Source organism: Ceratotherium simum, chromosome 10, assembly GCF_057802395.1.
Source record: "Ceratotherium simum simum isolate JZ-2026a chromosome 10, ASM5780239v1, whole genome shotgun sequence".
NCBI lineage: Eukaryota > Metazoa > Chordata > Mammalia > Perissodactyla > Rhinocerotidae > Ceratotherium > Ceratotherium simum.
Window position 1 is genome coordinate 29,124,091 of NC_141909.1, and position 72,089 is coordinate 29,196,179.

Sequence of the window (72,089 nt, forward strand, 5' to 3'; positions counted from 1 at the left end):
TTAGAATTCTATACCCTGAAAATTATACTTCAAAGGTGAAGAAGAAATAAAGACTGTCTCAGACAGACAGAAATTGAGGGAATTCGTTGCCTAGCAATTTCTTGCCTAGCAAGAAAAGTTAAAAGAAGTTCTTCAGAGAGAAGGAAAATGATATAGGTCAGAAACTTAGATCTACAGAAAGAAAAGAAGAGCATCAGAGAATGAATAAATGATGGTAAAATAAAAACTTCTATTTTTTTATTCCTAACTGATCTAACAGATGACAGTTTGTTCACAATAATAATAGCAAAAAGGTATTTGATTAAGTATGCTTGTGTATATGTATAGGCTTATAAATGCTTATGTATAAGTGTAACAAATGACCACAATGGTAAAAAAGATGGGAAGGAGGAATTAGAAATATTTTGTTATGGGCTGGCCCCATGGCTTAGCGGTTAAGTGCGCACGCTCTGCTTCTGGCGGCCCGGGTTCGGATCCCGGGCGCGCACAGATGCACCGCCTCTCTGGCCATGCTGAGGCCGTGTCCCACATACAGCAACTAGAGGGATGTGCAGCTATGACATACAACTATCTACTGGGGCTTTGGGGAAAAAAATAAATAAATAAAATCTTTAAAAAAAAAAAGAAATATTTTGTTATTATAAGGTTCTTGTACTGCCTGTGAAGCAATATAGTGCTATTTCAAAGTGGATTTGGATTAGATTTAAATATGTATTGTAAAGTTTAGGGCAACCACCAAAAAAAAAAGGCAACAAAAGAGTAAAAAAGAAAAATATAATTGTATGCTAAGAAAAGATAGAAAATAGAACTACATAAAATGCTCAGTTATAAGCACAAAAGGCAGAAAAAGTGTGGAAGACAAAAAATAGGAAAAAAGAACAAGGGCAACAAATAGAAAACATTAATAAATATGGTAGATATTAATTTAACTATATCAATAATTACTTTAAACATAAATGATCTAATTATACCAATTAAAAAACAGAGATTGTTAGCGTGGATCAAAAAACAAGACCCAACCCTATGTTGTCTGCAAGAAACCACCTTAAATATAAAGACAAATATAGATTAAAAATAAAAGGATGGAGAAAGATATGCCATGCTAACACTAATCAGAAGAAAGAGGGAGTAGCTATATTAACTTCAAATGGAGCAAGTTTCAGAGTGAGGAAAACTATCAAAAAAAAAAAAAAAAGAGGAGCATTACATAATGATAAAGGAGTCACTACTCCAAGAAGACATAACAATCCTTAATGTATATGTATCTAACAAAAGAGTGTCAAAATACATGAGGGAAAAACATAGATCAGCAAGGAGAAATAAATAAATTCACTCTTACAGCTGGAGACTTTAACACCACCCTATCAGAAACGGACAGATCTACCAGGCAGAAAATCATAGTTGTACCCAATGGGAACATAGTTGTACCCAACAGCACCAACAATCAACTGAAAAGAATTGACATCTATAGACTACTTCATCCAACAACAGCAGAATACACATTCTTCTCAAGCTCACATGGAACATTCACCAAGATAGATCACATTCTGAGCTATAAAACATGCAACACATTTAAAAAACAGAAATAATACAATGTCTGTTCTTAGACCATAATGAAATTAAACTATTAATTAATAACAGAAAGACAGATGGAAAATCCCAAAATACTGGAGATTAAACAACACTTTTAAATAACATAGGACAAGGAAAAATTCTCAAGAGAAATTAAAAATATTTTGAACCAAATGAAAATGAAAATACAACTGGTCAAAATTTGTGTAGTGCATTGAAAACATTGCTTAGAGAGAAATTTATAGCCTGAATGTATATTTTAGAAAAGAAGAAAGATCTAAAATCAACAATCTAAGCTTCCACCTTAGGAAACTAGAAAAAAAGAAGAGCAGATTAAATCCAAAGTAAGCAGAAGAAAGGAAATAATAAAAATTAGAGCAGAAATCAATGAAATTGAAAACAGGAAATCAATAGAGAAAATCAACAAAAGAAAAAGCTGGCCTTTGAAACAATCAATACAATCAATAAACCTTTAGTCAGAGTAACTAAGAAGAAGGACAGAAGACATAAATAACTAATATCAGAAATGAAACTGGGGTCATCACTAGAGATCTCACGGACATTAAAAGATAATCAGGGAATACTATGAACAACTCTATGCCTATGAATTTGATAACCTAGATGATATGGACCAATTCCTTGAAAGACACAATCCACCAAAATTCACACAAGAAGAAATAGACAACCTGAATAGGCATATATCTATTAAAGAAATGGAATCAATAACTAACAACCTTTCAAAACAGAAAGCACCAGGACCAAATGGGTTCACCGGTGAATTCTGTCAAACATTTAAGGAAGAAATTCTATCAATTCTGTACAATCTCTTCCAAAAGATAGAAGCAGAGGAAATACTTCCTAACTCATTCCATGAGGCAAGCATTATCATAATATCAAAATCAAACAAAGACTTTACAAGAAAAGAAAACTATAGCCCAAAATCTCTCATGAATATAGATGCAAAAATCCTCAACAAAATATTAGAAAATTGAATCCACAATGTATAAAAAGAATTATACACCATGACCAAGTGGAACTTATCTCAGGTATGCAAGTCTGATTCAACATTTGAAAATCAATCTATGTAATCCATCACATCAACAAACTAGAGAAGAAAAATTATGCAATCTTATCAAAAGATGCAGAAAAAACATTTGACAAAATCCAACACCCATTCATGATAAAAACTCCCAGTAAACTAGGAATAGAGGATAACTTCCTCAACTTGATAAAGAATATCTATTAAAAAAAAACAATCTACAGCTCACATTTTACTTAATGGTGAGAAACTAGAAGCTCTCCTGCTAAAATCAGGAACAAGGCGAGGATATCCTCTCTCATCACTGCTTTTCAACATTCATACTAGAAATAATAGCTAATGCAATAAGACAAGGAAAGGAAATAAAAGTTATACAGACTGAGAAGAAAAAAATAAAACTGTCTGTTCACAGGTAACATGATGGTCTATGTAAAAAATCAGAAAGAATTGACCAAAAATACTCCTTGAACTAACAAGCAATTATAACAAGGTTACAGGATACAAAGTTAATATACAAGTCAACTGTTTTCCTATATACCAGCAGTAAACCTGTGGAATTTGAAATTAAAAACACAATACTGTTTACATTAGCATCCCCTAAAATGAAATACTTTGGTATAAATCTAACAAAATATGTACTAGATCTATAAGAGGAAAATGACAAAACTCTGACGAAAGAAATCAAAGAAGAACTAAGTGGAGAGATATTCCATTTTCATGCGTAGGAAGACTAAATATTGTCAAGATGTCAGTTCTTACAAACTTGATCAATAGATTCAGTGCAATCTCAATTAAAATCCCTGCAAGTTATTTTGCAGATATTATTAAACTGATTCTAAAGTTTAGTTTAATAGGCAAAAGACCCAGAATAGCCAACACAATATTGAAGGAGAAGAACAGAGTTAGAGGACTGACATTATACGTAACATCAAGACTTGTTATAAAACTATAGTAATCAAGACAATGTAGTATTGGTGAAAAAATAGATAAATAGATCAAGAGAACAGAATAGAGATCCCGGAAATAGACCATCATAAATATAGTCAACTATCTTTGACAAAGGAGCAAAGGCAATACAATGAAGACAAGACAGTCTTTTCAACAAGAGGTACTGGAATAACTGGACATGCACATACAAAACAATGAATCTAGACACAGACCTCATACCCTTCACAAAAATTAACCCAAAATGGATTACAGATCTAAATGTAAAACACAAAACAATAAAACTTCTAGAAGATAACATAGGAGACAATCTAGATATCCTCAGGTCTGGCAATGACTTTTTAAATACAACACCAAAAGCATGTTAAAGAAAAAAGTATTCATGACACTTGTTAGCACGGTAAAGAAGACTCTTTGGGGTGGCAGAGAGGCTATCATGACGAGTGTAGAGACCATTGCAAATGGGTATTGCAGTGGGGGAGAGAAACAGAACTTAACTCTGAATACAACATGCAAGTGAGAATTTATAGCCAAGGAGCAGTGTGGGGATCAGTGGACAGAAAATTACCGAGAGGAAACATCAGTGATAAGAGAGGATTGTGGCTAACCTGATCTAACAGGATTCCTGTATAAGGCAGGCCAGGGTGATCAGATATTATGTGAGAGATAGTGAAGTACAAGGAAGCCGGTCAGCTATCAATGGTAATCAGATATCAAGAGTAGAGTTCTGGCTCAACTGACTTAGCAATATTGTTGTTAAAATTGGGCAATCTAGAGACAAGTAAGGAAGTCCAAAAGTCAGGCCTAGATGAAAAGTTCTGGGGAGCCTAAGTAGAGTTTGGTCAATGAGAGATTCTTTGTCAGGCACAACCCATAAAGGAAATATTGATAAGCTGGACTTCATTAAAATTAAAAATTTCTGGGGGCCGGCCCTGTGGCCTAGTGGTTAAGTTCGGTGCACTCCACTTTGGTGGCCTGGGTTCGGTTCCTGGGTGCAGACCTACACCACGCATCGGCCATGCTGTAGTGGTGACCCACCCACATACAAAATAGAGGAAGATCAGCACAGATGTTAGCTCAGGGTGAATCTTTCTCAGTAAAAAAATAAAAATTTCTGCTCTGTGAAAGGCACTGTCAAGATAATGAGAAATCAAGCCACAGACTGAGAGAAAATATTTACAAAAGACATATCTGACTTTTGTAAATATCAGACATAAAGGATGGTTATCCAAAATACACAAAGAACTCTTAAAACTTAACAATAAGAATACAAAGAACTTGATTTTAAAAGGGCCAAAGATCTTAACAGACAAACCACCAAAGAAGATATATGGACAGCAAATAGGCATATGAAAAGATGCTCCACATCATATGTCATCAGGGAATTGCAAATTAAAACAACAAGATGCCACTGCACTGCACACCTATTAGTATGGCCAAAACCCAAACCACTGACAACACCAAATGCTGGTGAGGATGTGGAGCAACAGGAACTCTGATTCTTTGTGGTTGGAATGCAAAATAGTACAGCCACTTTGGAAGACAGTTTGGAGGTTTCTTACAAAACTAAACATATTTTTATCATACAATCCAGCAATTGTGCTCCTTGTTATTCACCCAAAGGAGTTAAAAATATATTTCCACACCAAATCCTGCACACAGATGTTTATAGCAGCTTTATTCATAATTGCTAAAACTTGGAAGCAACCAAGATGGCCTTCAGCACGTGGGATAAATAAACTGTGGTACATCCTAGCCATGGAATATTATTCAGCACTAAAAAGAAATGAGCTATCAAGCCATGAAAAGACATAAAGGAAACTTAAATGCATATTACTAACTGAAAGAAGCCAATCTGAAAAGGCTACATACTGTATGATTCCAACTATATGACATTCTGGAAAAGGCAAAACTGCGGAGACAGTAAAAAGATCAGTGATTGCCAAGGTTAGGGAGGAAGAAAGGATGAATAGGCAGAGCACAAAGGATTTTTAGGGCAGTGAAACTACTCTGTATGATACTACATGGTTAATACATGTCATTATACATTTGTCCCAATCCATGGAACATATAGCATCAAGAGTGAACCCTAGAGTAAGCTATAGACTTGGGTGATAAGAATGTGTCAACGCAGATTCACTGATTGTAACAAGTGTACCATTGTGATGGGGGATATCGGTAGTGGGGAAGACTGCATGTGTGGAGACAGAGGGTATATGTGAAGTATAGGTACTTTCTGCTCAATTTTGCTGTGAACCTGAAACTGCTCTAAAAAATAGTTCATTGGAAAACAAAGCGGGGGACAGAAGGTGTAACACTTGGGTTCTTAGAGAATGGTACCTAATAACCTGACCAGGAATCTGAGTCAAAAAAAGATGAGCACTGGATAGAAAATACTAGATTATCTGAAGATAGTTTGAAACTGGAACACTAGAGAACTCATTGATTTTCTTCTTGGAAATGTTGATGTTGCCTTAAAATTCTCATTATTAGTGTACTTATAATCAAGTCCATTAAATAAATACCAGCCTTGGGTTAGATATGTATTTTCAAAGGTATAAGCATCCATTTACTCAACCCAAATGTCAGGCCTGGATGGAAGCAGGTGTGGCTTAAACCAAATGGACAGAAAAAGCAGAGGCGAGACATGACGCTCTACCCAATGACAATGGTCTTGAACAGAAGCAAGCAAGCCAGAGTGCCATTCTCTGGGCTCCGAGAAAACCCACAGTCTTAATTTAAAAATAACATGCTCAAGACTAACTCTAGGGAGTCATCCCTCATTATTTATATCATTATATTTACACTAAATTGTTATAATAACGACTGATATTCAAATACCATGTGCCAGGCAGTATTCTGAATAAACACTTCACATATATTACAGATGAGGAAACTTAACCACAGATTAAGTGATAATTACACCCAAGGCCACACAGATAGTAAGTGACAGTCAGGATGCTCAGCCAGACTTGGATCCAGAGCCCATGTTCTGAAGCCTGGTGCTATACTGCCTCACACCCCACAGAAAGAGACCAGAGTCAACCAGGTTGGCTCTTGCCCTGTGTGGCCTTGGTGGCTTTTCTGAGAGCCAAACCACTGACAGACAAATCAAGCAGTCTCTTGGTGTTCTGTCAGGGAAGATGGAAGGCAGCAAGAAGCCTTGAATTGTTATCTGTCATTACTTTGTAGTGGTTAACTCTTCATGCACCCTAAATCCTTTTGGGAAGAAATGAGGTTCAGTTTGGGAACAGCCTACTGGGTAAGGTCTTGAGGGCTAAAAGGATATTCAATGATTCAGCACATAGTAGGCAGTCAAGAAATGCTTGAATGGGGGCCGGCCTGGTGGTGCAGTGGTGAAGTGCGCGGGTTCCTCTTCAGTGGCCTGGGGTTCGCAGGTTCAGATCCCAGGCGTGCACTGATGCACCGCTTGTCAAGCCATCCTGGGGTGGCATCCCATATAAAGTAGAGGAGGATGGGCACAGATGTTAGCCCAGCGCCAATCTTCCTCGGCAAAAAGAGGAGGATTGGCAGTGGATGTTAGCTCAGGGCTGATCTTCCTCACAAAAAAAAAAGAAATGCTTGAATGAATGAATGAATGACTAAATTCATGAATCAGTCAATTCTATCAAATATCTAGGTAGCTACGGATTTAATTACCTCCTTACTTTATTATATGTCAATATCTTCCCTGCATCATTACCATATTACCTTTAATATATGTTATCTCAAACTACTTCTGTTCAAACAGTTCAGTCAAGTTTAATCATTTGTTGCATTTATCACAGTTTTCTTCCTACATGGCATTGCTCATGTCATTAACTCCACCTAGAACGCCCTACTTTGCCAAAGCTGCAACTTCAAATCCTACTTATGGTTAAAGTCAAACTCAAATACAGCTTATCTCCACTAGAGAGTAGTAGTTTATCCCACCTCTGACCTCCTACATTATCATCACTCTTTACTGTGGTTGGATCTGTATATGGCCTTATCTCCCCAGAGTAAGTTGCTTGAGGGGAGATGTCATTTATGCTTTATTTTCTCTGTCTCTCTTAGTGTTTTATGTGGTATAGAATGGCATCCAAAAGAGATAGTATTGTGAGTGGTGACCATTTATGAGTAAACCCCGTATTTCACATATTATATTACTTATCAACTTTTGATTTATAATTCATCTTTTATCAACAAACTATCTCAGTAATTAGACAACTCTCTGATAGGAGCATTTCAAACTGTTTTCTCACAGTTTTTTCTGTGTTCATAATTGTATGTGCTTTTTTGTGAATTAATAGCTGCAATGATGACATCACTTTAAAATTTATTAGAAATGAGATCAGTTTTACTTTATCATCCGAAGAAAAATTGGTATTATTAATGAAAAAAAGAAATATGTGTGTATACCAAAATTTACATTCAGATTTATTTTTTACAAGATTTATTTTTTAAGTAAAAATTATGCATTCAAGAAAATAATTTAAAATCATTTGATGTGATTCTTTTATCAGAAAGAAGACTCAATCAGAATTGCATGTGAACCTTTGAATTTTCTGAATTCAGTTACTAGTACATGTACAGCATATGTAAAGAAATTAGAAAAGAAAAAATTTATCTATTATTATCTATTTTTCAAGGAAATTCTAACAAGAAAATAATAATGGATATGATATGTAAAGTTATTTTTCAAAATAAGTTCACATTATCCCATTATTTTATTTTGCAACTGTTATACCTAAAATATAATATTTATACTTGAGAATGCATTTGAACTATATGTAGCATTTTATTTTATGACAAGATATTACTGCTGTCATTCATATTGTGATGAATTGTTTCCTATTTTGAAAACTGCATTTAAAAAGAGAAATATTTAAGAAATAGAATTGCAATGCTTATATATATATAACACACATCATCCCATCCCAGAGTTTATTGCATTTAAAGAACAGCTCAACATGTATTCCAATCTTTACTCCTATATCTCTTTCAATCCTTTAGTAAGTTAGTTTAAAAAGTTCTCATTTCTCCAGGTCTCTGAAATTCCTGGGAACCACTCATTCTCCACCACCTAGAGCTCCATCTCTCCTCTTTACTACTCTGATTTCTCAAGTCTTCTCTGCGCTGCCTTTTGCTACAGAACACCTTGCAGTTGGTCCCATCTAATAACCCCAACACACAGACTCACACACACATGCACACACGCGTGAACGTGTACACACATACCATCCCCACCATGAACAGGTCCTGGAGAGCGCTCTTCTCAGCTCTGAATTCCTCTGTATTGGGAATCTCCCTGCACAACTTTCATCCTTTCTCTACTCCTCTATGGAGTGTTGAATGTGGTGAGGAAGAAAAGAGGAAAAGCCTATAAATACACATGTTATCAATTTTTTAATGTCACATTTATCCCAACTAGAAAACAATAATAATAAATGTTCTTTATTATACCATGTGTTAAACTAGTGTCAATAGGGTCTGTCAGTAGTACCCATTTTCCTGCTGAATATAAGGAATATATTACTTTTTAATAAGTCTTGGTAAACTGTTTTGTTAATAAACAATGTTTTATAACAGTTCTAAATTTATAGAAATATTGAGAAGTTAGTACAGAGAGTTCCCATATACCCTACACTCAGTTTCTCTAATTATTAACATCTTACATTGGGATGACACCTTTGTTATAATTAAGGAACCAAAATTGATACATTATTATTAAAGTCCATATTTTATTTCAATTTCCTTAGCTAAGGAAACATAATATCGTTCTTTATTCCAGGATCCCATCCAGGATGTTTTATTATATTTTGTTGTGTGTCTCCTTAATCTTGTCTTGGCTGCAACAGTTTCTCTGACTTTCTTGTTTTTGATTATTTTGACACATTTAAGAAGTGTTGGTCAGGTATTTTGTAGAATTTCCTTCAATTAGGATTTGTCTGATGTTCTTCTCATGATTAAACTGGGGCTATGTGTTTTGGGAGAAAGAACATAGAGATAAAGTGTCTGTTTCATCACAGCCTATCAAGGGTACATACTATCAATGATACTTATCACTGTTGGTGTTGATCTTGATCACCTGGCTGAAGTATTGCTTGTCAGGTTTCTCCACTATGAAGTTACTCTTCCCTCCCCCACTTTCCACAGGTGAATTTTTTGGACTAGATTTTCTTGAGTGCAAACATGGATCATATTGCAGGTTTCCAAGTATAAGATTAGTTAATACTACTGAAAAAAATATCCCCAGCTAAAATGTTAAATAACAGAGAACTGGCATATCTTTCCCAATTAGATTTTAGTTTGGTTCCAAAATTTTACGGGCATATCAGTATTTGTCTCCATTTTCTGGGGAAAATGGTATACAATGTCATTCTCAAGTAAGGTCAAGCCATTTTAGTGAGGTTTAATAGGTAATTCATACACAAACTACTTGGTAACTGGAAGAAATCGGATTTCATTCGTAACAAGGCAAAAGGACAATATTTAACATATACACACATACACAAACAAATTAAGTGCACATAAAGATAATGAGAAAGAATTTGTCTAAAACTTAATGGAAGATCTCTGGTCATAACAGCGAGATAAAAGTGCTTTATCATCATCATCATCATAAACAATACTTACAACAGGCATCATTAAACTAAAATGAAATTAAACCAAAACTATGAAGGTATGAAGAAATAACTCTAGATCCTTCCTTTCACAAATTCTCTTAACATCTTTTATGTTCCTTGAGTTTCTTTCTTTCTTTCTTTAAATGTCATCTTTAAGAAGACATTTAAATGGCCACATCTTACAATGGATTTAAAAAGAGTTGGTGCCTTTCTTAGGGAGTCCCAAAAGTTCAAACTTTTTGTCTGGATTCAAACTGAAATAAGGTTCGAAACTCTCTGTTATTTTATTTTCTACTAAGTTTTAAGTAATGTAACGTTAGCAAAACTCTTACATTGGTGTGAAACCACAGTAGGATTAAGAAGCAACTTAGACGGGCAGGCTCCCAGAGCTCCAGTCTGAAAAGTCAATAAAACTTACTGGAATAAATCAGAAATATGGTGCCAGTTAATTCAAGTTTCCTCATTCAGCTTCTTAAAAAACCAGAGAAATAAAAGTACCTTGAATGAAAATAGATTTTTTTAAAATGTTCTCATCGATATGCCCTCTATAAAGAACAGCATAATTTCCAAAGTCAGCTGGCACACAGTTGTACAAAGTTAGCAGTCCCAACAGAATTTCTAAAAGCTGATAATGTAAACCAAGTACATTTTAATAAGCAGTTATTTGATTACCTAAGTTTTAGGAGTTACAGTACCTCAAGAGAAGTTGTATGATATGAGAAATAGTATGTAACAAAAATATGTGATAAATTCTTTATTTTGCTTTATTAATTTATAAGACATGAATTATTAAATAGGATTAATGCACATGATATAAGATGGAAACACACTCTATGGTGTACAGTGGGAAGTCTCTCTTTTTCCCCTGTCCCCCAGCTACCAGCTCATTCCTCAGAGACAATCAGTTTCCAGTTTCTTGCATAAATTTCAAGAGATAGTCTATGCATTTCTAGACTTATTCACAGAAATATTTTTTCCACATTTATGGTAACATGTTATATATGTTTTTTGCACTTGGCATTTTTTTTCAATTAAAATATCTTAGACACCTTTCTACATCATAAACATAGAATTTCATATTTTTTAAATAGCTCACATGGTATTCCATTGTGTGGTTGAAACATAATTATTATACAAACCACTACTGATGGACATTTAGTTGTTTATTAACTGTGGCTATTATAACTGATGGTCCAATTAATCTTTATCATATATTATTTCACATATACTCCAGAATACCTGTGGAAAATTCCCTATTATATATAATTTTCATTAATTGGAAATCAGTCTCTCTTTATACTCTAAATAAGTATTAAGCTAATATTTATGGAACATCAGTTTGAGGGAAGATGTGAGCAGTTAACCCACTGAGGACCCCCACATGCCCCAACCTTGTCTTGGAGATTTTAGTGTTCTTTCTAGGATGGTTCACATGTACCCAAAACACAAATCAAGATACCAGGTCAGAAAAAAAGGGATCTTTAAAAAATGATTTGTGAATTTATTTATATGAATGTTTTAAAGCACTAGGGGAATTAAATTCAATTTAATTACGCGTTTAAAAAATGATCAATTTCTACTGGAAATTCCAAGGCTTATGGTTACCATCACATAGATATGGAATGGGTAAGAGCAACAGTAGCACTTCATATGCTGAGTTGTGAGAAGCTTGCCCCACTCCATCCAGGCGGGGTTAGAACCATAGAGACCAGTATCAGACATCAGCGACCTCTAGTTACTTTAGGTCAATACGCTTCTATCAGAAAATTTCCTGCCAGAAGGGATGAGATACTGTTTGAGAAAAAAGTCAAAACACCTTTCTCATTAACTCTGAGTTCTTGTTCTTAAAGGACTGATGGGATAGATAAGTGAAAATCTAAAATATCCCATGACTAGAGCAATAACTTGTAAGGGAAAAACATGGCAGTCAAATAGAATGTTTTTGGAAATGATATTCATTGGGTCATGTGGATCCAAGTTCTAATGTAGGAGACCTTGGGAAACACTAAAATGGAGGACATAGGTGATGAGCAATTTAAATTATTATTTAAAGTTCTTTTTGTTGAATGACCTATATAATAACCTGTTTTTTCTAAAAGAGTTCCAATTTCAGGTATTTTTATTCATTTTAATCAGGGAAGTTTCTTAAGAATATTATTAAATATGATATACATGTTAAGTTAGGTTTTATAAAAATATTAAGAAATTAGAAATCATTTAAAACAATTTTGCCCTTACTCCAATTAAAAAGAGGGCAAAAGATCTGAATAGGCATTTCTCCAAGTAAGATATACAAATGGTCAATAGCACATTAAAAGATACTTGACATCATTAGCCATCAGGGGAATGCAAATCAAAACCACAATGAGATACCACCTTACAACCACTAGGATGGTTGAAATCAAATAGTCTGATAATAACAAGAGTTGGCAAGGATGTTGAGAAATCAGAACCCTTGTATACTGCTGATGAGAATGTAAAATGGTGTAGCCACTTTGGAAAAGAGTCTGGCAGTTCCTCAAACGATTACACAAAGAGTCACAATGGGACCCAGCAATTCCACTGCTAGATACATATCCAAGAAAATGAAAACCTATGCCCACACAAAAATCTGCACATGAATGTTTGTAGCAGTATCATTCATAATAGCCAAAATGTGGAAACAACCCAGACGTCCATCAACTGATGAATGGATAAATAAAATGTGGTGTATCCACATAATTGGCTATTATTTGCCATAATGAAATGCTAATACATGCTACAACATGGATGAACCTTGAAAACATTATACTAAGTTAAAGAAGCCAGTCACAAAAGATCACATATTATATGATTCCACTCATATGAAAGTCCAAAAGAATGAAAACTATAGAAACATATAGTAGATTAGTGGTTGTTTAGGACTGGGAGGAGGGGAGGTTGGTGGTAGGAGTGATTGCTAAACAGTACATGGTTTTTTTTGAGGTGATGAAAATCTTTTAAAAAATTGGCTGTAGTGATGGTGATGGCATCTAAAACTAAAAACAGACACAACTGAATATACTAAAAGCCAATGTATCACACACTTTAAATGTGTGCCATGTATGATATGGGAATTATACCTCAAGAAAGCTGTTTTTAAAAAGTCACCCACCCCACCAGAAAAAAATGAAATAAAAGGACCTGCCCTTGTTACATAATACTGATTCTGCTCTAGCTTATTTAGATAATCTCTGGTTTCTGGAAGAATTCACAGTTTTGTAATAAGACAAGAACAGTTTTACAAAGAAGGAAATAATCACAGTGGTCTTTTTAACCTTCTATATAATCAAGCACTATTGAACATTCAGCAGCCTACTGTCAGTAGCAGCTCTGCCAGCATATTCTAAAGCATTTATGAACAATGAGTTACACTGATTTCTGAATTGTCAGAATGAGAAAAAGCACAGCTGCTCTCAGGGGAAAGAAAATTAGATTGAAAAGAAAAATGGCAAAGAAATATTCCTATTGTTTGTGAAAGTCTCCTCCTCTCTAGGTTCCCTCAGTCCATGACTATCAGGAAATGAAACTCTTAACCTTGTTATTTCTACAGACCAATTCACAGTTACTTCTGTCCCGCACATATAGAAAAATCAGAGAGATAATCTTCTCATCTAAATCATTAGCAAAATTGAATGTTTATTGTGCACTCAATCTATAGGATAGTGTAAGATGGGGTTTTTTAGGGAATAGAATAGAAACCTTAGACAATTTCTTGCCACTAATAGGACATGCCAAAAGTTTTTTCTTCTTTCAGAGCAGTATTTTTAAAATTCAAGCCCCTAAATCTGCATATACTTCAGGGACTGAGCTAACTGCTGTGTACAGATTTTTATTTAATTTCACAGCAACACTATGAAGCAAGCGTGTTAGTACAGATCCTTAAAATGCATGACAAAGCTGACAAAATAGTATACAAAATACCCATAGACTTAAGGCTAGGAGGCAGATAGGAACCAGGGAGGTAAACTGAGACTGATGGTATAGTGGACATTTAAGTCCTTGTAAATCCCTGAACTCTGGAGGTTTAGGTTTCAAGATAAAGTGAGGTACAAGAGACATGGCCTTGGGCCTATGAAATATAGAAGTTGGAACTAAGAATCCTCTCTGCATAAATTTAGGATCTGAAGAGCTACTTTGTCAGTAAACTGATGCATTAGAAAAATCCACCTAAAAGTAAAAAGATCTATAAGGTAACATCTTGGTTCCAGCTAAAAACTAGGTGGGAAAAAGTCTTCTCCAAGAATTTGTAACCAAAGTCTGCTCTCACACAGGCTTGGGATTAAAATTCATACAACTCACATGGTCTAAGAAACCCCAAGCTGAGAAATAAACTTAAAATGGTACCCAATTGAAGGTTGCCTAGCAAACAAAACTCTTTAGAGGAAGACATAAGATCTCCACCTGGGCCTCACATAATTGCCAGGTTCAGAGTCCAGAGAAAGACGAGTTTACAATCCACAATTGTAAAATCATAAGCCAACCAAGCCAATTTGAGAGTGAGAGTTGGCAAAAGCCATCAAAAACAGAATTAGACCCTCTCTAATCAGGACATTAGATAGTGAAATTATTAGCTACAGGATGAGAGAGAGAGAGAGAATTACAGAAAGAGGGAACTTGTTTGAGGGAGAAAGAAAAGACTTACTCATAGCTAAATGAATTTCTAAGCAATACCTATGTAAAATATTTGAGCAATATAAAAAGCTTAATATAATAAATGTATATAGAACTCTGTACCCAACAAGTAAAGAATAAATATTCTTATCAACAATGTAGAGGATGTTTATGAAAACTGACCACGTGCCAGGCCATTAAGCAAATGGCAACAATCATCTAAAAATAGATATATAGATTGTATTCTCTAATAATAATATACGGGTTTACTTGCAAGGGCCCTATACTTGGCTCCAGCCCCTCCCAACCACATTCCATGAACAGTCCTGCTGGCACAAGGACCCAGCAGGACACACTCCCAGTTGCACCCCCAGAGGTCCTGAAGGGCCCTGTACTCAGTTCCAACCTCATCACATCAGGGACCAGACCACACAGGGCCGTGATGGCCAAGGAGAGGAGGCTACTTCATTCCTTGCTCCATGAGAAGAGGGCGGAAGTACCTGGAGGCAGCCTTGACCTGCCAATGATCCAAACCTTAGGTTAATTGAGCACCACACTCCTATTATACTACAGAAATTGTGAGTGTAAGTTAAATTGCATTCTTTAAAAAAGCATACAATATCATATCTTTCATAGATTTAAGATAGCTGAAAAATATGATAAATGTAAACTTCCAGAAAAAGTGAATTTAATATCCCTATCAAACTTACGCTCCTTTAAGTGCTGAAGCTAAAACTTGAATCGGGTGTTCTACATTTTACTTTTTATGACATCACAAAAAGACATCTATTCCTTGAACCCCACTGCAGTACTACAGCGTTTCATTTAACCTGAGGTTCACCAGAGCATTTCATGAATGAATGGATTTACTGAAATTCTCTCACTAGCTGAAACATCTCTGCATCTGACAGCATTATTTGCATTCTAGTCATTTTAATTACATCTGCTTTTAGGTGTTCTTAGGGTTACAGTAAATTGTATCTCCCTATGAGTTCTCCATTCCTACTTGATCTTCACAAAAAGCATGAGACTTTGGCAGAGTTAGCATCATCGTCTCCATTTTACAGATGAAGAGGTGCAAGCCAACCTCACCGAGCTTCAGATTTCTCACCTATAAAATGGAGGCAGTAACGCTTACCCTGCCCACCTATCATACTTTCCAAGAAGAGCGAATAAAATAATGGATGGGAGAGTGCCTGAAAAACTAGAAAACATCATAAAAGGTAAGCTATTATTACATTATATCATAAAAGAGGACACATCTGTACCGTATACAATACAAATGTGCAAAAAATGTACGTAGTCTCCATACTGGATCTGCACCTTGTTGTGAGGCCCCACGATAATGGACCTGGAGGTGGGAGAAGACCTACACCTGCCAATTCAGAGTAATTCAATCTCTTCCAGTTTAAAACAATACACTTTTAGGTTAATTCAGTCCATTTTTGGCAGAAAGTCAGTCAAAGTAAAGTTGAAACTCCCCGTCAGGACACTCTCACCTGAGTCACAGATGCCCATGCTCCATTTCCAGATAACATGAGAGCACAAGGGGAAGCTCATATATCCTTATGGCATTATGGCAGGGACCTTGGTGTTAATTCACCCCTTTTGGCTCCCGCTGACCCTTGACTGAGGTAAACTCATTTTACCTGTCTCCATATTGGTCTCTATCCTCTCTGTATCTGCTCCTGTATTTCCACAACTGATGTAATGCTAATTTCTTCTCTCAGTCCAGCCATGGTCCAGCAGTTAACACTCTGCCTCAGCCTGACCTCATTTCTCTCTGAGCTTCAGCTCTTCTGAGTCTCAGCCTTGCATTCATCTGATCCCTGGTAAGGAGTCCTCTTTTCATTCTCTGCCTCCCTTCTTCCCTCACTGCTGCAGCCCCATGGCAGGCCTGCTGGCTCTCAACCCTCAGTATCACTGGGGACATGTGGGAAATTCTGGATCTCTCCAGTGCTTCCAAAAGCTAGGGAAGAAAAGGTGCTTTCTTTCTCTCTCTCTCTCTCTCTCTCTCATGCCATGCCACCATTTCTACACTCACTGAGGCTGTTCCTTGTTGGCAAATAACAATTTGCCAGGCTATCTCCACCCACAGTCCCACACCAGAAGTGGGACACAAGCCCATTTTGGTTTTGGTTTCACAACTAACCCATTCTTTTTATTCTACCTCCATTCCTCACCTTGAGTTTCAGTGAGAAAATGGGAGAACAAAAGATACTTGCTGCTTCTCTCTCTCTCTCTCTCTTTCAACCCTGCCTCACTTCCTGGAACTATCTTGAGCTTCTTTACAAGATATTTTCCTTCTTCTTTCCATGTGGTCAACAACAGAATAGCAAATCAAAAAGGGATATAACTGTAGGTATTATCCCCATTCCAAACTTTTGCACGTCTGCCCATACAATAAGACCCTCAAGAGCCAGAGACTCGGTTATGCATCTTTGTACCAACTGCATACAACCTAGTGTCTTGCTTAGAATTGACACTCACAGAAAGTTTGTTGAGTGAGTCAATGATTGAATCCCCTTAATTTATTGGTAAAGAAACAGAGGTGAAATATTTGGCCCAAGTTAAACAGTGAGTTAGAGGCTTAGTTGGGACCAGGTCAAGTACTTTTTTCAACATAACATACTGCTTTTCACCTAGTGTTCCTTAATGGCTGGCAATACAGAGCCTGGAATATAAGACCTAAATGCAAGGAAGGGAGGCAGGAAGGAATACTAAATCAAAAGTTCCTCCACCAAAGAAGAATTGAGCTTCAAAAAAGAAATCCAAAGGCAAGTATTTCAGATTAAAATACTGTTATTTTTCTCTTGGTCTGTACAACATAAAATCAGCTCAAATCTGTATTCCTAAAACCTCTGAATAGGAATCTTATAAAACTCTGTGTTTCTGCCATTATCAACTATTTGTGTTTGAGGAAGGAGTTATGGCAGAAATTGTTATAGCCATTTTCCCCTACAGATATATATAAAATTTGGAGCATCTTCTCCTAATAATATTATATGAAAGCTTAAAAGAAATTAAAATCTATTCTCCTGAAAGGGAAATTCTCCCATTTTGCTGATTTAAAATTCATTACTTGTTGAAAATAGTAACAGACCCTCTCTCTCTCTAAAAGATCAACCACATTCAGAAATCCTATTGGAAAAATGGCTAATTCTAACACACTGAGTGGTAACAAGATTTTAAATTGCAGCTCACGCATGCTCAAATACAGCATCTTGATAAACACACACCAAAGAGATTTGGGGAGCTTAAAGTTTACGAGTTTGAAAGGTTATTTTCTCAATGAACAACAGTAACACTATTCTCAGGAAGCATACCACAGAGGGAGGGTGGGATTTTAGATCTATTTGTTGATGTTTCCGAAGGGGATTTAAGCAATCCACTTTTGTACAGTATGTGCCATGGCAGACCAAAGCGTCAACTAGGATATTAGTGGGGCACATTTATACCAAGGATTATGGTCCTTCTGAAGAATGCAACAGTGGACAAACAGGAAGAAGTCCATTTGCCTCTTTAGCTTCTGCTTTCCCAATTCATCATCTTCTCTTCACCCCCACGTTGTTAATTTCTCCTTTTAGGGGGCTCTGAGATGAGGTGACGTGTTGCTGCTGAGGATTTCGGAGCTCTAATCTCTTAAAACAGTCACACACATGGGCGCTAAGGAACAAAGTACTCATACACAATGACATCATTCTGAAGTATTACAATTTGTCACCAGAATTGTTTTCCTGTGCGGATCATGTAATATGACTACAGATAGTGACATAGTCTGTATGTGTGTGTGTGTCCTGTCAGAGAGAAAAAAAACACTTGTAAAATTCTTAGAAACCGAAAATGCATCAGTGAATAGGCCTTTATGTTGGATATTTATGGGGAATTTGGTTTGTTTTCTGATTCTGTGTCAACTTTTAAGGAGCACCGTTAATGTGATTAATTAGCAAGAATTTATTGACTTAAAAAATCTCGACAGCCGAACATATATGATTTTTTTAAATGTATTTTTTCAGGTGAAACTATAAACTGGAGGCCTAATTAAGACCTGCTGTTTCCTGAAATTTTGTGTGCACAGCTCTGGGAAGGAAAGTTGCATGGAACTTTACTTGAAGGGGAACGTGTAATCTTAAGAGAAAATCCCAGCATTCTGTTCACTTCTTTCAGACGTAGTCCTTACTTGAGAGGCCCAGTGAATTTATGTCCATGGTGAACATGAAAGCCGCTGTGGAGCTAGCTCAGGGAAAACTCAAATCAGCTCAAACGTCATGAGTTGAGGACTTCAGCTGTTCCTGGCCAATATTTCCAAATTTACACTTAAGCACCGTGATGGATCATGCAATTTTAGTCTGTTGACATTTTCTTACATGCTCCCTTTCCATTACTTTGCTAAGGATGAAAGTCTTTCTTTCCAATAGAGAGAGCAAATCAGCTTGCCAGAAATATAATAATAATAGAAGAGTATTCAGTGTAAAAAAAAATTGGCTTTTGATGAGGTTGCAAAAGGCCTAAATTGAACTGATTTCTGACTGGACCCACTTCACCTGATTTCATTAAAAAAAAAAATCTACTTTTCTTTCCTAATGTTGCCTTTTCATTAAATAGTTCTGATGTAGGCTTTAAACTGCAAGAATAAAAGAAATCTACGTATTTCTAAAAACTGTCAAAGTTTTCTTAGTTTAGCAACATATTTATATGGCTTATTCCCAGATGTCACTATCCGGTGGTGATAAACTTCTGAAGTAAGAATTGCTTCAAAATAATAAGTGAATGTTTTTTATTCACTTGAAGGAAGCTTTCTTCTAATGCCTCAAGTAGAAAATATGAACTACTTATAACTTGAGAACAGAAACCAATCTCATAGTTGTCACTCAGCTAGATGTTTTGAACTGCTTGTTTTGCAAACTTATTAAATTGTAAGGAGTGGGGGGAAAAGTCGCAGAATTTTAAAACTTTTTTATATTTTTTAAAATCCATGTTGTGAAAAGAAAATTGTCCAGCCTGCAAATCTCAACCAAGAAACAAGTTATTTCATTTAGATAATGCACTAAATATCAGTTCATAAAGGATCAACTCACAATTTACAGTTTCAGTGCATAATTCAGTAGCCTGTAAGCTTGACAGAGCCAAAACGCTTACTCACAGATAATACCCAACACAAAAGCCCCTTTTGGCACTTCATGGGTAGAGCCTCATTATGTGCCTTCCTAAATGTGGAGGGGAACAGAGGCTCTTCCTTCCATTTATAATACTGTACAGTGCATTTGTTCAGTAGCTCATTGCCCCAGAAAAGGTCTTGGTCATTTCCTATAGACATTCTCCAGCCCCCTCAATGACCTGGAGATGGAAACATCCCTGGTTGCCTCTTCTCCTGACAAACAATTTGGCTTCTCTGGCTTCACCTTACTGCATTCCTACCTCAACCCAGACCTAGTTAGGCCCTTGCTTGGGAGCTGAAAGCCCCAGGCCACATAAGGGAAAAGCAGCCACGTCAGAGCTGCTCCTGGCACCAAGGAAAATTATTTGCCCTGAGAAGCAAACAGCCCAGGCAGTGTCCAGAGTATCAATCCCTGTCCTCTGTGTTATAAAAGGCCCTATTGTAGAAACACAAATCACTCAGAGATGGCATGTACAATGTCTAATCACTTAATAGCTACTGGGCACCCACTGGGTATGGGCCCCAAAATAGACACTGTCTGTAACCTATTCACTGGAGGAAGGCAGGGGAGAAGATGACAAAGATTCATATTTATCTCCTGTTCTAGCCCTTCACACCATGGCAAACACACATCCTTTGAACAAGCAGACAATCATGACCATAATGGAGGTGAGACTATTTCGACCTGTGAGAAGCAAGGTAAAGGATAGAACACAAGTTTGGTATTCACATTGACCTCGTTGTGAATCCTACCTCAGTAATTAATCAACGAGGCGACCTTGGGGAGCTCACTGAATCTCTCTGGGATTCTCTTTCCTTGTTTGCCAAAAAAAAAGACACTTTATCTAGGACGTAGCAGTGCCAACAGCTGTCTGTGCACGTAGTAGGCACTTAACAATATTAGTTCCCTTCTCCATCTCTAGAATTCTAAATGCTTGTCAAGATATCTCATACACCTTATCTTACTTGATCCTTACACAAATCCTATTGGTAAATAATTTAATCTGAGGCAGAATTTGAGGTCTTTGGATTTCTTTTCATTTCCTTTTAGGAAACTCTACTGAAAAGATACACTTGTTTTCTCCAATTACCTTAGCTCTGTTCTTTGGCAAGTTTTACAAAGTACCTGAAGCAATAAAAAGGGTTAATTTTACTCCAATGTTCCAGATGTCTTCAGCTCCATGACTTTAGTAATATACTAAGAACAGTAAGTCTTTTTAATGAAAGTGAAAGGTATGCATTGTACTTAAATCTGGAACTTTTTCCCCCTGAAGAGATACTGCCACTGGGACTGCCATCCCGCCATTTTAGAGAGGGTGAGATATGTTTTTATTCAGGTTTACTCTTTTTCAGCACATTTTCAACCAACTGCCATTGGTATCCAGGCAGTTAAAACTACATCAGCACTAATAGCTATGAGCTCATCTTGTATAAAGACATTTTTAGTTAAACACCACGATCTTGGGGGGAAAAAAAGTTAGCGTGCTTAACCAGGCTGGCTTGGAATAGCTCACAATATGACGCATACCACAGGAAATAGAGTGGTATGAGGCACCTACAAAATATTTTTCAAACAAGTCATTGACGCTGTAAGCCCCATGCCTCAGCTTTAGGAAGTCACTTATTAAGAATCAACACCAGCAGTGCCAAGCTAAGCTTTTGCTCTTGGTGATTTTCCAATTGAATATTCAGGGCCCTGTCTCAGTCTTGTTTTCAGGGGAGTACATGCCTGGAATGTTAGCAAGCTATTTGTTGGAAAAAATGCCCACAACAGGCCCAATGTTGATCACATTAATGCGTTTGAGTGGGTATAGAGTGCAAATGATTGAAACTGCTTCCAGATCCCTGTTGCAGGGGACAAAGCAGCCTCTGTTCTCTGATCTGATGGTCATTTTTTTTCCAGCGGAGGATGTGGTGCAGGAAGAGGGAAGAGTGCCAATCTCTGTCTAATGGTTCCAAACAGGGCCTGGGCCTAGCTCTCTGGATGCTGATGAGTGGGAAATGAAACACAGATGGGTCAGATGGGTAAGGAGAGGGGGATTACAGGTCAGGCCAAAGAGTTGGAATAAATTAAGTGCTCATGAGGTACAGAATGGCACATTGTTTAAGTGAATGGACAGGGAAAAAACATTCCGGCATTGTTCAGTCCAGTGAGTGAACCCAACGTTCCTCTTCCCAGACCAGCATAGGCCACAGAGATCCTCGTTGTCAGGATGTATGTGATGAAAAAACTAAAATGTGGCCAATTGGTGCCCGAACTCCAAAGAGCCCAATTTTTGTTTCATTACACATGAGATGTAATTTATTGGGAGAAATGTGTGTGTTCATGTGTCAGATCATAGAGAGTCAGATTTGGGGTTCCCTGGGGATCTCTGAGGAGAAGGTGAGTAACCACAAATTAATACAGCAGGGAAATAAAGTGACAAAAGAAATGTTTCACTGTGCCTGAAATATTGAACCAATTTCCCCCTTTTTAGCCTTTTAAAACTTTGCTCACAAATCAAAGAGTAGCTCAATTGAGAAAATGCAGCAGAAGCCTGTAGCACGTGATAACAAAAAAAGTGAAGTCCAATATTCTTCCTTAACTTTTAGTGTCTTCATAAGGTAGGGAAAGTCAGTGAAAAGGGCTTTTTGAGAGTATTAGGAAATAATCCAAACAATTAGATAACTAAAAAAATGAAGCACTGAAAACCATAATGGATCTGTCCATTTTGTGTTCCAGGTGTGTTAGAGAAATCATGAAATCCCAAAGTATATACAAGCCTGATTATTTAATAGTAGAAAGTTATAATACAGGCTGGAGAAAGTGTGTTTTCTTGAAGGAACAAAACCAATAGGATGAGAGGGCAGACAGTGTCACATCGAGGGAAAGAGCTAACGTTGCAGTTGCCAACAGAATTAGACAAGCCCTAAAACTCAGAATTAATGGTTTCTTTTTTAGAGTGACAGAAATTATTTTCAGAAGTTTATTTTCATACCAGCCATGTTTCCATTTTATGGACTTGACCTTTAACAGAATATCCCACAGGCAAAGCTGGAGACAGTGGTTGTCCACAGTCCTCAGAGGTGCTTATGCTTTGAGTATGAAGAGCTTCTCAGTTTATCGACTGGTACACTGCAACCCCAGAGACTCCAGGGAGATCATTCCAAAGAACCAGTGTAGAAAGTCTTGGTGCAGCTTATCTTTAAAAGACCAGTGATTTTCATTGTTATTTTAGTAAGTTGGTTCAGTGAGTGATACCGATTACATGTACGTCATCTTATTTTCTAGGGTTTGAGGCTATTTCAAAACTAATAGCTGTACTACTTATAATTTAAATATTTTACCTTCCCCCTCAATCTTCTCCCCTCCAAAATTTTTATTATTTCTATGTTCCTTGGAAAGGAACCCCAAGAATAAATAACCAGTTCGCAAAGCAAATTTGAAAAATGATCATGACACAAGCATCAGTATTAAGAGTTGGAGAAAAAAATGACTACAGAGAAATTTCTAGCTTATGCTGAGCAAAAACATAAAACTGTTATTCATGAAAGAAGGACAGACCCATAAGAAACTAATATCCGGTTTGGGATATTTGCTGTTTCCTTTCCAATAAAATGGATGGGTTTTTTTTTTCAGTTTCCTTTTCTCAAACAAAAAAATGACAGTGGCAAATGTTTGTGGCAGAATCTGAAGACAGAGGTTATTTTGATAATGCTTAAAGGACTACATGTTATAACGTAAAATTGGAGTTAATTCTTTTCGGAAAAAAAATATGTGTAACACTGTAGAGTTCCCAGGAGACTTCATCTGGAACACACCTCCAATGGGATGTCTGAGTGTGGGGCGGAGGCCATCCCAGAGCTCTCGACTCGACTTACAGGGTTAGACTCTGAATTATTAATAGAGGGGGCTGAGTAGCAGAGAGGCCTCTCGTGTGCCTGTGAGGATACCTAGGGCATCAGGCTTCTTGCCAGGGGTTACCAGAAGATGGAAAATGTGCTTTCAGGCTAGAAACAGAACCAACCAAATCAACTAAGGCATAAGCCTAATGCAGGATGCAGAAGCTTCCATGACAAACACTCTCAAGGTGAAAAAACAGGGCAGCAATGAAGAGGCCGTTATTACCTCCAGCCAACGCTATCTGTAGCCATGTCTGACTGTCCAGTCACACATGGGTACGTCTTCTAACGGACATGGCCTTCAGGCTTACCATGCTGAAGAAAACACCAGAAAAGTGCAGCTCTCTAGAGAAGTGGAAGGAATCTAACATCTGTACCATCCCTACAGTTACTCTGCAGTTAGCATGGTAGAGTAGACAACAATTAGAAATAAATCTCTTAAAGAGAGTCCCCAAATTTTATAAGCTCCAGACCCCACAAAACCTGAATCCACTCCTGGGATTACCGTTTACGAGGCGGAACTACAGAAAGAATGTTTGGAGAGGGAAGGGAGGTATACACTTGCTTTCTTGATACGTCTGGCTTGAGGCCCTGTAGAATTCAAGCAAAGGTGTCCGTTTGGTAGCTAAGTATGCAGTCTGGAGAATAAGACTGAAATCCAGTTCTTCTGCTCTCCAGTATACAACTCTTATATTACACCACACAACTTTCATTTAACAAAGGACCAGTGGAGAAGCATTTTAGCTAATTTAGGCATTCTCCTAGGAGTAAGTCAACAATCTCCAAGTACTCATTACTTCTGTTTTTGTGTGTCTTTAAAAATATATAGTGCAAACAGAAATGTGAGGACTTGGGGCCACACTGTAGGAATTTTCTTTTCCATCAATGACTTCCAAAATAAGGAAGGATGTATTGACCATCTGCAAGGTACACGTTCCATGCTGTTTTCATGCTATCGAGACAGATTTACATTTCTCTAACACCCTTTTCTCCCTAGACTCTCTAATAAACAAAGGCAGGTGTTCACAAAGGAACCAACTAGGACAGGATGCATCCTGTGGCCACGGAACATAGCAAAGCTATCTGTACTGTAAAGGGATGGTCACACCCCGGACTCAGTCCTTCTTAGGAGAGGTTCAAGACGCTCCTCATGGTGAGGAATAATGCTCTGTCTAGTCAGAGGCTAGACGGAAGGATATGGTGCTCTTCCTTCAAGGAGAAACTTTGACATTACTATCTTCCAATGGTTCTGTGGTAATAAATACAAGGAAAATATCATCATCCTGAAGATAAAAATTAATGCACAAGGGGTACATAGTAGAGATTACATTCATATCAAGGACTCCTGCAACCCCGTCCGCCAGGCCAATAACATATCCCACAGACCAGTTCACCTCCGTGTTACTTTACAGCACTTGGGTGTTTGCTGTGTGCTCAATTAAAATCCTACTCTGGTGGGAAAAACCAGATTTCCAAATGGTGACTTTATTGATTCAATAAAATTTAAGAAATTCTGCTTATGGAAAAACTCATTAACCAAAACTAATAAATAACAGTTTACCCTGCAGTCTGGTTCCTCTTTATTTGACAGAATTAAAAATCACTCTGGAACAACTTAGTTCATTTTTCACTTGTTAATTGAGCTTAATAGTTTAGTAATTCCCTTTCTGTTCTAAGCTTGTGAACTCTTCATTCATTCTGGGAGCACTTGCCTTCTCTCGCTCCTAACTTTACAAAGCATATACTTATAAAGAAGTTTAACAGAAGTGAAGAACATGGAGGAAGGGGGAAGAAATGAGAAGCTTTTAGTTAGGCTGATGCAACGACTCAAGGCTTAACCCAGCCGTTGAGGACAGGGTCAAGTTGCACTGCACTGTTAGAAAGATTCTTCAGCATAGCCTCAAGTGCCATGTCCATGTGAGGGACAATTTTATTATCGAATACATGTCACAGTAAATTTCTACTTCTCTTCAACCTCTTCTATAAGAAATTGCAAAAAGCCAAAACTGTGCATGTACTAGACAAAACCTTTCAGTCAGTTTCACCCTCTGGCACCAAAATTTTTCCTTTGGAAGACTACTACTGTACAAACCTTTGTTTGTTTATTCTTACCAGACCACATTATGTCAGCTTTTATTAAAGCAAGAATTTGTTAAAAGGAGCTTTCACTGAATGTAAATGTGTTAGGACTTTTAGGATAAAGTGCAAAGCTTGAGGGACAATATCAGAGTTTGTCAAGATACATTTGTCACTCTTCAGTTTTCCCTTCAACCTCTGGATAGATGTCCCAGCTGCACCTGTTCTATCCATATAGGTCATACCATAGTCATCTTAGATTGTCTGGACCAACCACTGACCACTATATTGTAAACAACCAGTCCATCCTTATTGCATACATCTTAAAAGCTAGTAGTTGAGGTGAGTCAGGCTGAGTTGTAGAACCTTTGAGATATATCAAGTGGTTTCGTTTTCTATCACTCTATGATCTTTTTTTGACGATATTGAATTGATTATCCATTGAAAAGAGAATTAGAGAAAAAGGATTTTTTAGGCAGCAGGAACATTCAAAGTAGTTCAATGTATACAGATAAAAATAAATAATTGTTTTATCTTTGCATACAAATTGAGTACTACTAGAAAGAAAAAAATAAAAAGCCTGGGCTTAATTAGATAATGCCAGGTTACTTGCCAAAGTGGTTGTGTCAACTTATGCTTCTACCAGCATCGTGTACGTGTTCCCATTGTTCTACACTCTTGCCAGGGTAGGTCTGAAATAATTCATCATTTTAAACGTGCAAAATCCCTTGAAATATGCAAAAGCTATGGGTGTTTTAATTTCTGTAGTACGTTATTAAAATTAAGTCAAAGGGAAAATTGGTGAAGTGGTCTGGGTTCAGTCCTCAGCTCACTTTTCTTCTCTATCCTCACGCTCAGAGTTGACCCATCAATGGTTTTAACCATCATTAGTGAGCTCCAAAATTATATCACCAGTCCTGACCTCGCCCCTGCTTCTCACTCAATTGCATGCTTGATATCTCCTTTTGTATATTTAACGTGCGTCTCAAATTTACCCCTCCCATTTTTCTAACGGGACCAACTGAAATTAAGAAAAGAAACTGACAGCTATGAATGGCCAGATTGGCTCATGTCGGCTCACATCAAAAACCCTCATGCAATGTATGAAGAACTCAATTCCTTATCTTTTAAAAAAGGGATTCACTCCTTGCACCACTGCTACTGAGAAGTTTTACTCTTCAACCTTTTTGATCTAAGTATCAAGTGGATCAATTTTAGGGCTTTTTTATTTGCATAATTTCCTTATAGTTGTGAATCTACTTACTATATAATTTGGCGTCTTGAATTTTTACTTATCTTTATAGTAGACACCTGACATTATCACAAATTATCCTGAAAACACAATTATAAATGCCTCTATAATATACCATCATATATATAAACCATAATTTACTTCTTCATTTCTCTACTGTTGGGCATTTATATTGTTCCTATATAGGAACTTATTGAACACTTATTATGTAATAGGCCCTGTCATAATTGCTTAATAATATTATTTAATAGTTTATTATTTCCTAGATGTTTCGATTTCTAAAAAATGTCTCCAATATCCTTAAATATCTGATTGGCTATTGGTTTGAAATAGATACAATTTATCATGCTATGGAAAGTAACTTATATTCCTTTTTTTAAAATAAAATTTTATAGAAAAGTTCTAAAGATAGTACAGAGAATTCCCATATACCCTTCACCCAGTTTCCCCTAATTTGACAATTCACATAATCATGGTGCATTTGTCAAAACTAAGAAATTCACATTGGTATAATTTATTAAATAAACTCCAGATTTAATTCAGATTTCTCCAGTTTTCCCACTAATTTTTTTTTGTTCTGTTCCAGGATCCCATCCATGGTACCATATTGCACTTAGTTCTCATGTCTCCTTAGTTTCCTGTAGTCTGTGACAGTGTCTCAGTTTTCCTTTTTTTTTGATGACCTTGACAACATTGAAGAGACTTGGTATTTTGTAAAATGCCCCTCAATTTGAGGTTGCCAGATGTTTTTCTCCTGGTTAGATTGGGGTTATGGGGTTAGGGGAAGAATGTCACAGAGAAGCACTCTTCTTATCACACCACATAAGTGAATACATGATCTCAGCCTCACTTATCACTGGTGGTGTTAACCTTGATTAAGACAGTGTTTGCCAGGTTTCTCCACTGCAAAATTACTAATTTTTCCCCTTCCATACTCTATTCACTAAGTCAGTCATGAAGACTGGCCTACACTCAGGTGGGGAGAGAAGAACTAAACCACCTCCTGGAGGAGGTCCCTACATATATTATCTAGAATTCTTCTGTAAGGAAGATTGGTCCCATCTCCTTCACTTATTGATTTATTGAAACATTGGTTTATATTAGTATGGACTCACAGATGTTTATTTTATATTTTGGGTTATAATCCAATTCTATGTTATTTATTTTATTGCTCAAATTATTCCAGCTTTGGCCAGTTGGCCCCTTCAGTTGGCTTCTGTGTCCCTTTGACACGTCCCATTGCTTGTTGTTGTTGTTGTTCTGTTTTGTTCTGCTCCCTTTGTTTCTTCGAGCACTTCATTACTTTTTGGCAAGATTCTCCAATCTCTCCTTGGACTTTCCCTACCCAGCCCCAGAAACAGCCATTTCTCAAAAGAGCCTTGGTTCCTTTTACTGGAAAATGGTATTTAGAAACCAAGATCTGGGCACTGGATATTGTATTCCTTTTTGCTTTTAAAGTATTTTGTTTTACTTCTTTTGTGTGTGGTAATATAGATGTAACATAAAATTTACCATCTTAACCATTGTTTTGTGTATAGTTCATTGGCATTAGTACATTTACATTGTTGTGCCACCATCACCCCCATCCATCCACAGAACTCTATTCATCTTGCAAAAATGAAACTGTACCCATTAAACAATAACTTCTCATTATCCTCTCTCCCCAACACCTGGCAACCAACACTCTAACTTCTGTCTCTATGAATTTGAATACTCTAGAGACCACACACAAGTGCAATCATACAGTATTTGTCCTTCTGTAACTGGCTTATTTCACTGAACATAATGTCCTCAAGGTTCATCCATACTGTAGCATGTGTCAGAATTTCCTTCCTTTTTAAGGCTGAATAATATTCTATTACATGTATGTACCATATATATTTTTTCTCATTAACTTTGTTTTAATGGGTCTCAAAATTCTATGACAGATTTTTAGTGAAGTTTGTTTCCATTAAAAAGCACTGATTTTAAAAACTAATAATTTAAAATTGCCATACACACACAAAAACAAATGGTCCACAAAACATTCTCCTTTCATTCTGAAGGTTTTAGGATGCATTGTTATCATTACCTAGTCTGTTACTATTAAACTTAAATGGCCAATTGAAGTAAACAGTTCTGAGACCATCTACCACTGATGAGGACTGGACTGTCAGGTATTGGGGATTATATTCATTTAGCCTTCTGAGCCTTCTGGGCAGACTTAGACCTTGCAGCTCAAGCTGCCTTCTTGTCCACTGCTTTGATGAGAACCACAGCAACCTTCTGTCTCATGTCATGAGCAGCAAAATGGCCCAGAGGAGGATAATCAAAGAAGCTGTTAACACATATGGGCTTGCCAAGAACCATGCCAATGATGGCAGCATCACCAGATTTCAAGAATTTGGGGCCATCTTCCAGCTTTTTCCCATAACAAAGATCAATCTTCTCCTTCAGCTCAACAAACTTGCAAGCAATGTGAGCTGTGTGTTGATCCAGCACTGATTTGGCCTGGATGGTTCAAGATAATTACCTGAGCCGTGAAGCCAGCTGCTTCCATTGGTGAGTCATTTTTGCTGTCACCAGCTATGTTGCCATGACAAATACCTTTAACACACACGTTCTTGACGTTGAAGCTCACATTGTCCCCAGGAAGAGATTCACCTAAAGCTTCATGGTACATTTCAACAGACTTTACTTCCGTTGTAACGTTGACTGGAGCAAAGTTGACCACCAGGCCAGGTCTGAGAACTCCAGTCTCCACTCGGCCCACAGGGACAGTACCAATACAACCAATTTTGTAGATGTTCTGGAGAGGTAGACTCCAGGGCTTGTCAGTTGGACAAGTTGGTGGCAGGATGCAATCCAGAGCTTCAAGCAGTGTGGTTCCACTGGCATTGCCATCTTTACAAGTGACTTTCCATTCCTTGAACCAAGCAAGGCATGTTAGCACTTGGCTCCAGCGTGTTGTCACCATTCCAACTTGAAATTGGCACAAATGCCACTGTGTCAGGGTTGTCACCAATTTTCTTAATGTAGGTGCTGACTTCCTTAAGGATTTCCTCATATCTCTTCTGGCTGTAAGGTAGCTCAGTGGAATCCATTTTGTTAACACCAACAATTAGTTGTTTCACACCCAGTGTGTACGCTAGATGGGCATGCCATGAGTCTGCCCATTCCTGGAGATACCTGCTTCAAATTCACCAACACCAGCAGCAACAATCGGGACAGCACAGTCAGCCTGAGATGTGCCTGTAATCATGTTTTTGATAAGTCCCTGTGTCCTGAGGCATCAGTGATGGTCACATAATACTTGCTGGTCTTAAATTTCCACAGGGAGATATCAATGGTGAGACCATGCTCATGTTCAGCTTTCAGTTTATCCAAGACCCAGGCATACTTGAAGGAACCTTTTCCCATCTCAGCAGCCTCCTTCTCAAATTTTTCAATGGTTCTTTTGTCAATCCCATCACATTTGTAGATCAGATGGCCAGTAGTGGTAGACTTGCCAAAATCTAAATGTCCAATGACAATGATGTTGATATGAGTCTTTCCCTTTCCCATTTTGGCTTAGATTTAGTGGTGGTTTTCACAACACTTGTGTTCTGCTGGTAAACCCATTGCAAAAAAGCTATATACCGCATTTTGTATATCCATTCATCTATTGATGGACACTTGGGTTGCAGGCCTTGGCTATTGTGAATAATGCTGCTATGAACATAGGTGTACAAATACCTCTTTGAGTCTCTGCTTTCAATTGTTTGGGTTATATACCTAGAAGTGGAGTTGCTAGATCATGTGGTAATTCTATGTTTAATTTTTTTGAGGAACCTCCATACTATTTTTCACGGCAGGTGTACCATTTTACATTCCCATCAGCAGTGCCCAAGGGTTCCCCACATTCTCGCCAATAACTCCAAATCCATAGAATGTATGCCACCAAGACTGAACCCTAATGTAAACTATGGACTTTGGGTGATGGTGATATGTCAATATAAGTTCATCAATTGTAATAAATGTATTGCTTCAGGGAGCAAAGAGATGTCGGTAATGGGGGAAGCTATGCACGTGTGGGGGCCAGAGGTATATGGGATATCTCTGTACCTTCCTTTCAATTTTGTTGTGAGCCTAAAACTGCTCTTAAAAAATAAAGTCTTTAAAAAAAATAGACACAGAATATTTCTCAACATTTCTCTACGGTCTCAGTGAGTCCACTGAACGATAGATTGAACTAAGCCTATAGGGATGGGCAAACAATTGCATTTCTCTCAGTGTCAATCTGAGAGAATTAAGATAAATGTTTACTTTAAACAGCTTCAAATGAAACAACTTTTATTTGACTTATTTCCAGAAATGGATAATATTCATTCTCTCACAGTAGTTATTCCTTAGCTATACCTGCAAATACAGTAGTAGACGTTTTGGGTTCATTTATTAAATCTATGGCAAACAATTTGCAGCAAAGTATTTGCATCTAAGTAATCACTAGTGGTATTTAATGCAACTTTAAAAATAATTGGTAAGAGAATAGGCTGACAACTTAGCAAAGTATATTGGGAGGTAAACAAATTTTTGACACCATATTCTTTTTCTTTGATAAATGCAGTAAGGATAAATTTGTGAGGATGAAAAAGCTTTTTAAATTGGCTGATTTAACAACCTCTTCCCACTAGAGAAAAATCTTCTCAGTCTGATGAGGCTAAAGCAATCTAAATGGAAATATTGGTTCCCACAGATTTCTATTGGCTTTGATGATAAAACCTTCTGCCTCATCTATTTCCTTTTGATCTAGTTGAAAAAGGATGCTGGGAGAGGCTAGGACCAGGCTCCTTCAATGACCAGCTGCTGATACAGCTGTGGCTTGTTAAGGCCACAGGGCAAGGAAAAGTTCCAGCATGCTTCCCGTTTTATCACATTCTTAAGTTAACATTAACATTATATTACTGAGAAAAGTGATATCCACACAGATGTAGAATGTGGTATGTACTGAAGGCCACATGGATTGTAAAAGTGAGGATCCAGCTACATATTTCAAGAAATTATTAAGATGTAAAAGCTTATCAATAGAACCTTTATTCCAACTTAGCAATTTGAAACAAAGATCTGCTTTTAGATAGTTTACTTGTCTAAGATTAATGGGGAGAGAGTTTGAATTCTCTGGAGAAACACACTTTCTGGTCTCAAGTATCCAGATGGATTTGTATCCTAGATCCAACCTCAGAGGCTTAAGGAATGCTGCAGAAGGCCTCCAGCTGATAGGAGGATCTTAACTATGACTCTCACTGCTTTCCATTAAGGAAATGAGAAGCAACTTACTTTTTACAAGGTGTTAACTAAGCTTGGCTGAGCAGTCCAACTGAAAAATCAAACATGCCCAAACACATCATGTTTATAAAAACAAACTCCATTAACATGCCTGGCTTCCCTTTTCATAAAATTGCAGATGATTTACTGCATATCTTAGTGCAGTCCAATTTTTCTGTAAAATGCATGTTCTGTATTATGTTTGGCACATTTTAGGCAATCAGTGTGTAATTGTTGAATTGAATTAGAATTGATTTGTTTTCCATGAAAATTATAATGGAGGATTTTACAGAACCTGGGACTACCCAACTGGCATAAAATAGAGTATTTATATAAGCTATAAGAAGTGGTATGCACTCCTAAAAGGAACTTAAACATTTTTTTTAATACCACAGTGTTCATCCTTCCAAAGTTGGACTTAAAAGGAAGAAGACCAAATTCTCTAGCAACTTGCTCCATCAAGTTGGGCCTTGTTACAAGTCTTTCCAGAGTAATTTAAGTGTCTCCAATCCCTATATACCTGATTATTTAAACTAGTCTAGTAAACCCAATTCTAGAACTTTTCTAAATTTCATAAAATATTTCCAGGAAAAGGCTACTATTTCTCTTGATCCACTTAAAAAAAGATATTCAATAAGAAAGAAAGAATATACAGCAATCATCTCTATCTTTATCCACAAAAACAAAATATACAGAGTTGAAGCCACCTGTTTTCCCATCCCTGACCACACTATCTGCCCGTGCCCCTCAGAAAGAATCATTTATCCTATTTATCCAAGTCTTAATTCAAATTTGCTCACCAACCTGTGGCCTGGGAACAGGAAAGCATTATAATAGGTTCATATTGCAAATTAGTTTCACTTTTAATTTTTTGCAAAGCACAGATTTAAGTAAGATTGTGATGATTTCACATATTCTTCAGGAGACACTGGTTCTCTTAACCCTGTTGTAGGGATATACTTACTAAACTTACTAAAATGTTGGCCAAGAAGAAAGAGACATTGTCGAGGCTTCAAAACCCATGCTTCCCTCACTGCATAGATCATTTAGTTTCCTCCCTTCCACAGGCAGGTCTTCGTCACTCTCCATGCATGGCCAAGTGCAGCTTTCTGCCTTCTCTAATTCTGTACTCATGTCCTAAAGAGGAGAGCACATTTGATAATGATGAGATCCACAACTGTCCAGCCACTTCTCTAGAGCTGTGGTCTCTTCCCAAGTGGAGTGTTCACACCCAGGACAGGAGCACGATGAGCCATTAGGTTGTCAACAAATCCCATTTAAACTGCTATTTCAGTTTATCGTTATCTAAAGCAAGGAAGAGAGAAATTAAATCTTAATATAAATATTAATAGAAGTGCATGTACAACTTATGAATAAATATACATATATTGGGGATGCATGCTCACAAGTTTTTTTAACTGATAAATATTTTTTTAACTAATAAAAGCTTTCAATCAAAAAAAGGTTGGAGACCACAGCTCCAAACAATTCACATGTACTATCTGTGTGACCTGAGAAAAACAGCTTCAAGACATATTGTGTGATTTTAATCTCATTCAGGAAATATTTATGTAGTAATGTATATGGCAGATTGTGATAATTATTTTCCTCTGTGCCCATGTAAAATGGCATAGTTCCTCGAACTTTTAGTTTAGCTAAGCAAATGAAAATAAACATTCATAATTTGTCACCTACTGGCTCTAGGTCTTGCATAGACTTAAAAGATTGTTTACCCCTCAGTGCCAAAAGCTATGTGGAAGGATTAATTGTACAATACCCTTTCAGTCTTAAAGGGTTTTTTTTGGAGAATCAGAGGTTAAAATGTCTAGAAGAGTTTTTCGGTTAAGGATGGTCAAAGTAAAATTATAAATAGTTATTCTTCGAATATTTATTGAGCACCCACTATGATACGTTGAAGAGACAAAGATTAATAAACAAATATTTATTTATGTTTGCTTTTTTCAAGCGCTAGGTAATAAAGATTAAGTGATGTGCAAAATATCATTGGTGATTCCTGTCTTCATGGAGTTTATAAGATAGAAAAAATAGAAAAACTGAAATAAAATAGAGCAAATGTTTTAAACCCTGTAGCCCGTCTCTCCACGCCCACCTCTTTCCGCTCCTTCTTTCAGATTTCCTCTTCTGTGGCCACTGCTCCAAAAAACAGGTCCCTAGTCTTATTCCTCATTTGCCCATATCTTGGGGGTCCCTAAGTGTTATCCTCCTGACCTTGACCTCCCACCTCCACCTCCTCCTCCTGTTAGGTGACAACAGATTATAATGAGTTTAATTTGATTGATCCTGGCTCTTCTGAAGTTTCTCCCTGGAAATATAAGGCTGTAATCCAATGGAAACAAAATATTCACAGAAAGTCCTGAAAAAGGCAGGCCAGGAGCAGGAATTGGGAGCACCAGACCAGGCTAGAGGTGAAAGGTTTTTACGAGGTAGGCTTTTGAGGGAGGCATAAATCATTTCACATTGACCAGCCAACTCTGAAAGTTGCATGTTGGAAACCCTGTGGGTCCCTCTACTATTGGACATTGCCTTTCATTTGAACTATTCTTAAATTGTTCAAAGTACCAATCATGTTAAACTCATGTATTGATTCTCCTAGATTGGGAGCCTCTTTGAGGGCCACGGCAACTTCCTTTGGATTTATTAAGCTTGCCTTCTTCCCCTACAGCACAAGCCTCAATATAAAGCAAGTACTTATTCCTCCCGAAACATTTATTGGATACTACCTCTCAAACAAGGCCTGGTGAGAGTGATGTGCAGGACACAAAAATGGATGCACAAAGCAATAGCATGCCATTTCCACCAAGAGAATGAGGATTATGTTATCTCCCTCTTACAAACACGTGGAAATGTTGTGAGCATTTGGTACTTTAAAAATGACTTTTAGATATTGCTTTCAGCTACATATCACGAAGCAGTGACAAATATATAGTGTCAATATAATATTGTTATGTCTCCATCCCACATCATCAGTCACAGGCTTATCTGTGTTACACAGACTGTTTCAAAGCATTTAGGAGACTCTATGTGAGTAGTGATTTAGGAAGAGATGAGAATAGTTGCACATTTCCTAAAGAGTCATGGGTGTCTTTTGTGGGAATGATGATGACGGTGATCAGGACGATAATGATAAGGTCCCCAGCTGTCTGTTGAAGTTTCTTTCTGGGAAACAGCTGGAGATTCATTCTCTAAAGATCGCATCTGGCTTGATTTGCCAGCACTCAAATCCCATTGATCTGGTTCTGTTCTAGCCCTCTGTACTCCCAGTTCAAAGAGCAGGGAGGCCCGTAAAGAAATTACTGCCATATTGTTCAATCGGCCACAGTGAGCAATATATACGATTATAATTAGGAACACATTAAGGGAAGCAGCTCAGTGGAGATAAGCTGCTTGACTGCATATGCTTTTTGATGAGGGCTTAGCGCCAATCCGAGAAGAAAAAGATTAAATGTTTGTTACCAATCCTTTTGAACTTGTGGCAGAACATGTGGTAAAGCATTTTTGATTCAAATTAAAAGCATCCTAGGATAAAAATAACCCTGTTCTCCCAGACCTTTCCAAGTGAAACCATTTGAGACTGATTTATTGTATAGCCCTTAACCTCTTTCCTCCAGCATGATTAACATAAGCATTTCTGAATCCCATGTAAGCCCGGACAGGTATTTGTCTTGTTACACATCTGTGGAACAAATGGCAATACAAATTAGACACTCAACAGATGTAAGTTTTCAAAGGCTGGGCAAATTTAATTTGACTGTGCATGTAAATGAAAAGTTCATTGAGCTCTGAGGTCAGCGCTGTGGGTTACAGGTAGAGAAGGTTGTTGCGTCAAACATCACCAAGAGGCCAGGAATTCAGAAACCCACAAAAAGGAGCTTCCTCAACCAAGCAGAGAAAATATGGCCTGCTGGTGCAGCGCCAGAGAGGCAAGCATAGGGCAGGGTAAAAAAGAAAAGGCCTGGTTTGACCATATCTTCAAGAAAGCCTTTACACGGTCACTGGAAATAAAAAGAGGCAAGATGACCATATCAAATAGTATTCTAAGGTTCCATGTTGAGAGGAAGCATGGTCTAGTGGTTTCTTCTGGGATCAGAGAATACAAAGCTTGTTCCAGATTCAGCCTCTTACTTCCTCTGTGGCCTTGGGCAAGTCTCTTAACCTCTCTGTAAGAGACCTGTAAATTTGGGCTGTTGGTGTTTACCCCTGCACAGGAATCTAAAAAGTTTAACGTCCTTCTAAAGTGATTGTTCATCTATTTAAAATGACACTACATACTGTACATTTCATGGGTCTGGAAAGTTTGTAACTGTATGACTTTATCTGCCAAAGGAATACTTCAAGTTGGTCTTAATTATATCATGTGTTATCTTAATTTCTATAAGCAGTGAAGTCCCCAGAGGCTAAGTGAAGAAAAACTCATTTACTATATTTCCTCACATTCTCTCACCCAATCCCCCACCCCGACCCCACACACACACACACAACTTCGTCTTCCCATTCCAAATTTTGAGGACATTTTGCCTCTATACAATTTCTTCTCTGGTAAGATGGATGTAGTCAATAGCAGTAAGGCTAAACTTCTGAAAGAAGTATAAATCAATAGTTCATTCCACAAGCAAACTTTTCAGCACTTTAGTTACCAAACTCTGTGAAGATGTCCACATTCTATTACCTAAAGTAGCATTTTCCAAGTTCCAGGGATATTAACACATGTTTTATGTAAAACGTTCCTTGGTCATCTCATTTTGGAACACATTTGGTTAAATCCAGTAATATGACTCTAATATGATAATGTGCATTGGAAAATTCTGAGAGGACAAACGAAATATTTTCCTAAATTTGTACCCCTTTACCATTGAGTTCTCTCAGGCCTGTTGTTCTGAAGAAAACAACTGGAGAGATACTTGTCTAAAGGGTTTTGTTATACTTTTTGCTGTTTGAGAAAAATGAATGAAAGTGGGACTTCTTAAACAACGGGGAAGTTATTTCCAAATCCAGGTGAGATTGGTTGAGAAAGAGTATTTGCCTTTAGAAAGAAGATTAAAGCAAATGGGCAGGTAGAGTATTCCTTCTTGCTCTTGCTTCCACCAGGAAGAAACTGTTGCTATTACCCTTTGGCTTTGCTTGGTTTGGTTGCTTTGATTCTTTCCTGTAGGAATAATAATAAAAAAAGTATTTGGAGCAGCCTAGCTCTCTCTATCATAAATCTGTGCCAATTACTAGAGGGTCAAACAAACCAAACCTGTAGTTTCTGATAGTTTTATAAGTAAATATATTATGTTTCAATGATCCTTATAGTTCTTTGAAGTGCCAATTAGTCAGGAAACTCTTGCTGCTTTATAGCCATTAGTCAGGGAAAGTGGGACTTATGACTCCACAGCAGTGTGAGAATAACCCACTGCCTCGCTCCTAAATGGCAAAGTTAAAAGGGAGCAAGGGACATCTTTCAGGTAAAAGTGGTATAAATGAAAACGAAAATCCATTAACAACTTTTACAGCCGATAGCTAGGTAACCACAGTGCCCTTCCTGTGAGTACCTTTACGTCATCCGTTTTTTGGGTCTGCTGTCCCCATTAAACCCTAAGTTCCTTGAGGTCAGAGATGACATCTTATTTGCATCCTTTTCCCTGGAATATTCTGTAGTGCCTGAGTCGTAGAAAGCACCTATCACACACATTTACTGAATTGAACTGACATCAAGTGATTTGGAACAAGAATATTTATAAAAATATATTCTACAATACTTAGAATACTGAGGTCGAACCTTATTTTCAAAGTGAAGTAGAGAAATTCCATATTTACCTTGGTAGTTCTGGCCAGAATATACAGCTCATTTGTGGCTAAATAAGATGACATTAAAAAACATAAATGTCTTATAATATTTATTCTGGGTCCTTGCAACCTTGCTCAAATGCGATGTTTACCCATATATTTTATTTTAATCAATATGAGAAACTTGACTAATATTCTGGGAAAGTTTCACTATTTGGTTATAACCTGTTGAGGTGATTTTGAATCTTGATTCTTCTACCTGTCATGGAATTATCTCAGTGCTCTGTGACATCTGGGAATGTGACAACCCCACCCTCAATGTTATCACCCAAGACTTTGATAAAAATTTTAAATCCATATCCAAGGGAAAAATTCAGCGGTCCCAAAATAATTTCATCTAACTAATCAACAGTGTTGGAATGCGGGCTTTTAATCTGCTGTTATGTTCTCATCCAGCCTGCCTTTCTGTAATATATACAAGGATATCCTAAGACTTTGTCAAATACTTTGCCGACAAAGACATATTTTGATTCTATTATAATTGTAAATCTACTGTTACTATATCAGTCTCAGAGCTGACACCTACCTATTGCATAATAGAGCTAAAACAATCACGAAGATTGACATGGTCCAGACTCATGAACAGACAGAACAATGCCGGACAAATTGTGTCCAGTACGATTGCCTACTTTCATACGTCTGTCTCGTTGACATTAACATGGTCATTGTTATCATGCTCACATTCATGAGACATAAGGCCAGTAATTTAGCTCCCTCAGACTTCCTTCCCTTGAGCTGTTTGTGATGTGAATCCTATACTTTATATTCTTGTGCTGTAATGCCTTCCTTTTCCTCTGAAATGTCAGATAATTGCCACAAAATGCCTTTAATTTGTGGTTTTTGGATTTTGAGAATAGCTTCTTGACGTAGTTTACTATTTATTACAATCTATATCAGAAATTTCAGGAATTACCATCAAGCAAATTTTGGTACAAGACTATGAATTAATTGATACATTTTCCATCAATTTTAAGAAATTTTTAAAAAAATACATATCAGGGAATTAAATGAGAGAATCCCAGTATGTGTGAGAATTTAATAAAGAAAAAGTAATAGTTTAATTCGTTGGGAAAAGGATGGATTATTTAATCACTAGCAATGACACAGAGAAAGAAAATCAACATGGGCCCCAATCTTGTAACATTTAATTCAGATGGAGTAAAGACAAGAATAAATAATACATTGATAAAAAATATTTGTAGATCTAAAAGACCTCATGCGAAATTTTAACCAACACAGGAAACCAAGGAGTTGTAGAAGAAAATAGATAGACATATTGTACTTTAGAAAAACTCAATTGGCTAAAGATATCATACAGAGTCAAAGGACCAACTGAGAATAGCAAAAAATATTTGTAAATCAAATAATAAAGGGTTAATATACAAGGCACACTACAATATAGATAGATATTACAAATAAACAAAGAAAAGAAAAAGAATTATGGAGTTTAGGCCTGGGATAGTTGTAGACAGTTCACAGTAGAGTAAATCCAAATGACTAACAATCGTATAAAAAGACGCTCCATTTCACTAGCAGTCGGAGAGGGAGAATTTAAAGGAACAATAATATGTCATTTTATCAATTTGCCCTCAAACTAGCAAAAATTAGAAATAAGAACACTTGTTATACATTTGGATAAAAGGAAGTAATATGATTTGAATAAAAGAAAATGGGAACTCCCACACAGCGTTGGAAACACGAAGTGTGACAGTCTTTTTTTAGAAAGCAATGTGGCAAAATCTAGCAAATTAAAAATACTCTTCCATCCAAAATTCCCACTCTAATCATCCTATAGAAATTTAAAAAATATTATATAAGAGTATTTCATGCTGTATTGTTTGAATATATCTCATGTAGGATTGTGTCGTGGCAAAAAGAAAACTGAGTGGAAACAAATGACAGCCTACTGAAAAGTGAATGGTTGAATTCATGTGGTATATTCTTACCATGGAATATTATGCAGCCACTAGAGATAAGAAACTAGAACTAGACCATTTGATACGGTAGAAGCATTTTCATGTGGTATTAGTAAGTGAGCAAGTTGCAGAACAGTTTTATTATACAATCTTATATTTATTTTAAAATATTAAAAATAATCCCTACTATGCATTGCATACATTGTGTACATATATTTATATGTACATATATATCTGTGTATATTTTTGTTTGCAATTATATGAATATGGTAAGATAGGAAAAGATGAACGAATGTATTATTATAGGTCACTGAGGAGCAAGAGGAATATGAGAAGAGTGAGAAAAGATTGCAAGTAAAAAAGTATAAGAAAATATTAATACACTAGAAACCTCTAGTATATCTACAGCTACACACATATCATCAAGTTGATGCATTATGTAAAATAATATACATGTATTTAAAGGAATGTTTGAATGGAATTAATGAAAAGGGACTAAGCATGGAAACTACGCAAACAAGTCAAAATGCCATTTCTAACAAGTTGAAACTATTAAATTACAAATTAAATCAATTAAATAATTTCTGACACTAATAGTACCTATGTCAGCTCTCCCTATTGCAATACTTTAGAGATTACCAAGTGCTTTCCCATTAATTGTCTCCCATAAAACTCACAACCCTGCCTATGATTAAATATAAGATGAAAAACAAATGCCAAGAATCAGTGTCATTATATGCAACTTGTACCTATTTTGTAAATTTAGTTTAAGAAATTGATATGCTTTCAAGTCAGATTTTAAAATCATCGACTAAGAGAAAAGGTTAAGTTATAAACTTTTATTCAAAATTCCCTGCCATCTTATGAGGCCACAAAACCTAAATGATGCTAAAGGCCAACTATAGAAATGAACTATAGAGGCAAGAGGCTGTGCCTGAGAATTTCAGTATTCTACCCATGAAGCCGTGGGCACTAACATTCTTTTAAAAAGACCCAGCTGAGCTGGGAATGAAGAATCACAGCTTCTAATCTCGGCTTTGCTGAGAATTTGCAATGTGACTTTGAGTAAATCACTTGACCTTTCTGAGCTTCTGATTCCCTGGAGGTAATAATCCGGGCCTTATCTCCTTCATTGTTTCAAAAATAAAATGAGATGGATAATTTCTGTGAAAGCATTTTGAATAGTAAAATGTGCCATATTATTATTCAAACAAGGCATTATCCTCTCAAACCTACTTAGGAGGGGGTTGTAAATGAAATACTGCATATTAATGTGATCCTGGGCTTCAGAGAACTCAGATTCTCTGGGCACCATTACAGTCTCTGTATTTTTCAGCGCAGCATAAATTATGTGCTCCAAAGAAGTCTTCAATACCCTTCGGAAGCCTAAGAGGCTAGTGTGAGGCTGCTTAGCGCCCCCAAATAGGTACCACTGAAGAGAAAGGAAGAGCGTTTACGAAAACAGCGACAGGCTCTGCCTGCCAAGTCTGTGCTGGAGCTGCAGTTTCTCACGTGCATGGGTGTTGAGAATAAAGGAAGCATGTCTAAAAACCCAAGTCTAGGCAGGAATTTCCATACCCTCTGGGTATTTTACCGAGTTACTGTAACATATGCATGTCCGTGCCTAAGTGTGAATATAAACAAACATGACATTATAAAAGCCATAGCTTTGCCACGTTACACACCCGATTCACAAAATGGCATCAGTTCCACCAACCTTATTTGCTATTGTAATTGGGTCCTTTTGCGAGCACGTTTTGTGCATTTTTGATCCTAGAGTCATTTACCCATTCTGTAGTATTCTAGGTATTCACAAAGTACATTTTTTTCACAGCTGCAAGTGTACACTGCATCTCAGAAATACTTACTTTCCTACTTACAAAACTCAGAAATGCCTGAATAGTTTGTTACTGTTGTTGTTTTTAAAATATGAGAGCTTTGGGGCCAGCCCCAGTGGCCTAATTGTTAAGCTCGGCGCACACTGCTTTGGCAGCCCAGGTTAGGTTCCAGGGCACGAACCTACACCGCTCGTCTGTCAGTGGCCACGCTGTGGTGGTGGCTCACATACAAAAAGAGGAAGATTGGCAGCAGATGTTAGCTCAGGGCAAATCTTCCTCAGGAAAAAAAAAAAAAAATTAGGGCTTTGGAATGAGGCAAGACTTGGAAAAATTTGCTCTTGATTTTCTCCAACCGGGGACCCTGACTCAATCTGGGAATTCTCACCAGAATTTTGTTAGAACCACCGAATCCGTTCATTACTTGTGAGTTTCAGAGGAAGTAAGATCTCTAGAACATGGTTCCCCTTATGTGTCCAAGTGCACCTTAGACCTTATTCTCCCCACAAGCCCGTAAAGGTAATAGCAATGCACTCTGCTGGGCACACCGGAAAAAAGCCTCATTTCTGGTTGTAAGAGCCCTCGGGGCTGTGGTTCTTCATTCCCCATTGCTCCTGGTAGCCCTTATCACTGCCAGGAAAGAGATTTTTCTCCAGGCAACGTAGCTTTGCAGTGAAGGGTCAGCATTTCAGGGTCTGAGAAATTTGAATTGACATCCCAGGAGATTTGAATTGACATCCCAGCTCAACCATTTATGTGACTTTATTCTTAACCTCTCTGATCCTATTTCTTCATCTGCCAAATGGGCATAATAGTTTCTAACTAAAAGGATGGTGGTGAGGATTAAATGAGCTAGTGCATGGAGAGTACTTAGTACAGTACCAGGTAGATAATAAGCACTCAACCAATGGAGCTGGTAGTTACAGTAGGGCAGCAGCCATAGCAGGCATTGCTCACTGCAGTGGGAAAGGCACACAGTTTCAGAAGTGTCTAAGCCCCTTAAAAGAGGGAAAACTTTTATTCTCTAAACGTAAAGGGAGACAAGCTATACACATCAATTAGAGTGTAACTATGCAGACAGCTTTCCTGTCCATAAATTGCAGCCAAGCTACACAGAATTTGTACAAGGAAATTAGGAAGAGAGAGTCTCTCCTCTCTTGGGTGACTCCTGAACAGCTCCTTGGCAAGCAAGAAAGGAAAAATAAATCTAAGACACTTAGTATATTGGAAGCACTTATATATGTAGCTTAAGATGTACATGACATTACAAAACACTGCAGAGCCATACGTATGCCCAGAATTATAAAGTCGAGGTTGGAAGAACTAGTCTCCCTGCCCCTGGTATGACTGTTCAGGCATAAGAGTGTCTTTAGTTTTGAGTCTTGTCTTTTAAGGAAAAGATCAAGCTGGTCTGTGTGGTTCCTGTGGGCCCAGTGGTGACACGGCTCTGCAGGCACAGCTCGGGGTGGGAGCAGCCCTGACTTAATTGCATTTGCCACTTTCCATGGTGTAAATATTCCCACCATGAGACTTCACTGAAAGCAAAATTGGCAAGAGATGCATGCAGTCAACACTAGCTTGTTCCACTGCACCACTGTGTAAGTGGGGCTAGCACTGAGGGTGGATGTTATTAAGATGAGGATTTCAGCCCTCTAAATCTCTCAAGTCACTTCCACTCTAAAATTGTCAGATTCTATTTCTCTCTTCAGGCTGAATTATTTCCATTCCCTTAATTTTTCCCACTGACCTTGCCTTCTTGTCGTTGGTCCCACCTGTTGCTCTGCTGTGAGTTATGAATAATCTCTATCCTTCTGACTGTGAAGATAATGAAAGAGAGATGTACAGAAATCAGTCATTTAGGGAAATATGGAGAACTGGACTTCTAATAACACTGTTACAAAATCAGCTTATTTAAATCAAGGTTCACTATAGTATGTGGCCAGGGTAAGTTGCTGATATTCAAGTTCAGGTCCTTACAATGGCACACACGTTCTATTCTCAATACTTATTGATATGGTTTATCAACTTCTTCTCTCTCCACCCAATCCAGTCTGCACACTGCTGCCAGAAATATCTTCATGATATAACACTTAAATCACATTTCCTACTCAAAAATTCTGGTAGCTTCTCAATCTCCTCAGAAAAAAAGTCCAAACTCTTAGCCTTCAAGGTTTTTCAAAGCCAGAACTCCAATGGCTTCAGGTGCCCACGTCTCTCATGATCTCTTTACCCCAGCCTACTTCTCATCCTTTTCTGATCCTGTCTTCCTTTATGTGGAAAATGTTTTAACTTAACGTTGACTGTTCAACTCATAGTCTCTCTTCAGTTCTGACTTCAAATTCCACTTTTTCTGCAAATCTATTCTGACCACTCAGTGATTCAATCTTCGCTCCTCTGAACTCATTCAGTTGTCTTGTCTTTACCTCCCAAATGGCTCATATTACACACTATTTAGTGTTGAAGCTATTTGTTTACATAATCTCCCCCAATGGACTATCCACATGAACAGCACCAGGACCACATCTTGGACGATTCTGCCAGCACTCTCCCATAGAGCTCTCTGCAACGATGTAAATGTGTTTTATCCACACTGTCCAATATGGTAGCTACTAGCCAGATGTGACTACTGAGCACATGAAATGTGGCCAGTACAATTGAGGAACTGAACTTTACTTTTATTTATTTAAATTCATTAAAATTTAAATTTAAATAATCACAGATGACTAGTATCTATATATTGGACAGCACAGCTATCCCCAGGACATAGCACAGTGTCTTCTACTTTGCAGCTATTCAATAACTATTTGTTGAAGGAATCAATGAAATTGTCACAAGATAAGCCCAAAACTGCCTTCTGGCTCATCCCTAGTTTCTAACTATCTCTTCCTACACTCTATGGCCCCTTCTTAATCTCCTAAAACCTTTCCAGTGATCTTGTTAACACCAGCCACTGGGTGGAATTTAAATGCTCATGAGTACACAGTCTGCTTCCGGTCCTCTAAGACTCAGAGGTGAGTGCTGAGCATGCCATGGATTGGAGCATTTGAGAGCAAGCAATTTCTTTCCACAGGCTCATCTCCACTCTCAAGGGCCAGTGTGCTAAAGCCTGCCTGTTTTAAAGTCTACACTGAGACTTTCTAGAAATTGTCCTACCACTTTGGGTCATTTTTGCCATGCTATTTAAATTCAATAAAAGTCTAAATTTTGGTTTCTCATAACTGAAATATGGTTAACTGCTGGTAAAAAATATAAAATAGTTTAATTTGCAGCAAATAATCTCATGTATTTTTGTGCATTTACTTGCACAGATGGGACGACAGTTCGTTTGCAATTTAGGAAGTTTAAAATAATGTAAACACTCTGTTTCAGCAATGTTGAAGAAAAATTAGAAAATTCTTTCTCTCAAACAACTTGGAAATGCTAAACTTTATTGAGGAATAACCCCAAATAGAATTTTAAAGTGAAATGGACCTTAGACATCAATAAGCCCAATGCATCTACTCTACACTTAACAAATATAATCACAGTCATTTAGAATTGTTTTCATAAAGCTATTAGTAAATAGAGATACCCAGAAATATATCCTATTTCTGCAGCCCTCTCCATTAATTAACAGAATCCTAGTTTATAGGACTATTAAAATGTCTTTTATGTAAAATGAGCAAATTAAATTAGATCACTTCACTTTACAAACACAAAAATTAAAATGCTGTTTTCATTCTTCACTCTGTAGTAGTCGTTTAGAATAAGGTAATGTAATAACATCTGTCTCGTACAAAAAAATCTGTCTGTAAGAAAAGGAAACATTTACTTATTTGGCTTGTGTTTTTATTAGACACTGGGCTTTGCAGATGTCACTTCCAATGAATAATTCACCCCCAAATTTGGCCCAACTCCTATTAGCTTCTGTTTCTCACAAGACATTTAGAATTGCATCACAATGTGACCTAGCACATTGACACAGGTACACACACAAAAACTTAGTGTCAGATGTAATTAAATAGTTTATAGTACAACATAAGTCACAGAAGATATTTTTTTATGAAGTTTGTAGCATCCTACAAATACTCTTTGCAGAAAAATTAGAAAATACTCCTAGGCAACTAGTCATTTTGTACTTTGCTTTCCATTCCCAATCTTTGACTTCCAATTACACTGAATTATGGGGTCTGTTATGCTATACAATGATTACATTGTTTTACTGCAAATACCCCATTTCAGTATCAAAAGGAATACAAACTTGCCTCCAAGATAGTGATACTAAAACGTGTTCACTGTCAGTTGGCTCTAAATGTATTAGACTATAAAAAAGAGAGACTTTTCTGATAGCCAGATTAAGTATATACCACGCTTAAATAAATACAATGTTATTATCTTTGAAGTCACATACTATCCAAACTAAATCAAAAGATGTTACCAGCATATTTTATCAGGTAAAGGTTATGTAGCACTTTATGGTATAGAGAATCAGGTGTATAAATTAATATATTTTTGCATATGGAGTGTCAAGATGAAGAGCTTACGAAGTTGCCCACCTTTAAAATCTCCCTCCACTCATCCAACTACCTTGGTTTTCGCTACTAACGTGCTTATAGCCCACTTCTACACAAAATGCAATGGTCCTCTTTGGCTAGGCTTGTTATATTTATCTCAGATTACAAATAAGTGGCAACTGTTTTTTCAGGAATAATTTTTGTTATTCGGTTTTGTTTTAAATTCTCTGTTTAGCCTCCGGGAAAATCAGTTTGACCGGAGACGTACAGATATCTTGTACCAGAGAAATGCTTACATCTATGTAACATGTTGGACAGATGGGCCGTAGGCCCTTTAAGGTTCATGTATTAAGCAGAACCTCTTCTCAACTCCTGGGACACTCCCGCTTCCAAACAGCGTGTTCACAGTCTAAAAACTTTCTTCACTTGTAAGCACCCAGCATGAGTTCCGTCCATATTTTAAACAAATTAGCTTGCATTGTATTCAAGACAACAGACATTAGAGTTGGTTAGTGTGCCCCAGCAGTAGAGACGATCTGAAGGCAGAATGTAGGTTGCTCTAACAGTCCCAGCTGAGCCGAAGATTCAAAGCCCAGGGCATAAATCATTAATTGCATAGCCCAGTAAAAACTACTTCTCATGTTTAAAAAAGAAGGAATTCTGAAAAGCACAAAAGATTGTTTGGATATAATAGAAAGAAAATCCTGCTAAATGAAGCCAAATGCTTTCTTTACCATGAGAAAAAAAAAATTCTCATGCCAAATAAAATTGAAAGAAAGATACATTAAAAAGTCAATACAATTTAGCATTTAGAATAAAAAAGGAAAATAATTTAAAAGATCTCAACAATATTATTGTTACCAAGTCAAAACAAAGAGCATCTTGTAAAATAGTAAATACGGCATGATGTAATTTTTTTGAGAGACATAAATATATAGACCAAATTATTAATGGTGGTTATCTTCAGATAGTATATTGATTATTATTTCTTTTTTAACCTACCTGTGCTTTCTAAGATTTTCTATAATAAGTAGGTATTTATTTTTTAATTTAGTATAGTTTAAATTTTTAAAAGAACAACTATTTTTTTTTTAGGAAGATTGGCCCTGCACTAACATCTGCTGCCAATTTTTCTCTTTTTCTTTTTTTTTAATCCCCAAAGACCCCGTACATAGTTGTGTATCATAGTTGTAGAGTTGTAGCTCTTCTATGTGGGATGCCGCCTCAGCATGGCTTGATGAGTGGTGAGTAGGTCCGCGCCCAGGATCCGAACTGGCGAACCACGGGCCGCCAAAGCGGAAGGCATGAACTTAACCACTACGCCACCGGGCCAGCCCCAGAGAACAAGAATAACTATTGATTGAAGCTAATAGCGACACACTTTGTAGTAATAACAAGAGCAATAACAATAATGATGCTAGCAAACATGTAGTGTTTACCGTGTGTCCAGATGTTAGAAAGACGACCCTCTGTTTGTTTCAATTATGCTTATTTTGTCATAAAAAATATTGCTCTAGAGCCCAATTCAATATTCACAATTGGTTTGATATTTCATATTCACACAGTCAATCCATATTGTCAAATTTGATCTACTTCTCATGAGTTGGTGTCACTGCTGAATCATCATGCCTCCACCAGAGACCTGACATTGATGGTGAAAGGAGATTTTTTTTCTCTGCTGCCTATTTGCTGAAAGTTTACTTAGCAAGTCGCTTCATTCATTCATGGATTGAGCAGCTACTGGGTCCCTGGCACAGTACTTGGGATGCAAGTACCATGAAAGATACAGACATAAATATCACAAGATTCTGCCTCTTATGGTCATACATGCTTAATATACATGTGGAGAGAGAGTGAGAGAGAGGAAGGAAGATATGGAAACAACTAATTACAACGTGGTGTAATATGTGCTAATAGAACAAAATACAAATTACTAGAGGAATAGAGAGGGGGAAAAAAGACTTTCACCTGGAAAATAAAAACATTCCTCTGAGTCTATTAAAAGCACATTATGAATACTAATTCCACTAGGATCATATGACTTTAGCTCCTATGGATAAATCAAATTAATATACACACATTAGGCATAAAATTCAACGGGATAAATTCTCAAGTGATCTCATAATGGTGGTGGCAAGGGTGTGACTCCACATCTTCATTAGCACAATTCTATTGGCAGGTATAATGGGAATAGCCAAGATACTAAGTCAATGTATTTTCATCCAAGGTAATCCTTATCTCCTGAGTAGATTCCTTATATGAAAAACTAAGCCTGGCCACCTCATACTTTAGAGTTCTTTGTTTTCCCCTGGTAAAGAGAGGACATCTCTGCCTCCCATGAAGGCTAAGCCATGAGGCTTATTGAGATAGATGTGGCCTAAGAAGTATTTAAATCAGAATGGAGGTGCAATGGAGAGCCACTTTTTGATCATCGTTTAGTTAAAAAGAAATAAAGAAGTGGCAACAATGACCGAACCAGATTCTTAAGCATATAATCCCTACCACCCCCTGACATCTTGGGAGATCCAAGAACACTGGAGTTAGTGACCACTTTCTCTGGTATAATTTGAGGGATGGAGAAGATCTATATTTGTCTATGTTTCTCATCCAACATGCCGCCCCCATGACAATGCAGCACCAGGAGAGATGTCCTTCGATAGCCTGAGGTAGTACTTTTCAGTGTGGAACATGCCTGGATCCTGTAAACTCCAAAGAGGGCACACAGAAGTGTTGGGAAGGCTGGTGGAAATCTGGATTAGCAGCAAGGACAGCAGAGTATAGACTTGAGACTGCAGGCAAATGGCTGGGCCCACAAATGTCAGGTGTGGATAGCATGTCCACAAATGTCAGCATGATCTCTCTGGAGGCTATATGGAGCCAGCCACATGTCAGCAGACCCCAGCAGGCCAGAACAGACTAACTTCCTCACCACAGAGCCCAAAACAGTGCACAGAACAAGGACCTGAATTCATAGAGGTCCCACTTGCCCACTGACACAGGATTACATGAGCTCTCCCAGCCCCCAACCCCGAGACATATGATACCATCTTGGGGAAGAGCACGGAAAGGGTTGAGAAATCTGAAAGACTGAATGTTTATCCTTAAGAGACAGAGTCATCCAAAAGAAATTATCTAAACAGGAAGAGACAGAAATGCAGCTAATTAGCAAGATTAAAGCACCCTACCCCCCACCCCTATGCTACTAATAAGCAGAGTTAACAAGCTCAGGAGAAAAATTAAATCATTATCAAAAGATTCCCCCAAGCTTCTGAAAAGCCTATGAGAGGGAATTATATGAAGTAGTAGTCACAGGGCAAATGTCATTTATCCTATTACACTAACACCCAGCACTCAAAAGCTGGTCTCTTTGAAGCAAGGTGACCCTCACTCAGTTGACAACTTGGTCTGATTGTGGTAGAAGAGAAGAAATCCTCAGTCAGTAGATCTTTGATGTCAATATATATCATTTACCATTAGCTGCTTGCTGCTACTTGCCTTGCCCTTCAAAATGGGTAGTCAGTGATGCAGGCTAGCCACAAATATCTATCCCTAACTCTGTTTCTCCTATGTTATTACCCTAGACTCATATTCCCCAATTATGAGATGGATAATAAGAAAAAATTAAAATGTATTCATGAATTGGGTAGATGTTTTGGTAGAGTGTAAAAAATCTGGGTTGGGAGACAGTAGATGGAGTGGCTGATACTATTTCAGCACCAACTTTTCAAGTTTTCACATGTCTACCATTTGGATGAAAGAATGTTGTCAAATAAGTTTGGAATGCTGGTTAAGTAGAATTAAGTAGACTTCTTATCTGAAGGGCTACCTCTAATATACCTAATGTGCCCAGGGAAATTCCGAAAGGGCTAAGTATACAGTTTCCCAAATGTATTCCAGTAGCATGCTGTAGCTGCTACCGGCACATGAGAGATTGTGGGGATCTCTTCTCAACTCTGAGATCAATGATGTAGTTTCAAACGGGTAGTTTGAAATTGGCCGTGATGGTAGTATTTACACCATAGAAGTTGACAAACACTAATAGGGTTTTTTTTTGTTTGTTTGTTTTTCTGGAAAGCTGGTTCTTAAACATTTACCAGCCTGCCACTGTCTTAGAAACCCCTTATAAACAAAACATATATTAGTATTCTATTACTGCTATAACAAATTATCACAAGGTCTCGCTGGGCTAAAATCAAAGTGTAGCATTCCTTTCTGGAGGCTCTAGGAGAGAGTACATTTTCTTGCATTTTCCAACTTCTAGAGCCATCTGCATTCCTTGGTTCATGGCCCCCTTCCTCCACTCATCGAAGCCATTGACAGTAAGTCAAGTCCTTCTCACGTTGCATCATTCTGACCTCCTCTGCTTCCTCTCTCTTCCACTTTTAAGGACCCTTGTGATTACATTGAGCCCACTCAGTCCAGGATAATCTCCCTATTTTCAGGTCAGCTAATTAGCAGCCTTAATTCCACCTGCAACCATAACTACCCTTTGCATTGTAAAGTAACATATTCACAGGATCCAGGGATTAGGATGTGGACATCTTTGAAGGGCCATTATACTGCCTAACTTGACTATTGTTCCAAGGAACACATTTTAAGGAGAGTCACAAAAGCCCTTTAATGGAAAGTGCATTGGGCTACTCATTTTCCAATTTGTCTTGTGTAAATGATATATCCTTTTAGAGCCTCCGTGAATTGCTCTATGAAATGGGGATACTGTTTTGTTTATCAATTTTGCAAAGATGTTTGGTTTGATCAATTAAGATAATAGAAGTGACAGTGTCTTAAATAATGATGAGGCTCTCTACCTATATAATATATTATTAATATAATACAAGCTTTCATTTAAGGTCAAAAGATTTCCCATAATTTATAACTCAATCATTCCCTACCTGCTTGTTCTCAAAAAGATAGGGTTGGCTCTGGCCCATTGCCAGGAGGAAGGTGTATAGGAATAAGGACTGAGGACACATACTCAGGCTTCAATTCTCAGGTCATTTTAGATTTTCACTTGAGCCTAGCTCTAGATTAGACCTCCCGAAATCCTTTGAATAAAGTAAAAAAATCTGGGAAAATGCAGGATCTGCCAGGCCCTTCAGGACTGGATCTGAGCAAATTCCCCTTAATGGGCCACTCTTTCCACTCTCTCTTAATTCAACTTTGTCTATAACATTCTTAAGTCATAATACAGATAAGTGGGCTGAGGTGGGATAAAGAATGAGAATGATTTTTAATGACTACTCCCTTTTAGACATAGCCTAAAACCCAGATGATTTCCAGAGGGAGTCATAGAACAAAACACTCTCAATCCTAACTGTGGATTGCTGAGTTGACACCTCTCTGTATCTCAAATAAATGAGATTATTTATTAAAAGGTAATTTTTACTTTTTGCTGTTTATATATTTGGCACTTCGTCTTCTTTTGCCTGTATGTACTGTTACATTACCTAGAATTGTAATTCTGCTTGCTAACTCACCAATTTGTGGATCTTTTATCTACCAACCACTACCAGCATTCCAACGGTCTTATTGCATATAAGACCCATCCACCAGCCTTGACAAAGAGTACATGCACAGCTGGAAAAGAGATCATTAAGAAATGTATTTTTAAATGAACTATAGATTTTGCATAGAAAATAAATCTTAATAAACTATGTGTTCATTTGACTGTGTAGAATTTCAAACCATTTTACTTTGTCTTATAAAGAAAACAAGATCTCTCCGGACATTTTTGGCAAAGACAAGTAGCCGCGAGTTGTTAGTTATCAGCCTCTGATAAACCTGACGCTACCCCAGGTTGGTTATATAATCCACCACTCCCTGGTCCTGGAAAGGGTTCCGCCTTTGGATCTGTGTCACATTATGCATTATCAACAAAACATTACCAACAAAACCATCCAGGCAAGATGATGACCCGGGCAGAGCTAAAATTACGAGAACAGGATTGCTTTCTGTTTTGTTTTGACTCTATTGTGAGAATCCTGAGTGTCAGAGTTAGAGTCCTGGGTGTTGGGGCTTTTCTGATAAGCCTGTCAGGGCCCAAACTAACCTGTTCTCTCTGGCCTTTTCTCCAAGGAGGCAGCAGGGGATTGGTAGCCACAGCAATGTCTTAGCAAAAAAACATCTTGGACCAGCCTTGGCCACAAGTGGGGCTTCTGTGGGCTAGTCCTGCCCGTGAACCATTGTGGCATGTTTTATTTTCATTAGCTTTGCTATCATGAAAGTGGCAGAAGCCCCTGGATTAGAAATGTATGGAATGCATATGCATGAGGAGAAGTAGCAAGCCTTGAAACCTAGAACTGTTTCCACAGAAAATGAGAAAACAACATGCTAAAAACAAAAATGTAGTAGGTGAGGAGAGGGAGAAATAATTATAAAATCTGGATGGTCCTTTCTTACAATTTCTTACATATATTTTGAAAGCAAATATATATATCTGATTTTCAGATTCTTCCTTCTAGGGAGAAAAATAACATCCATTGAGACTTCCTATTTTTCTAATTTTTCCAAAAAGTTTGGCTTAGGCCCTGGGCTCATTCAACAAGGACTGATATCCTCAAAAGATAATAGAGCATAACCAGCATTATATGACTGCTCAATAAAAACAGCTGTGTAGACTTTCAAAGGAACAGCATTGTTTTACGCAAAGCCTTCAGATTATATAGGAGATCTAAGAATATCCACAGGGCAGTTCTGGGGAACGGGGGAAACAGAAGCCTAAGAAGGTTAGGGCTGGTCATGAGATGTCAAGAGCTGGGTATGCTCAAGGTAATCCAATTCCATTAAAAGGTAACTAGCACATCCTGAATTCAAGTAATGTTCCAGACTCTGCAGATATCACCAAGGCTAGGGAAGCACAGACTTTGCTTTGATGAACTCTATGGCTTGCTAGCTGGAAGGAGGTGAGGGTTGGTAGAGGGGAATATATTAGGTAGGAAATATTTTCAAGCAGTTAGAATCAGAACCAAAGTTTCAATTTGGTCAAAAAGCATACATCTCTGAAAGTGGAACTCACAATATCTCAACCTTGCTGAAATCTAGAGAGACCTCTGGATTTCTTCCTTCTCTGCCTTCTCTACCTCATAGCCACGGAACCTGATTCCTCCCCTCAAGATTCGTCTTCACCACTTGAGCATTTCTTGTTGACATCACCTGACTCCAATTGTTCACTCATTCTAGCTCAGCTGCCTAGTAAGAATGGCTGTACCTAGTTATGTGTTTACATGCCATGTGTAGTTTTACATGATTCTGCAGCAGTTTTACACATTTCTGATAACCTTGTCAGGGCCCATTTTTGAGAGGGTGCATCTGCTTGTTTACGTTTCACATAAGATGATCAACTCATTTAAGGACAGAGACTATCCTCTTCCTAGGAAGATCCCACACTTTCTCGTAAAACATTTAACACTTTAGGTATACATAAAATCTCTTATTCTAATGGTAATCAATCTTTATCACAGAAGTAGAAGTTTGAATTCCTTTCCATCCTCTGGCTCCTAATTTACTCTGTTCTGAAGAAAGGGCAACAGCTCTGAGAGAGAATCTCTGAGAGATTTTCCTCAGGAATGGAGGGTGGACACATTTAGCAGGTTGGAGATCCACAGCCTTTGGGGAAACTGAGCCAATCAAGTCAAACTCTCTCCAAATCTGAATGACTCTGGAAAGAAACATTCCCAAAGAGTTTGAAGGAGGTTTAGAATAGATAACGCAAAGCTAATGCTGACATGAGTTTAGTGGGGGTAAATATGACATATATAGTCAGTCGGCACTCAGCAAAATTTGGTTCTTCACCTTCTTCTCTCATGTAGGTGAAGTGTTTATCACGCATCAGGTTAGAACTCCATGCACGTGGAAATAGAGTCCCGGAGGAAACAAGGAATAACCAATCTGAGCCTTCTACACAATACTTGAATAAGGCTATTTCAGAGGAAAGCTATTCCACCTAGGGCTGTTCTAAAGTATGGCCAGAATCTTGGACATTCTCCCCCTCAAGAGATGAAGTGTGTTCTCCCCCTTGAATCTGGGTGGCCGCATGACAGTGTTGACCAAAAGAGTATAGCAAAGGGACACTATGTGATTTCCAAGGCTAGGTCACAAAAGGCCATGTGGCATCCATCTTTTTTGCTGGAATGCACATTCATAAGCCCAGAGCCACCATGTCAGAAGTCCAACTACCCAGTGGCCACCATGCTGTGAGTAAGCTCAAGCCACATGGAAGGTCCATGTGTGAGAGATCTGGTCGACAGAACCACCTGAGCCAAGCCTGTAAGTCGTTTCAGCCCAGGTGCCAGATATATGAGTGAAGAAGCCTCCAGATGATTGTAGCCTCTAGTGGTTTGACTCACGCTCAGTTATTCAAATCTTTCCTTAGTGAGGTCTCAGACATGGTGAAGCAGAAATAAGCTATCTCTGCCATGTCCTGTCTAATTTCCTGACTCACAAAATATGTGAGCATAACAAAATGTTGATTGATGCCTCCCTTGTCTTTCTGCTTTTGGGGAAGATTGAAAAGACAGAGCCATTAAGACTGTCATCTCATTAACTATCAAACCACCTCATTTTCATGACTCGGTGGCAAATATTACATTCCTCATTAGAAGAATGAATGTCTTTCACTAGTTTTTTGCATCAAGGAAGAGAACATATAGAGGGATAAATTACAGTCAGGTGTTAATAAGGCTAAGGATCCCTAAAGAGGTCTGGATTGCTCCAGGAGCTCCAGTCTAAGAGGTGGCCACAGATGCCTTCCCAACACTTAGAAAAGCTAACTCATAAATCCCTGTTAGCAATAGGGAAAACAGGTGGAGTGTGGATACACATGTGCAAATCCATCACGGTTCCTAGAAAAAGTATTCAAAACACATTGAGCAAGGTCATGAAAAACAGAACACTTCTCACCAAAAAAACCATTCTTCATCTCTCCTTCCCATTTTGCTTGTTGTTGAGATCAAAGAGCTGTAAAGTGAACCATCTTCAGGAATTTACCTGGAAGACGGTAGGTCAGCCATCGTGTTCCCTAGAAATGCTGGAGACAACAGCAGTAGATGGCCACAGATTTCTTCTTTCTAAGCATTGCCACTGTGCCTCAGTATCACTTCCTCTGGAAAACTTAACTCTTAGAAATTTAGCTAAAGTTCCTGACATTGTAAATCTAGCCTAGTGGGAGAAGTCTGTGCTCTTGACGGTCCTATCCAATAAATATTTATTATTTTCTGCAAGTTTTGAGTACCTTTCGTGCTGGCCTTATTCAGAGTATCCTATTTCATTAATGAAACACACTCACCCTGATGAATCATAGATAATATGCAATTAACCACATGTCTCCTAATGAACCAATCTCCTACAAACTAATTGGTGAGTAAAAATTTAAATAGTACTGGATGGGAGTGGGATAGTACAATAGGAAATATTTTAAGAATAATATTAAACAGCAAGTTGAGTTACAAAATATGTGTTCTTCTGTTTAAATGCCATGTTATTAAATACTTCCCTAACTATTTTTCTCTCTACTTTGATTTTCAGTTCAAAGCTTGTTTGATATTGACCTGTAGGGCTAACTACAAACTTTCAATTTGCCTTGTTCTTAAATTCATGCGATCTTAAAAATGTCTACTATTATTAAGGCATATATTTGTAATTATGCCCTTGAAATTTTAATTTGCTAAAACAGTACTTTTATAACCACTTCCCTCTAATCACTTGAATGAACATTGATCTATAAAGCTATTTCAGCTCCAGTTGAGTGCACTTGGCAATGAACATAAAATGTGGATTTATTCGTATGGTCAGAATTATTTTATTAGGCTACTTGCCCTGGTTTTAGAAATACCATGCTCCATGTATTTAAATTATTCCCTTTTCTCTCAAAAGGATAAAACCTTGATTGAAATAACTTCCTCCTTTTTTCAATTGGCTACAAAAGAGAAAGAAATGAATTAAGCACTAGGATTAAATTAACAGTGAATATAGCAGCTCATAACCACTTCTCAAATTTAGTAGTGTTAGGAAAAGAGAAGAGAATGTACAAAGAGAAGAATCAGCTAAAGATATATAATAGGACAACTGGACCATGAGTTAATTGCCTAAGGTCACCTAGGAACCTTGATTAAAAACATTAACATCTTGATGTAACAAATCTACAGGACTTCTTCAGCCCTCTCCTCTCAAGCTCCCACAGGCTTTGGGGGGCCTTCCAGTCGCCTTGGTCACAGAAAGTTTTCCACCTTTAATCAAATTCCCCCTCCCCCAACTCCTAGCCTCCTGCTTTAAAAAAGGATCCTTTGCTCAGCAGACCAGTTCCAACTTTTATTACTCTTTTCTTCTGCCTCTAGCACAGAGCCCATAGTTTGATGGCAGCTGATTCCAGTGTTACACAAGGATTTCCAGGAGAGCTACCTGAAATGGGGACAAGAAGACAAAGGCCACTGGCTGAGAGTTTCTAGGGAATCTGCTTAGGAAACTGTGACTACATATCACAAATATCTGGTTAGTATTTGTCTTCCATTCTCCAATGTCCTGAGGGCTGAGTTAGTTCTCATGTCAAAGATAAGAGGAAGGGAGCCTAGTGTGATGGACACATCAGGGTCCCCCTCTTCTTGGCAATTTCAGTTCTCTCTTTCTACTGCCCTTGTCTGTGCACCATTTTTATTCTTTTTTTCTGTCCTCCTCCACTAAATTAAACATTTCTTTTTTTTTTTAATTTTATTTATTTATTTATTTTTCCCCTCAAAACCCCAGTAGACAGTTGTATGTCATAGCTGCACATCCTTCCAGTTGCTGTATGTGGGACACGGCCTCAGCATGACCAGAGAAGCGGTGCGTCGGTGCGAGCCTGGGATCCGAACCCGGGCCGCCAGCAGCGGAGCGCGGGCACCTAACCGCTAAGCCACGGGGCTGACCCATAAACATTTCTAAAGAGTTAGAACTGGGTCTACTATTCCTCTTACAACCATGATGGAGCTTGCTTTTCTGTGATTCTAAGGCTCCAGGAAAGCACTACACTATTCACCCCTCCCCTTCCATCCTCTAACCCCACACCTTGTCCCCACTGGACCTGAGCCTGAAATTCACCCTTAGAGCTTCAGTTTTGTTAGCCCCGTGATTCTCTACTAGGCAGAAGATGACATATACCCAAGTTACCCAGACAGTTCTTTTTTTTTTTCTTAAACTCCAGAGAATTCCTTCCCTGGGGAGATGTATCAGAATGGTTTGGGAGAGTACAGTGATTTCTGTGGCCTGAAACAAGACTGACCAAGAGGTTCTTATCCCCCTGCCCTTCTCCTCCCTTCATGACACACCCCCTACTAGAAACACCCTAAGATTATGTTGAGAGCAACGGCTTTAAACTGCTTTAAACTAAGATTTTAAATTACCAAGAGAAGGTTAACTAATCAAGTCATATACCTCTCACTGATAATGGCTTTTACTTCTTTCCTTCTTATTAAACCTCAGGAAGCTTTCAGAATAGAATATTCACCTTCCAAAATGCAGATCTTATTAATACCGTACAATGATTCTCCTTCACCCTTAGAATGAAGCTCTAATTTCATACCCTTTAGGCTCATCTACTGCTGTGTCTCTACTTGTTCCGTATCATATAAATTTACTCCAGCTTAAGGGACTACACACTTTTACCCCTTGGTGCTTCAAGCATGATATTCTTCTGCCTTGAGTTGAGCTTCATGATTAACATCCTCTCACTCTTCCTGATTCACTCAAGAGCAGCTTTCTCCATGAACTCTTCTGAACCCTCCAAAACTAGGTTAAATGCTCATCTGAGGTAAGCACCCCTTACAAATCTCCTGTATACAGCACTTCTTATCACACCATAACTGGAATGAGGAGTCTGGCTCCATTTTTTTGGGTGTTTGACTGTGAATAGCTTTTAAGCTTCACTCTATCCTCTGTCCTTTGTGCCCCATATCTTGACAAGCTGATAAGAAAGGCTCGGTGCTCCTCCTCAGGCACCGGCAGGAGATTTGAACCATGCAAGCCCCTGTCCCTGCGCGGGAACTCTCACTCCAGCCTACTCTGGCCTCACCCTCTAACCACAATAAAATCCTAGAGCCTGTCTCCTTTCCTTGTTCTCTCAAGCCATTTCAGATCTGCTTGAGAGACCTCTGCTTGCCTCAGAGACCTCAATTATGTTAGCAGTAAACCTTTTCATATCTTCTTGGTGTGTGTGTGGCATCATAAGTCTCAACATCCAAACAGACTTTGTGTGGAAGGTCCGTCTGCCATTGAGAGTGACCATGACAGTATTGTAATCACTGTTTTTCTTGTCCAAGTTCTTTCCTAAATTATGAGTTCTTTGAGGATAAGGACTGTGTGTGGTTTATTTAGGTATCTCCAGTACCTGGTACAGTGTCTGGGACAATAGTGGATGTTCACTAAATGTTTGCTTGTTGAATAAAGGATGTGTCTTTAACCAAATGCCTGTTTCCATTAAATAAAATATAAATAAATTAGACTTCTATAGTTTTAAGGGAACTTGAGTATCATCAAATACAACCCAAATTAATGAGGCATATACATTTCACCATTACTTACTGTGTTAAAACAAACATATAGACTGGTTTTTGTTGTTTGTAGTAAGAAGTTACAAAGAGAACATACTAAGACACAAGCTATCCTTTGTGGACTAAGCTGAGAGGTAATGAGGTCATGGCCCTGGGAGGTATTTAAACAGGCATCACTTGGAGATGTCTATTCCAGTCTCCACAACTGGAATATGGCATGTTAGGATTGCCATTGATTTGGATAGTTTGGAGAACCTGGAAGTAATCACGGACACAGACCCACGTAGCAAATTATACATACATTTATTACACATTTCACAATTATTTCAAAAATGCTTTCAGATGGGATGCTTATATTTCAAAGCAACCAGTATCAAAGTTAAATCTCTACCAGTAGCTGACTTTAATAGCTGCCTATAATACACTTGGATCATCATCTGCCTTGGTTACAAGGATAACAGGTAAAAACTCTGCTGAACTGGCTACACAGCATGGTGAAATGAGGTAATCACCTCCCACTTGTCACTGATTTGCACAGACATACCCCTAACCTTGCTACCAAGCCTTACACAGTTCTCTGGGCATAGCTCTGTTGGAAGAATGTATTATATTGTAATGTAACTTCATATATTCTTTTCCATCTTCCTTCACTCTCATGTACCATGAAAGACAAGACTACCTCTTGCTCACTGCTACATCCCTAGCCCCTAGTACACACAGTTCTGGCCATCAGGGCTGCATCATGACTTCCTTGGACTCTGGGCGCTATAGCCTTTATGGGCTCCTTCCTTCATTAAAAAAAATATTAAAAATGATATTTTATCACTGTTGGTATAAAGAGAACTAGATTAATATTATATATTAGAACATTTTCTTGGACCTAAAAATTCATTTTTTTCTTGTGATTGTAAAAGCAATAAGAACATTTTCCTGGGCTCTGATATGTATTGTTGACCTTTGGCGCTGCTGGTCATAGCAAAGGCACTCAGTCACTGTTTGATGAATGGATGAAAGATGGGACAGGGAAAGAGCATGCAACCAGCCAGCTAGTAGTAAAATACATGAGTTCATACACATATAATCAGTCTACTTCTCCCCCAACAACTCCCACACACATATCCATTATCACTTGAGATCATTAGACCCAAAGCAGTGAGACCCCTGCTGCATTTCAGAAGGCTCTGCTCTTTGGAGTATCATCCTCAAAACTTTCTTTCAAGTCCCCATTTTGTGCCTGGAACCAGCAGGGGCCTCAGTACCATCTGGGCTGGGCACCCCAGCCTTGATCAGGACCCACAGGGACCCCTGTTTCTGTTCCTCCCCTTTGAGGTACTCTTCAACCCTTTTACTCTCTTAATCTACCTCCTCCAAGCATGACCAAATGCCCTAGGAGTCCCAGGACTTGTGTCTATGCAGTGGTCCTGAGGTTCTGTGGCTGGGACAGGGTTCTAAGAGGGTGACCTGGTAAGTAAGTGGATCATTCTCATTGTCCGGTATGGTAATTGGGTCACCGGAATAGTACTGTTGACACACTGATTTGGATAGATTCTTATTCACATCAGGTAAAAGATAGGTTCAGTCTTTGGGCTAACCTCCGGGCTTGAGCAGCATGTATGGGCCCTCTGCATGTGCTGACCTTGGTGCTATAGTCCTGGGTCTACAGCCCCCGAGGATGGTGGGTGGTGCTGGCTTCCTTTACCTGGTGTGCCCCTCCCTGCCCATGCTGGCAGCCAGGATGGTCACCCCACCCCCTTCACAGCTCTGCACCATGTGGCAAGCAGTCCTCCAGGGTAGCCACACCTATCTCTTCCTGGGGCGTTCATTACTCCCCAATACCAATGAGCCCTTTCCATCCATGTGGTGACAACGTGCCCTCTGAGTTGATCTTAAGCCATGCTGGATGAGGAACACACTTTTCTTGCAGGCATCACTTTTCTCACTCTGTGTATATACTCCTTGTTTATCCTTCCTGCTGGTGGCCATGTGTGGAAGACAGGGTAACGGTCAACCTTAAAAGGTGCCACGATCTAGGAATGCAGTATGGCTTATAGAATTCAAGAGATGACACGGTTGGGAGATGTATTTGTTCTATGTTTATGCTGCAAAGTTCCACACAATAAATTCTCTATGACCAAAACATGAATTATTGTTCACATTTTCTGGGTGCTACGAATAAGACTTACATTTGTGGCCATCATCAGTGAAGCCCAATAACAACCTTTGAGAGAATCTTTGGAAACCAGTATATTTGAGGACATGGGCTGGGCATCAGGATGTGTGATACAGGTCATGAGTAATGATGCAACCAGCATCAAATAAATGGAATAAATGGTACTGGGGAATTTCAGAGGCAAAAAGATCAACATTGTTTTAATACAAACAGGATCCCAAGAAGCATGGCATTGTGAGTAATAACACCACTGCTACTGTATTCTTGTGGTAGGAAGTATTACATTTAACAACTAAGAACATGAAAAGATGGTACCTGGGTCTGAACAGAAAGAGGTGGTCTCTGAACACTACAAAGAATCTTCTGGTGTCCTGATTGGACAATAAACAAATACATAAGTACGTCTTCTCTACTTATTTTTCTAAATCTTCATCAATAAGGCACTATACATAAGCTCAATGTTGCAGTGCATTTTTAACAAATGGTCTTTATACAGACACAGGCTCTGCAAAAAATAAATATTTGCATGGGGCTCTGCACACCCTAGGGGTCGTCTTGATCGAGGAAAAACAGTTGGAAGGATCCTCCCTAATTTCCATATACTATATTCCTGCAAGCATGCCTATCATATGATTTTTACTTTGATTTCACACAAATTTTAAGGAAGAGGACTAAGGAGCAGGAGGGACCACGTAATTAACACATCAAAGCTGATATATTCCCACCCCCCCCACCCCCCTCCACCGCCCCAACTGCTAGTGAGAGTCTGCTTTAAGCCTTCAGGCCTTTGCAGTTTATCATTTTCATGGGAATTACCAGAAGTACTCTCAAATAATAGCAGCTCTTTGAAGAATTGTAGTGAAATTCAAGCCCTATTGAAAAGATCTGAAAATTGTATTCTCACAGTAAAGAGAAAATACCTTCTTTTCCAGGTGTTACTAGAAGAAATTTAGTCATCACCACAGCTGTTACATTTTCAAAGACTCTTTTGAGGAGTGGCTCTCTTCATTATCTTACTATTAGCTGAAGCGAATAGACACTTAAATGGGAAATAGAGAATTTTTGGATGAAGAAGCAATCATGTTCTTCTTCATAAGTACCTAAATAAGGGCCTCACAAAATATCACCATTTCTGACACTTTCCATCCATTATTTCATTCACAGTGAAAAGAGCATTATGTCAGCCAAGACAAAATCAGAAATACAGCTGTTTAAAAACGAGGTTCTGTCCTGATGAGCAGAGTCAGGACAAATAAAAGAAACATATGATGTTTATTAAATTCCAATCGATGATTTTATGGTAAGACAAACAATGTGATAAGGATTAATAAGGCAGAACTGAGCTCCTGTTAATTAGCAAATTCCTGAAGCACTCTGCAGATGTCTTCAGAAGAGTGAAGATCTGCTATAACGTTTTACAAATATTTAGATGGCAGTGTGTATGCTTCCTGATTTCTGATCCTAAAACCTAGATCATTCCAAATAAAACTTATAAATTTTTGTAATCCTTGAGATTTCACTCGATTAAACTACCCTTACAACATCGAGAAATGGGGCCAATTCATTTTTCACATCATTTGTGAGTAAGTAGGATTGATAAGATAAAATATGAGCAAATAATAATACTTGAACTGCAAGTAGTGTATCAGGCTAAATACTGACAATTTAAACAAGAGAAGAGACTTGAAGGAAGTAGCAGTTAGGATTCTTTTTAATACTGGGTTTAAACAGAGAATCGAGGACTGATATAGGGGAGGGTGGTTATTAATGGTTTCTGCAAGACTGAAGATGAGGTGACATAAGAACCAAGATATGAGAGGGTGATAGGACTTGCAGATGAGGGAGGCTGTATGTTTAGGAGAAAATGAGAGTGTGGATCATAGTGGGTAAGATCTCCAAACTTAATTTATAATATAAGCATGTAAGAGTAGAAAATAATTTAGAGATTACGTAGTCAAAATGTCTGTGGTAGACAGAATAATGCCCCCCAACCAAAAAATGTCCACATCCTAATTCCCTGAACTTGTACATATGTGACTTTACATGGCAAAAGGGACTTTGCAGATGGGATTAAAAGAATCTTGAGATGGGAAGATTATCCAGGAGAGCCTATTAATCACAAGGGTCCTTATAGGGCAAGAGTATCAGAGTAGGAGATAGATCTGAAGACGCAATGCTGCTGACTTTGAAGGTGGGAGAAGGGGCCATGAGCCAAGGAATATAGGCAGCCTCTGGAAGCTAGAAAGACAAGAAAACAGATTCTCCCTTAGAGCCTCCAGAAGGAACACAGTCCTGCCAATATCTTGATTTTAGCCCAGTAAGGTATGTCAGCTTTCTGATGCCCAGACTGTAAGATAATAAATTTGTGCTGTTTTAAGCCACTAAGTTTGTGGGAATTTGTTACAGCAGCAATAGGAAACTAATACATTGTCATTCTAACAGACAGTCTAGAGAGTAAAATAACTTACCCAGGGTAACAGAGCTGATAAATGACAGAATAGAGACTACGACTTAGGGATTTGAGGGGCCAATTCGTTATATGCCTCTTTCTTTCAGCTTTTGTTCTAATGGAGAAATAGACATATGATTTGTTTAGACAACAAAACTCATCAAGTTGTATTAGAGAGCAGAGCCTGGCCCAAGAGAGCTTCCTAGTCTTTCTCCACTGAATTGGTCACAGACAGAGCAGCTGAATAACTGTAGGTACATCCCCTCTGCCCAGCCTCTTTGCAGGACGGAGCTTCCCCAGGGATGCTCAGAGGACAGGAGAATGCCAGCAGTCTGCAAGCAGAAGCTCCCAAAAGCGTGAATGGGTTACAGGTCACACCTGGACAGAGACCTTGAACATAGTAAACCCATCCAAAGGGGAAACATGGGTCATCTCAACCAGGGAGAAGACATGAGCAGAAGTAGCCTCTTCCCCAATACCTCGCTAATAGAACAGGCGAGTTGGAAGGCTTCCTCTTTTATAGGCACAAGAGCTTGTGGAGGAGACTAACAGTGCCCTCCATATCTGCCTCCACTCCAGTCTGGTTTTTCACTCTGTCACCTGCCTCTTTCACAACCCAGCCAGACATGAGAGAACCTGTATGAGGTAAGGAAATTCATGATGAAGATATGTGTGTTTTCTTTTTACGTTTTTTTATGGAAGAGATATTTGTAGTAAAGAAAGTATAAACTGAAGTTTTAGAACGATTTATGTAGGATTGAAGATTACATGAAGTAAGTAAATATAAACACAAGACAGCCTTCTACTAAAACATGAATGTATTTTTTACTCTACAGAAAGTTTCTGTCTCCCACTAAACTATGAGCTGCTCCTTTCCCAAAGCAGTAACTTTATATCACGAGCACTTAGTACAGTGTCTGACTAAGAGAAGGCTCACTAATATTTGTTAAGGAGGATAATAATACAAAGAGCCTATTAGCATTTTAAACGATATTAAGTTATTAAATCCTACTAAAACATTACAAGGTAAATAATACGATCAGTCATATTTTATTAAATTAAAAAACTGAGGTACAGAGAGATTTGGAAACACGCTGAAGACAACACAGCTGGGATTTGAACTCATGCTCTCAAGCCTTAGCTGTTCGCTGCTGGGCACTGGGACTTTGTGTTTTAGGCAGCTAGGATGTCAGGCTTCTGTATAGCCAAAGGACTGAGGAACTATTCATAGCAAGGAAGCCAATCACAAAGGGACCGAGAAGTTCTCTATTCACTCAGCCTTATTTCTTTTCAAAGAAAAGCTGTTACAACAACACGGTTTATATGTGGAAAATAAATTCCTCCACTATCACGTGGTTTAAAATCACAGAAGTTTTTTTAAACATGTAGTTTAAAACACACACAGTTTAAAATGTCAGATGCTTGTTGTTGTTATTTTTTTCCTCTAATACTTTAGGCCTATGAGATTTGAAAGGATTTCCCCACATAGGCAAGTTCTAGGTATATGCAAACCTCTGAGTCATGTGAGACAGCCACTAGAAAGTTAGGTTGAATTGAAAGATCGGGTGTCTGATGGATGAGCGTGTGCCAAACTTTAATCAGGTACAAGAATAGGTTTATTTCCTCTGTGACTCTTAGGAGATTGTTTTCCTAATTTTTCAATATTTTTTATTCTTACTACAAAAATCATTGCCCTTCTTCTGGGCTATGGGAAGGTTATTTTAGTGTGAAATTCATAGATTTATCCCACTGAGGAATTGCTGTGACCCAACATCATGTCAGGGTGATGCCATCTCCTTGTGTGGCCAGTGCCATCGAGAGCAGGCCTGTGAAAGTTACCATGTCATTTACTATGGTGATGCCACTGAAGGCGTTACTTTTTCCCATCAAATTTTCCCCATTTTGAGAACTCTGGACACAATTCCTTCTGGTTCTAGAATTAAGAACATGTCTGCTTCTCTTAAATTCTTAGTTTGCTTATCCCTTACATACTGTCAGGAGAATTGTGTGTGATTTCTAAAGGGGAGTTAAACCTTAAGTCAGAAGAATGAGGCTGGGAAGCTGGAACTCCACTTAATTAGTCAGTGGGCAGGAAAAGAAATTTGAAGGACTCTTCCGTTTTATCTCTGAAATAAACCTAACATAGAGCGCGTTACCTCAGAAAAGAGATATGCCATTACATAACATGAAACCCCCAAAAATAACCTAGCCACGTTGCACAAAGTAAGACAGCCAACAGAAGTACAACTCCTTCAGAGATTTATTTTGTAAAATTTCTTCAAAAACCAAAAGAAGATAATGGATCTTTGGAGTTGGAATGTTCTAGTCTATATCTTAGCCCACACTGCATGAAGCCAGCACTCCATAGCAACAAACTCACACCAAGCTGGCCAGAGTGAATGGAAATCTAAATTATTCAAGTTTTCCCTGAAGGATCCATACTAATGTATACAATTTTAACAGAGTGGTGTTCTGGTGTAGCAAGAAGATTCATATTTTGGAGTAATTTACACATGTGTATGAAGAGATATATACAGGAATATTCCTAGCAGCATTGCTTGCAAAAAGGAAAAAAACTGAAAATAACCCAAAAGCCCATGACCATGATACTGGCTGAATCTATTGTGGTTTATCCAACAAATGGAATACTACACAGCCATAAAAATGAATTATTTACAGCTACACATATCAACATGGATGATTTTCGGAATCATAAAGATGAATGAAAAAAGTAAGCCACCAAGGAACACATACCATACTATACTATTTTTATAAAGACCAAAAATAACCAAGAGAATTGATAACCAAGAAGCACAAAAATAAAATAGTGCTTGTTCCTGAACAATATAAAAAGAGATGCAGAGATGGAGAGACATATAGGAAATTTCAACTGCATTAGTAATACATTATTTCTTAAACTGGGTACTCATGTTATCATTCTTTGTATCTTCCACATATGTGTGTATATAGCATATGAGAAATATTTCATAATTTAAAGAACTGGTGGAACCAACCAGCTTGCTTTGGCAGAAACTAACTAGTTGTTCACCACAACGTCTTTTTGTCTTTCTGAGCACAGAGCTGGCTTCCATCTTCCATTCCTTGTAGTTAGGTGTTGCCTTGTGATGAGTTCTGGACCAGGGACTGTGGGCAGAGCAGTATATGGCCCAGAGAGCCCGCCATGTACCCCCCACACAGTTTTCTTCATGCATCTGCTAATCAGATGCAGAAAGTCCGGTGCAGGACACTGTGGCCCCAGCGGCTGGCAGAGGCACTGCACCGCAGCAGAAGACCTGCCCCTATCCTGCACCTGTGTTGTGAGCCACTGAGATTTTGGGGTTGCAACAGCAGCTAGCTTATCTGCCCAATACACTTGCTATAAAATAACTACCATTCAGCCTGAAATTAAGAAGTTTAATAAACTCAGAACACACATTGAGGTCTATTCCAGAGAAACTAAATCAATATCTCTTTGGTGATGAAGAACACCAAGATTCAAACCCATCTAAGAAGCTGGGACCAGAAGTTTCCTCCCTTGGAAAATAAGCAAACAGGATTTGAAATAAAGTCAATCTCACTTTACAGGATAAATAAGAGCATGCGCAGACCTTAGTCCAAGCTGGCTTCTGACTTCCAGTTCCAGTTCATTGGTGAGGGAAAGAGAGAGCCATCATCTGAGTGTTTGTAACCGAGAGGCCAAACATTCAAAAAGCAACAGATGGGGGCCGGGCCGTGGCGTAGTAGTTAAGTTCACACGCTCCGCTTCAGCAGTACAGGGTTCACGGGTTCAGATCCCGGGCGCAGACCTACGCACTGCTTATCAAGCCGTGCTGTGGCGGCGTCCCACACATACAGTAGAGAAAGATGGGCATGGATGTTAGCCCAGGACCAATCTTCCTCAGCGGAAAGAGGAGGATTGGCAACAGATATTAGCTCAGGGCTAATCTTCCTCACAAAAAACAAAAAAAATGATGGGTTCACCTCAAAAATTCCACAGAAAGATTCCAAGAAAAGGATAAGCAATTACCTCTTACACCCACACAACCATAGCTGCAGAAAGTAACATTTGGAAGAGAATAATAGTAATAGCTACATTTTATGAGTACTTACTGTATGCCCAGCATTATTATCACTGGCTTACAAACACATTTAATCTTCATAAACGTGATAGTGCTGTTATCAACATTTAGCAGATGAAGAAACTGAGGCACAGAGAGTGAAGTACGAGGTTCAAGGCTCTCACGACACCTCTCTTAGACTATATTAAGGAGCAAAAACGTGACTCTTCCGAAATATGGGATAGTTATTTCCCCTTAATTATATTTGCTACACACATGTCCCAGTCCTCCTTGAATTTTCTCTTTAAAATTCAGTGGGCCCCACAGTAAACTACAAACAGCACTCACTGAAAGCAGTAGCAGTAACTGGAACCCATCTCAACGCTCCAGAAGCCCAATGATGGGAGGCAGAGACAATTCAGCAGAGGAGGGGCTTTGAGCAGCTTCTCATCCTTCACCATCCCTCTTGCTACTGCTTTTGAAAATCATCAACCTTATTTGGAGCATGTTTTAGAATCCCTCATTTCAAAACAAGAAAAACTATTAAGGAACATGTCCTGAGTTCGTAATGGGTGTGTAATGTTCCATTAGACATAAAACAAGGCTGGTGCTATTCCTGAAAGAGGGTCCCCACGTCCAGGGCAAAATAAAACACAAACATGTCAACTACTCCATTGGATCAAAGAAAAAAAATCAATATCCTGTTTTCCTGAACCACAGAACTAGTAATTGCCTTTAAATGGCTAATATATTTCAGTGGAGTAAGATGGGCTAATTGCCTTCATTCCCTTTTCAGAAGCCCATCATAATGCAAAGGTGGGAAGGAGCCTCTCCTTTTATCAAGATTGTTTAGGAAGAGTGTAAAATGCATTTCGTGGAGGTAAAATAAACAAAGAAGTGAGGAAAAGAAACAAGGAGCAACTGAGACGTAAAATATAATTAAAAAGTGGGAAAAGATCTAGCAATTCTGGAAATAATAGGAGTTGAAAACCATCAGAAAATGTGCCCATGGACCCCTGCCACCTTGGCCTTCCCCAGTAATAAAGCTAACACTAGACAAGTGCTTGTTCTTTTCCAGGCACTGCTATAAACATTTCATATGTATTATCTCATTTAAACAATTAAGATGAGTACTATTAACGTCTCTATGGTTTAGATGAGGAAATAGAAACAGAGAGTTTAAGTAGCTGGTGCAAGGTCACGCAACTTTTAAGAGACACAACAAACATTTAAAAATGCATGCAAGTTCAAACACTGAATCACGTCTAAGCAACCAGCCTTGGGTCTGCTTTGGCTCCTTTGCCTCAGTCTTCACATCTTCTAATGGCCTTAATGAATGCTCATGGCGAGGAGTCCAGGTGAGCCTTTACAGGCAATTCTGCACATGCAGACTCTGAGCATGCTCTCTTGGGTAAAATCCTCCTGAATAGGTATGAAGAGAATTATAGCAATAGGGGAGTGAGCTGGAGAGGCTGCCGGAAATCCTACCAGATGCCATAATATTGTTCAAACAGCGTTAACTGATCTCTTGTGTATCAAATGCAGAGACAACCTGTGAGTGAGATAGAAATCGAGGATGAGAGATGTGAGAGATGAGAGGAGGAACACGATGAGAAAGGAAAAAAGGTAGTAATAATGACTTTACGGTAGCCTCTAGGTTATGAGCCATATTGCAAAAAGGTATATTCTTACATGAATTGTATATGATTCTTACAGAATAACAACATGACAAGAGACCAAAGATACCAGCCACTCCAGTTGCTGGAGTTAAGAAAAGTAAAGTTACAGTAGATTAGGCAAGTTTTTTGTTATCCAGCTGGTTAACGTCAGGGCCAAGAAGAGAAATCAGGTTTCCTAACTTAGAGTTTATTCCTCTTTCCATAACCCTGTGCTACAATGTCTAATAAACAATGTCAAGTTTCGATTATCAGCATCTAAATTTAATATGAGCAATAGGCAGCAAAGTCTTCTATAGCTTCTAGATTGCGTTTCCTCTATCTGTGTGAAGTTGCTAATTACCTGCTGTCAATGAAAACAACCCTTGTAGGCAGCTGAAGAAATGGATTGGAAATACGGGTTTGAAGTCACGGAAAAAACACAGGTGTTGCTCTGTTCAATTAAAGCCTAACAAGAAACTTAGTGGGATGAAAGGGTGGGAGGTGGGAAAAGGAAAATGGAAAAATGACATCATCCTTGGCTGCAATTGTCGGAGAAAGAATGAAAAGCAAGAAAATAGCTTCCTAAGCACTTCCTAAAAGGGAATTTGGAAAGCTGAGGATTTGCAGGACTAAATTGTGTCCACAAAACAATTTACATTTCAGAAAAATAACTTGTGAAAAGATTTTCCGTCTTCTGCAAAAAAATGTAAATAAGAAGTCGTGGTGGTTAAAATTAAAGATTAGATGTTGGTTAAAGCAGGCAATAAATTATAAAGTTGAGGGATATTTTGGTTTTGCTTTTTTGGAGGGGAGCGGAGTGATAAATTCTATTTAATTTTTAAAAGTTAATATTCATACACCATAGAACAACGTACTATAGCAGACACTTTACCTGTGCTACTACAGTCAGGACTAAAAATGTCTTTTTGGTTTGTTTTTAATAATGATAACTTATTTTTCAGAAGTCTTATAAACAATAGGCAATGTTCCAAAATTAAAACATATTGTGGACTTTTCACTTGAACATTGCATAATTCTCTTATTCCAGTTAGGAATTCCATTTAGGACAGGAAAACAGCAACCTTTATTTTGATTACTTATTTAGCATCTTCTAAGGCGAGGAATTCTTAGGCTCTGAAGAATGTATTGAAAAGCTATGGAGAGAAGCATTACTTGAACATTCAAGAAGCTCTTTGTCCCCTTCCCATCTCCATCATCTTTAAATCCAGGTACATTTGTAGTAGGAATTTGTTCAGTGAAACCCTGCAGCAATATTTCTCTTCATTTCCATGAAGACTGCTCCCTATCAACTTCTAAAGGAATTTGCCTGTATTGTAAACAAACATCTCTTGGCAATTGGCTTGTTTTCTTTCTCTATCTCATCTTCCATCTGCTCAAAGGCTTTGCTTCAAAAAGAAATAGGTTGCAGGTGTGTACTTTTTCTTTCTCTACCCCCTCCCGCTTTGTTTCTGAAACAGGTCGATCTTGGAGATTAAAATTCTCTCAACGAGTGACTTTAACAACCTCACAGAGTGAGGCTGAGTACCTGTGTGTACCTGCAAACCAGTGTTTGGAGCATATAGCATGCTTGCTTCCATTTTAACACAAGTCCCCTCGGAAATAGGAAGCTGACTAATACACCTCATGAAGTAAATTCTAACTGCAGGGAAAAAAAACTATTTAGTGCCAGCCAAAATGAATGAGAAATAAGTTTTCTTCCAGGATCTTTCATTAAAGACTAAAGTGTCTATTGTAGAAACGGTTCCATGACAGAAACAGAAACTTACCAGTAATCAAGATGAGAAAAAAATTTTTTTATTTCCTTATGTAAAAAAGAAAATGTCTCTTATATGTTTAACTTGAGGTTTCATGACCTCAAAACAGCATAAAATTTTAATCCTCAAGGCTTGGAATTTAGGTCAGTTGTGTGTCCAATATAATAAATTTGACGTTTTTATAAGTTCATTTACCGACACTCTTAAGTCTCTTTTTATTCAATGTTCCAGCTATTGGATCAAGTGACTACTAGAGTAAACACAATTGTCTGGCATTATGCCAGATATCAAAAAGAAAAGTCCAGCCAAAAAAAAAAAGATACATTTTCTTCACCAAAATACCAAATTTGAAGAGAGAGAACTGGAAACAAAACATCTTGGCTAGAGTTTGAGAGAGATTTGAGGCATATGAATTACAGTGTCAGGTCTCCATTGAAAATGTTTTATTTGCTTGTTTTGTTTTGTTTTTAATTTTCCTTAGTATTTGTGAGGGGGGACTTTCTCACTGATAATATCAGAAGATCTTTGACATCTCCAGAAAACCCCGGATTTGGGAAGTCTAAAGATCCTTCACGTAGATACAAGTATTTTCATGTCTTTATCTCTTTTTGTTATATGGTCTAATTTACACATATATTTATTCATTCAAAAAATATTTATTTAGTGCTTATTATCTGCTAGGACTGTGCTAACAGCCGGGGATGCAGTGGGAACGAGGACATAATCTCTATCCTTCCTGAGTAAAAGATACAGGCTTTAATCAAATAATCACACAAACATATGTAAAATTATGATAGAAAAACTTTTAATAGAGGAATTTGACATCTAGCTTTTGGCAACTATTTTCAAGGAAGACGTCACAGAAGAAGTGAGGCTTGAGCTGCAGTTTGAAGAAGACATAGTAGTTAAGTGGACAAACAGTC

The 72,089-nt window shown here is 38.1% G+C and overlaps 1 pseudogene; it reads right to left on the reverse strand.

Annotated features, from left to right (window-relative positions):
* Positions 1–29,336: 29,336 nt before the first annotated feature.
* Positions 29,337–30,707, reverse strand: LOC101392514 (elongation factor 1-alpha 1 pseudogene; annotated as a pseudogene).
* Positions 30,708–72,089: the final 41,382 nt, after the last annotated feature.